Below are 72,089 nucleotides of genomic sequence, written 5' to 3'. Positions count from 1 at the left end.
AGGAGCGAGTACAAACTACTCGCTTCTGGAGGAGCATGTAACAGCCTTGACCCTCTGGATCGTTGATGCAGCGACCTTCACCTCTGACCACTAAAACTGAACTATATTGATCCATTTATAAGATTTGCTTGTTTTAAAGTTTCTGCATTTCTGCAATGTCGAATTGAAAAGTTTCTACAGTGACACAGGTTATGGAAAAGATTAACGGCATTGTTTTTCTCAAGATGTATTTTTGTTCTTGTTTCTGATTCTATAGCACAATTTTCAGGAGGTGAAATCCCACAATACTGACACTAGTCACATTAAGACCAGGAGTACAGCGTGTTTTGGGTAAACTGACTCTTTATATTAAGATTTATGATAAATCTTTTAAGATGTCATTTATTTTTTGTATATATATATATATATATATTTCCTTTAACACATTCTCCTTCTTCTCTATGCCACCCACACACATAAATTACACCACCCCTTTGGCCTGTCTGGCCTGAAAGGTCAGTGTGTCTGGGAAAGCCGTCCTGGGATCCCCTTAAGTCATTAAAGGTCAGTTGTATTGAGAACAGACACAAATAGACACAACCCACACTTCAATGTACACATTTAAACATGTAGAACTCACAGCAGTCAGCGTCTGTTTGTAAAATAAAATAATTTACGCATGGTAAATTAGAGGAGTACGCAGTTTCACATGAACGTGTCAATATCCTCTAAAATAAAGATGAATGAAAACATGACTTGATTTTGAAGGCATGCACTGGGACGTTTGAGCAGCATAGTTTTCCCTAAAGTTGGATTCTCCTTAAACAAATTCAGCTCGTTTAGAAGCTGTTTTAACAGTATAATATAATCTCTGTTAAAAAATCCTGTATTTATATTAACATTAACAAAAAGAAGTGAGCACTATTGTTCACACCTTATGCATACACATCTTATGTTTTTTGTGCATATTTAAGGTCGTGGAATTTAAGTGCAACGTGCCCGCGCTCCATTCTGCTTCCTGTGAAGAGTCCTTGATTTAGCTGATTGCAGACCAGAGGCCAGAGCTGTTGATTATGATAATGGAGGTCTGTGTTAACAAGAGGCCAGAGTCCAAGAAGTGACTGTGGTTGCACAAAAAAAACTGACCCTCAGTTTAACATAACGTTGGAGCCTGGTGTCCGTTTGTCTGCTACTTGAGTAAAACAGTAAAACTAATACAGCTAATACAACAGTTTTAGTTTGGCCTCTGTAGCTCAACGTTTGAGAAAAGATGGAATCACAGGCACCAGTCGTCTCAGTTCTCCATGCTAACATGTTAGCATAATTAGTCTTGTACAGTGCATACTTGTTTGAAGACGTATAAGATTTTAAGAAGCCACTGGATGTTGTGCCTAATTAACTTTACAAGGTGAGATGGAAGACATGACAGCGACACATAAAGTCTGTCGATTGTCTCCTGGCGGATGGTTACACCGGTGGTCTTATGCTGCTTTTAACTCGCGTATACAACCTTTTACAGATGAATAATGCATTTCACTTGATCATTTCGGATTAATAGTAGCATTAGGTGAAAGGTAAAGCTTAAAACTGTTCCCTTATTCACAGATTTCATGCTGAAATGATGAAAAAAATGTTTGAATTAAGGGTAGGATGACTGGGCCTATGGAAGAAAAAACGGAAAACATTGCACCATGTCTTCTGATTTCCCCTTCAACACCCATGGTATCTCATATAGAGCTAGTTTACTGGAAAGCTAAAGTCATTTTTATTTGAAAATCATTTTCGTGCAGGGTTTGTTCATGACAGTTAAGATTGCAGGGATTCTTTTTGAAAACAACATTATTATTGCAAGGCAGATGTGTTCTTATTCACATTATTTTGGCTTCACTTTTGTTCTCAGTGGTAGAAAGTAATGACATGTCTTCCACCTTTTATATACAGTGTATAATACTGACATAAAAAGGAGGGATATCTAGTGGCAGTTAAGATTTAAAACTTAAGTCAACCTGCACAACTAACGTTGGTATCTCACCTACGTCTGATTCTCTCTCGCCACAGCTCATGGACGTGGCTGACAGATGCGTGCACCGGCCTCAGAGGGGGCAGTTATTCACTTGACTTAACAGTGGAGGTCTGTGGGGAGAATGGTACTGTATGTGGACAGCAAGGGATGTCAGAGCGAGACGCGGTGGGCTAGCTACGTAATATGAAACACTTCCTGGTTCAATGAATGACAGAAGGGGCGCGATAGCTCTGTAAACTTTTGGAACTGACCTGTAATCTTTGCCACAGCGGGTCTAAAAGGCATTCATAGGCAAAAAGGTCAAACTTTTATTTTTCTGACAGATTCACTGAGGATCAGACCATCCATCAAAACCAGATACATGAGCTAAAAACCACAAGATCGAAGGTTAGCATGGTAAGCAAGGTTAGAAAACTACGGATACGGCACCATGCTGCTCCAAGGATTGGCTAAATATTGTGGTGGCTAAAATAAACTACACGTAATTCCAGGGAGTGAGTTAACGCACCAAAGACAACAGGCAGCTTATTATTCTGCTTTTACCTTAAATCACTGTCACACACACACACACATCATCAAACTCAACTGTCTGGGGATTATTATTTCGACTAATAATGAATAATACATGAGTGTCCCCTCCCCCTTGGCTCACAACGCTGCCTCTTATTGGCTTTGGCACGACGCCACTCACCCGGCTCCGGCGGCCCGGTCGGTGCGTCTGTCTATCTCGTTGTGGGACCTCGACGCAAAACGCGCCTCCAACAATCAGACCTCATTTTCCCTCATGAAAAGGAGATCAGCGCGGGCCCATGACCACGGCAATCACATTAGCCAAGCCCTTTCTTATGGAAACGGGCCAAGTTTATGGAGCGGGGTGAAATTTTGCAGGGCGCATTGAATCATTGAAACAGAAAATGACTTTCCAAGATTTTGGGCTGAACTTTTTTTTTTCTTTTTTTAGTTTTTAGCTGCTGATTACTATTTTACAACTTAGGTTTAGGAAGTTCTGTATCATAGATTATGAGGTCTCAGTTTTGCAAATCATCTCGCTCCCTGTAGAAACTACAGAAACAAAGCAGCGTCATCTTTGTCCAAAGGATCTTCATGACTGTGCTATTGATAGTGGAGCTTAAATTAAAAGCTCTGTCTAAGCTGACAAATTTCCAGCCTCATCTCACATGACTCATCATTCTGTTGGTCTTTGGCACGTCTGCACAAATTTACAGATTTACAAGCAAAAATCTAACATACAAACCAGCTGACCTGCCAAAGGTGGGACTCCAAGTACGGTATCCTGTATCTGGTGCCAAGACTTTAGAATTAAAAAGTTCTTCAGCTTCTCGAGTTTTGAGCTGCCGTGGATCAGACCGGTTCTGGCACACTCCCCCGACACGCTGTCACTGCTCCATATTGTAATTCACCCCTCGCTGTAGGTGCCCACCCCTCAAACCCGTCGGATCCAGACATCTGGCCATATGTTCTGGCCCTTGCCAAAGTTGCTCAGGTCTTCACACCTGCCCATTCCTCCCACGGCCAACATGCTGACGACGGGGATCACATTTAATCTGACGCCGTAACCTTGATATGTGATGTTAGTCATCTCAGAGTGGTCATCGGTTTTTGGCTCACTGATGCACAGTACACCGATCAGCCACAACATTATGACCACCGTCCTAATATTGTGCAGGTCTCCCTTTTGGTGACTCATCAGAGAATGGACATGGGCCTTCTGAGGGTGTCCTGTGGTGTCTGATCAACAGAATGTTCTTAGTGGGGGGCGGACTTTGAGGGGAGGGGCCTCTGTGGATCATCCCACAGATACTTGATCAGTTTGGGATCTAGTGAATTTGGAGGCCAGGTCAACACCTTGTGCTGTTCTTCATGTTTTATTTTTTTTGTTGTTCCTAAAGTGTTCTTGTGTGTGTGCCTGTGTCAGGCTGCATCCTGCTGGGGATGGCTGCTGCCATCAGCGAGTGTCTTTGCTATGGGGTGGGGGTGTCTGGTCTGGTCTAGGTGGGTGCTACATGTCTAAGTAACATCCACACCAATGAATGCCAGGTCCAGAAGTTTCCCAGCAGAACACTGAATTGTCACAAGATGGTCAATGTTATTTACTTCTCCTGTCAGTGGTCATAATGTTGTGGCTTATTGGTGTATGTTCCGATAACGTAATTATGAACATTCTGGATATTTCATATTTAGATTAAAAAATGGCTTTTACATTTCATTATAATATAAATGTTCTAGAGTTCTTCATTTGAGTCTTCATCTGCAACACTAACATCTCTACAAGCTCACGAACCAACGGGTTCCCTTCACGAGCGCCCAACGAGTATTATTATTATCGCTCCTTCGAACAGAGTGAGCAGAGAGTTTGTGATCCCCTGTCTGTCCGCGACACCCTGCCCCACGTTGCAAACGAGCATGAGAGATGAGACGATGGAGGGGAAATCAATACAGCAGCTCCTCTGAGCACGTCGCCTGACATAACCTTGTCAGACCGGGGCAAGGGTAGTCTAGGACGCTAAGAGAGGGAGGGGAGGGGAGGGGAGGCAGTCCACTGTAGAACGGAGATGAAATGAATGCTCCTTTTCCAACAACCACTAAAGTGGACCGGCCTACATTATCAAAGATCAAAGACTACATTACCCATAAATCGTGTGGCTTCCAGACACAGCTTCCATTAGAAAGATGCATTTTCACCAACTGTGCTCCTGTGGTTCAGCTTCGTTTTGAGTGCACAAAATAGAAAATGCGACCGAGGTGCAGTGTGCATCTGGAACCCGTTGGGGTCACGGAGCCAGTGAGCACTGAACCCTGAGAAATACTAACTCGTAATCGCCCGTACGTCACTTAATACCCGTTCCTCGTCACACACAAGTCAGTGTACAGTAATATTGGTCACTCAGATGTGATTTACTGGCTCAGACGGTGCCACATGGGAGGGGGGCGGGATTTGGCCTGGAAGGTGAGTCAGGGACGCCCCACTCTGTCTGTATATATATATATTGGGAGTTGTGCAGAACATGCATGTGCACATAGACGGCTAACTCTGAGGCTTTAAGAAGGCAAATCAGGTCAGCTTTGTGAGCAGGGGACAGGCAGCAGTCTGGTGTCTGGTGTCTGACAGGACACACACACACACACACACACACACACACACATAAAACCACACCAGCTCTTTTATTTCTTTCTCTACATCTTTCTTTCTTTCTTTCTTTCCCTTTTCTTTCCTCTTTGCACCTACAGAGGCGTCTAAAAGGACTTCATTATGCCGCAGAATCCATCTTGCTCGTTGACAGCGCCATGCAAAATACATGGCGCTTGTCTTGGCCTAATGTATTGCTATGGAAGCACAGGAGACCAGCCTAATGACCACACGGCTTCATTATTTCAAATATTAATGCAATTTCCCTCCTTTGTGTCTCCTGCACATCACGGAGCAGACCACTGTGACTGGCGACCTGGTGAAGGCAGTGCAGCAAACGTTTTTTCTGGGCTCAGTTTTAAGGGAGAATCACGATTTACTCACCGTTAAGCATTTATTTTTATTTTTAAATATGTTTTGCATTTGATGAATTTGCGCTCTCTGCCCTCGTATGACCAGCACCAGTTAACAGTGGTTCTTAGTAACATGCATGATTTATGACACAGGTTATCTAGTGTAGCTTATCCAGTACATGTCCATACATCCAGGGCTCCAGGGCTGGGATGTTAAAAATAAAAATAAAAATAATCTATTTTTGTATTTGTTTGAATTCTTATGCTCTACTTTTATTTTTGTTAAAGAAAAAATAAATAAATAAATAAATAAAAGCAAAAAAAAAGAAAAGAAAAATAAATGTAATAATAAAAAAATTAAAATTAAAATAATCTATTTTTATATTTGTTTGAATTTTTATGCCCCACTTTTATTTTTGTTAAAGAAAAAAAAAATAAAAAAATAAAAGCAAAGAAAAAAATAAAAATAAATGTAATAATAAAAATTAAAATTAAAATTAAAATTAAAGAAAAAGAAATGTAATAATAATAATAATAATAATAATAATAATATTTTTTTTTGTCCTATATAACTGCCAGTTAGTCTATGGCTATCAGTAAAAAATATATTATATTCTAACAATACTCATTAATATTCTCTTAATTCTTTTTAATTCTCAGAGGAGCTTTTCGGTGGGTCGGCTCTGGGGGTCCCCAGAACAGTTTGGTCCAAAAATGTATTTTTTTGTGTTTGTTTCTAAAGTTCTCCTCTTTGTCTTTACTCTTATTATTTCCTCTTTTTTCCTGCTCTTCCTGCTTTTAATTACACCAGCCTTTTTCCAGGTGCATCAGGTGCATTTCATCCCACTCTTTCGTCTTACGCCTTCGTCGCCTCTCCTAATGCCTCCCATCCCCTCAATCTTCTTCCTTCACTTCCGCTTCTCCTGTTTCTCCTCCTCTTCTTTCTTCCTTTCCTTCTTCTTGCCCTTTTCACACCCTACAACCTTCTGCCATTTTTCTTTTTCCTCCTAATTTCCTCCCCTGCACCAGAGAATCAATTTCTGCCCTGGGCACGGCCCACGCCCCTGTTTCACTGCCACACACACCTTTTACGCAAGACAAATAAGAATATGAATCACACAAACACACACAGACACACACACACACATACCATCCCCTTGGTGTGGTCAGGCGACTGGGGCTGACCTTTTCACCGATTCCCGTTATTAGAGAAACTGACATTCAAACCTCCCCAGCCTCCAGGACACTGGGACCACTCCTGAACCACAAACGCAAACACACTCTGCACTATTCTGGTCGCAGCTTCTGACCGTTCTACCGCTCAAAGTTCACGCAGGAGGCTTTAAAATGTCCACGTGTGTGCGGCTGTTCGTTCGACCAACAAGACTGGAGTTTAGACCAGTTTACTGATTCCTCCGTGATGCAGGCTTACTGCAGGCGTCCTTGGGCATCAGGTGAAATCTGTACCACATCTCAAATTGTCCTCTTGTGAGTTAGAGGATTTCTGTGCTTGATGTGCTCAAACGTTAAATCCCTGGTGAACCCCTTAAAAGTTCATGGATCTTTTTCTGTCTCCACCCGGGCGGCCTCAAGCAGATGGGTCCCTCAGTGAGCTTAAGGTTCTGCTCACGGTTTCTTCCTGTTAAAACCACCGCCACCTCTGGGGGTCTCAGGCCAGGTTTTGTAAAAAGTCTTGAGACAGTTTGTTTTAGATAGATAGATAGATAGATAGATTAAAATAAACAATACAAAAAATAAATAAAATAAAAAAATAGAAAAATAAAAAAAAATCTATACATAATATTTACAAGAATAATACAAAAAGTGAATATTAACATGAGTGAATATTAAAAAACAATATTGACGCTATATAAATAAAATTGACTTGAATTTAATTTAATTTTTAAATTTTTCTGCTTACACTATTTTATTTTATTTTACTACATTTTTACTTATATTTTAATTATGTATTTATGTTTTTATTTCCATTTTTTAACTATCTTCACCTATTTTTCCTTTTAACAGTGGTTCTTTTTTTTTTTTTTTATGTGCAACTGAGATACTGTGACCAAGCAATTTCCCTTGTGAATGAATAAAGTCTGTCTAAGTCTAAGTCTAACAATTAAATCAATGACAAAAGATTAAAATGGACAAATAAATAAAAGTATACTGTTTAGAATAGATTCTTACTTGTTCTTGTAATTGACCATTTGTGCAAAACACCAGGGAGGCCAAGAGTACATTAAACAGCAGGAATGCTTCAGACTTAACCCACTACGTCTTCTCCCCATCCACTCTGACGTGCTGAATGTTTTATCACAATGGTCGTATACACTGATCAGCCACAACATTAAAACCACTGACATGAGAAGTAAATAACATTTAAACCATCTTGTGACAGTTCAGTGTTCTGCTGGGAAACTTCTGGACCTGGCATTCATTGGTGTGGATGTTACTTAGACATGTAGCACCCACCTAGACCAGACTAGGCACCCCCACCCCATAGCAATGACACTCCTTGATGGCAGCAGCCATCCCCAGCAGGATGCAGCCTGACACAGACACACACACAAAAACACTTTAGGAACAACTAAAAAAAAACATGAAGAACAGCACAAGGTGTTGACCTGGCCTCCAAATTCACTAGATCCCAAACTGATCAAGTATCTGTGAGATGATCCACAGAGGCCCCTCCCCTCAAAGGCCCCCCCACTAACAACATTCTGTTGCCAGACACCACAGGACACTCTTAGAAGGCCCATGTCCATTCTCTGATGAGTCACCACAAGGGAGACCTGCACAATATCAGGACACTTTTTGTCCCATTGGTGGTTGTACTTGCACCACTGGACCGGCAAAAAAAAAAAAAAAAGCATAAATGTAGTGGTAAAATTAAGCATGTACACATGTACGTATTTATTTGTGCAGGACTGAAGCACAAGCTGTAATTGAGCATAACAATACACTCACTTTGGTCTTAAATAAAATGAGTCAAACTGATTACTGTTATTACAATGAAACCATGGCCTAGTTTACTGGAGCTGGCCTCAGCTCATTTGAAGTGCACACACACACACACACACCATCACACACACACAGATGAAAATAAACACAATCAGCTCAGGCTGTCATCAATCTGTCATTACTCTGCTGCTGTGTTTCAATAGACTGGATGGAAAGAAGAGATGAAAGCTGGGAAATGTTCACATATTTCCTCTGAGTGTGTCAGTCTGTCTGTCTGTCTGTCTGTCTGTCTTTGTGTGCGTCTACAGCGTGCACATGTCTGTGTATGGTTTGATAAGCCCAACAAGTTCCAACGTGTGGGCGGACCCGGATTAAAATCATAAATCACCTAAACAAAAACACACGGCAAATGGTAACTAAGTCAACCAGGACCCACTCAAACAGGTCTTGGAATGAAAATAATGCCTAAAAGTGCCCTCAACTGACCCGGCGGAGATGAGAGGAGCCGCGGGACATGCATGGGAGCTTCTTTGCTCAGTTGGACGGCTGTGAATGTTTGTGTGTGGGTGTGTGTGTGTGTGTGTGTGTTTGCTCTAGCAGAGAGTCTTGCAGCAACCCTAAAGTTTTCACGCGACACATCACTCACAGGTGTGGCAGTTGATAACAGGTGTGTGTGTGTGCGTGTGTGTGCGTGTGTGTACAAAGGTGTGGATGGGCCAGTAGAACAGGTCAATCATATGACCAGTGCTCAGGGGCACAGGGTGTGTGTGTGTGAGAGAGAGAGAGTGAGTCTTTGTGACAGTTTCTGGGAAGACAAAGAGATGAGTGGCACACAGCCAGGTGTTTTTTGCGTGGGTGTGTGTGTGTGTGTGTGCATGTTGAACTCAACTAGCCGGAGGTGATGGGACAGGTAACATACCGTACATGCAGGCCTGTACTTCTTTTCTCTCCGTGTCTCGCTATCAGCCTGTCCTTTGCACGGCAAAACATGTCCTCCATTATAACAACATGTCTACATGATAGCTGGGCTAATAAGAACTGAAATGCGCCTGATGACCTAAGAACTAATAAGATTTTGCATTTTATAACAATTGAGAAATTACAAAGCTAGCCACCGGTCAGGCTAGCAAAGGATAAAGATTGGAAGGTTGGGGACATTACTAACTTGCCTCGTCTTGGCGTTTGGTGGAAAGAAAAATCGGATTGGTCTGCAACCGCTCCTTTGGGAACTGATTCTGCACCAGCAAAGATCTGCTGGGACAATCCAATCGTCTGGGCCGGGCTTTATGTGGTCATCCTCATCATCTGTTCGCAACAAAGTGGCTCTGATTGGTTGTAGGGCCATGTAATCGTGTGCAGAGTTTTTATTTTTGTCCAATGTATAAAAGCATGTTTATCCATTCATTCATTCATCTTCTGTAACCACTTGTCCTCTGGACGGTCGCAGGTACGTTGGAACCTATCCCAGCAGTCATTGGGGGGAGAGGTGGGGTCCACGCTGGACAGGTCTCCAGTCTATCTCAGGGCTAACACAGAGAGACACTCACACATACGACCAATTGGGAATCACCAATGAACCTAACCAGCATGTCTTTGGACGGAAGGAAGAAGATGGAGTACCTGGCGAGAACCCACGCAGACACAGGGAGAACATGCAAACTCCACACAAAAAGGCCCCAGTCGGCCCACGGATTAGAACCCGGGACCTTCTCGCTGTGAGACATCAGTGCTAACCACCACAAGGATTTATTCGTTGTTTTGAGACTGTCCTGCTGTTAATCGTACATTTGGTCTGGTTTAGGGTGACATGTAGGACGGTACCTCAACTTCATTTGGAGGCGCCACAGTCAACCAGTAGGAGTTGCTAATACAACAACCAGTAAACAAGGTCATTTGGTTTTGGTGGAACCCAGATCAAAATATCAGCAGTTGTGCTTTCTATAATTCTGCCAAATAAAGTATCAGAACTTCAGATTATGTTCCCTACTTACCTGCAACCGTACATAACGCAGGAATTGTCCAGCAGCTTGAAGACGTTCATTCATTTTCTGTAACCGCTTGTCCTCTGGAGGGTTGTGAGGGGGCTGGAGCCTATCCCAGCTGTCATTGGGGCGAGAGGCGGGGTACACCCTGGACAGGTCTCCAGTCTATCACAGGGCTTAAACAGGAACAATTCAGCCTGATTATAATTACACCTGCACCCTACAGCTTGTTTTGCTTTCTGTCAGTTTCTGAGCTTTGCATGTTAGGACACTTGTCCCACTCAGAAAGTCTAAATGATTTAATGAGATTGACCTTTTTTACAGTGTACATCTCTCGCTCTCTCTCTCTCTCTCTGTCTTTTTTTCTCTATCTCTATCTTTTTGTTTCTCTTCCCTGACCCAGAAAAAGAAAACGCCACCTCATCAGGTTCACCCTCCACCTGTAAGTCAAAAATAGAGCCCGGTGAAAAGACAAATACGCTGCTTCAAGAAAAAGAAGACAAAAAAAAAAAAAAGTGAAAAGCATTGTGAAAGAATACATTACGACTAACTTTAGTCAGCCGGTGGTGTCGGTGGATTTCAAGTTTCACGGGCCAGTTTGACCTGATTTCTTTGCAGCATTAACACTTTGAAGGATTGAAAACAGACTCTTCCACTTACCCCATCAGTCTGGTTACAGGCGGCTGACGTTAACCACTGAGTCTTTAACGTTTATCCTACAAGACGCACATCACAGCCGACATGTAGCTGTGAGAAAAATGTCCTGTTTCCTTGTTGGAAGCTTTTATTCTCTTAATCCAAGGATTCAAAGAGAAGACTAAACTTCTACACGTGTGGCTGCGCTTTAAACTGAAAGCTTACATCAAGCTGCTAGCATGTTCAGTTCAATTTTATTCATTTGGCGTCAATAACAATACAAATAGTCTCAAGACGCTTTATAAGATCCGGTCTGAAACCTCTAGAGCAAGGAAAACTCCCTTTCAATAGGAAGAAACCTTGAGCAGAACCCACGCTAACACTGTTCACAACAATGCTAGCATGTGACATGCTGTTAGATAATGGCATCTGCGCTAACCAAGCCATGTAAGCTTGCCAAATTAGCTAAAGGTCTAAGTCTAAATCTAGGTGGTTGGACAATGAATGAACAGACCAATGAACACCACCATCCTGCTAACTGCGTAGCTAAATCTAAAAAGTTTAGAAAGTATGTTCTTTGGGGTTGGAAACCACCCGCAGTAATACGCAACAACGAATGCTTTGAATGGCCATGAATGAAAGCTGTGATTGTAGTTTTCTTTTTTCTTTTTTATTCAAAGCATTTTTTCCTTTAAAAATTGAGGAAGAAATGTTCTGATTTCCAGTGAATTCATGTTGCACAGCTCGTAGATAAATCATGGAAGCCCAGACTAAAGAAATTCTTTCAGGTCAGATTAGTTCCTGGAGGGAGGGTGAGGCTGCTCCCACTGCAGGTTTTGTAGACGTTGTATAAATGAGTACAAGTCCATTGTGTGTGACTGTGACTGAATGCATTAAGCAGACATTCAGACATAGACCTGGACCTGGACAAGTGTGTGTGTGTGTGAGGGGGGGTGGCGTGCAGGGCTGTTGTTGCTTCCATGACTCTGAACTAGACACAACAAACCAGATGCAACCCCCACCCCCCTCCACCACCACTATCACCTTCCTTCACACAAGTTTAGTCTTCCCCCTGCAGCCAGCGACAAAGGTGTTTACTCGTGTGAAACCCAAGCCTCAAACCCGCAGGTTGAACTCTGACCTTTCACACACTCACATTTGAATGCACAGGAGGAGGACAGGATGTGTGTGTGTGTGTTGGTGCAGGACGGTCACAGAAACATGCAGAAACACACACACACACCGGTTCCTGCAGACATAATAACCTCACACACATGTACGTGTCCATATGTCTTTCACCACACACACACACACACAACATCTTGAGTTAATGTAGTGTCCCACCTCTATCTCTCTCTCTCTCTCACACACACACACACACACAAACACTTTCCCAGCTAAGGTGACCCAACCCCCTCATCTGTGTAGCTGCAATTAACCTCCATAACCCTTCCGTGCGCGTGTGTGTGTGTTGCAGATTGTGTGTCCTGAACTTGGTTACACAAGACAGGCTTGAGTCTTCAGGGCATGTCATCACACACACACACACACACACACACACAAATGCGCACTGATAATCCATGTCTTTCCTGGACATCCTTTTATCCAGCTCAGGCCCCAGGGATTTTCCATCGGCCCAGCCAGGCCAAGAGGCCTCTTTCTGGGGTCAGAGATCAGAGAGAGGCCCTTCATGACCCTGGAGGATGCGAGCCCGGGTGTGCAGCGTAGCCCTTCCAGCCATGACCGCCGCGCTGCGAGGTCGGGAGGGTGAGAGGATGATATAACACAGAGCATCATCTCGTACAGTCAGTTTCCATGCAGCCAGAGTGCAACAGGGAGTTAATGAAGCTCTATTTGGTGTTTAATGTCCTCCCTGCTTCACTATGGAACAATAAAACTATATAAAACTGCTAAAACTCTCCTTGTAGTGGCACTTGAAATCTATTAGAAGGCGTCATAAATGATTTAAAAGCATTGCAGTTGGCTTGTTATAAGTCATAAACATGTGCAAATGATTCCAGGAGCAACGTGTAATTTTATTGTATGATTTTATTGGTTTTAAACCACATCAGCCACAAATTTGTTGTCTGTGTATTTAAACTTTTTATCTGTTTATCTATTTCCAGCCACGCACATTTGACACATGATGCTCCACTCCCTCCTTGAACCCCAACCCTCACTCATTCATTCAGTCCTTCATTCATCCATGGCGACAATGAATTTGAACTTCAGACTGGGTTTGGGGGGGGGTGGAGTGAAGGAATGAAAGAATGAGAAATGAGAAGAGGGAGGGAGGGAGGGAGGGAGCTTTCTTTCTTTTCTTCCTCTAAGCCATACTCCCTGACCTTACAACCCCTGTGCAGGGCCGGGACCGCCCCCCCCTCCCCTTCCCTCAACCCCTCACATTCTCAGTTACAAAGCCGGCCATATGTACAGTTTTTGAGATATGTATAGCAGAGTTGGCGGCGGTGGGGGCATCGGCACACCTGCCGCGGCCCGCTCTGTTTGATTTCGCTTTTCTACACCTTGCATTCCAGCGCCGATGGTCTATCAATAGACTTTGACCTGCCGTGCCTCAGCTTAGCTTTGTGTTTGAGCATGTGTGCACTTGAGCAGGGCGGCAGGGGTTGGATAAGTAAGTCTGATTCCAATAGTGCCGTAGTAAGATTATCTGGAAGAGGAGCGATTCAACACATTTCCCAAAAAAATAAATACATTTAAAAAAAAAAACTGAAAACACATTACTTCTAGAAACACGCCGACAGAAAGACAGTCCAACCCTGAACCCTCTGGCAGGATAAGAAAACAATTTTAAGGCTCAAACGCAAGATTGAGTAAGTTCTTAACAATGTTTTCCAGTGTGTGCTTTGAATAGTCTAAACAGATCATGTGGCCGCATCGTGACATAACACCAGCAAGGTCACATTTCAACAAACAGACCATTAAACACATCTGACCTTTTTCTTCCTCAAGTGTTATTCACTGCAGGATATTTAAACCGCTCAAACATGTCTCCAAGGTTATAAAACACACGTCAATAACGGCTAGAACTAATGCCCTGGTGAAATCAGCGTTGTAACGCCTCAAACTCACAGCGAGTTTGAGGCGTTACTACATACCTGTGGCCAGGTTTTGTTTGACAGTTCGTTTATGACAAACCCCGGAGGAATTTGCTGCTTTGACGTCGCATGGCTGCACGTTGGTGCTCACAGCCACAGATCAGATCAGAACACCTGTGACAGAGATTATTAATGCGTCCGGTCTCACTGCTTCATGTTTCCACGGTGCAACAGGTCACGGGGAGTATTACACAGCTGGAAATTAACTATTTTGATTTACAGGAAATTAATCTGCATCAATTTTAATTCATTCAGTCATTAATTTTCTGTAACCGCTTGTCCTCTGGAGGGTTGCGAGGGGGGCTGGAACCTATGCCAGCTATCATTGGGCCTGGACAGGTCTCCAGTCTATCACAGGAGGTGATTTGTAACTGAGTATATTTATCGCTTACTTCCTCCACCATAGTCTCAAGGTGCAATGTTAGGTCACATTCAGACCGCCATATGATTAATTTGAGTGACACAACATGGATGCCAACAAAAAACTGGGTTGTCCAGGTTGTGGCTGACATCATTTGTTCAGTTTTTCTAATGACCTTTATATGCTGATTTGCAAACAAAACCTCCGACGGTGTGGGTATGTGTGTGCGTGTGTGCATGCTTGAGTGCACTGAATGCTGCTTTCTAAAGCGTGGAGGATCTACATTTCAGTGGCTTCGTAGTAGCCAGATGTGAGCAGTTGCAGTAGGTGGCTGGCTGCTGTAGTTTGTCGCCGGATGATTTCTGCCGGATGCGTCAGCGACATCGATGTATCATAGGCTCCACTAGTGGAAGCAGTGTGGGTGGGGAAAGTCCTAAACTTTTATATTCTTGTCCAGGCCCTCATCAGATCACACATCGACTACTGTAACTCTGTTCTTTTTGGTCTATCCTCCAAATGTTTCCACAAACTTCATCTGGTCCAAAACGCTGCAGCTCGTATCATCACCCGAACTCCCTCCACGGACCACATCACCCCAGTTCTTCAGCAGCTCCACTGGCTTCCAATAAAAGCACGTATTGAATACAAGATCCTGCTACTCATCTTCGAGGCCCTTCACAACCAAGCTCCATCATATCTGTCTTAACTTCTCCAATTGTACTCACCATCACGTACTCTCAGATCCTCCTCAGCCACCCAACTTATTGCACCACCTGCCCGACGGTCCACCATGGGTTCTAGAGCATTCAGTCACTCAGCTCCACGCCTTTGGAACATTCTCCCACCTGTCATTCGAAACATAGACTCTATGACGTGTTTCAAATCCAGACTCAAAACAAATCTTTTTTAAAAAAGCCACTACACCCACGTTCCCCTCTTATCCCGTTGTTCTCATGATGTTTTATGTGATGTGACCTTGAGTGTCGATCAAATATTTTTGGGCGGTTGTGTTTGGGTTTTGGTCTGGAAACCATGAGCTGCATCTGACGTCACTCTCCCCGGTTGTTTGCAGCGATCACAGCAAAGTTGCGTCTTCGTTTTGGGCCTGACGCTCGGTTTCCAAGGCAATGAAACAGAATAAAACATTTATTACTTTAACTGTTAATCTCACATGTCTATCTCAATTTTATTAGACGGCCATTCATTCATTCATTCATTCATCTTCTGTAACCGCTTGTTCTGTGAAGGGCCACGGGAGGGCTGGAGCCTATCCCAGCTGTCATTGGGAGAAAGGCGTGGTACACCCTGGACAAGTCGCCAGTCATGCAAACTCCAAACAGAAAGGCCCCAGATGGATTTGAACCCAGAACCTTCTTGCTGACTGGCTTCACTTCAGTGTTAGATAGTCGTAGCATGGTTTAACGGTTGGTTTGACTCTGACTGGTTGGGCTTTTTCTTTTCTCTCATCAGGACACGCTCCCAGATCTCTCTAAACCTGACAGAATACAAAAGAAGGCGTTTCAAGCGTGCTACACACATATAGAGAATATTATTGAAGGTAATCAAACGGCCTCTTCACCATGAACTGAGAGCATCTTCATCTTATTATTCCTTTACCGGCTTTATTGCCGTGTTTTATTTTTTTTTAACATGGCGGACTGGCCTTGTGGTCATTATATGTGCCAAGTAATTGTTCAATGATCATCCATTACAGTAAGAGGCATTTACTCAGCCGCCCGTTCCTATAGACCGCAGTGGTCAGCGTGTATTTAACCGCTCGATACGTATGGAAGCAGCTACTCCTCTTCGCGAGGGTTACGCCGACCCGAGACTAAGTGTACAACTCCGTGGCAGGAGCTCAGTATGTACACAGATACCAAAGTACGCCGAGTAGGAAGAAAGACAGCCAAAACACACACACACATGCACACACACATACATTCCTCTCCTTTATCTGGATTCCATTGGAACAGTGTTGCGCCAGCCAAGGCCATACGGCGACAAAGGCGGCGTGAAAACATGCTTTCCAAAGTCTTTGGCGAATCTCTTATTGTTAGAAATCTTGCAGGCCAAAGACAAATCCATGGGAGTTTATGGGGGAACTGCAGGTCATGGTCGTATAGATTTTATAACGGTGACAAATGCATTATGCTCTTCACATAAACCAGCACAAGAGAGCCCCAGTAAAGCAGAAAAGGCCCGAATGCTTCACGGGTTTATAACTCAATGAATTTATCACAGAAAGAGAGAGAGCGAGAGGGAGAGAGGTGCTGATTTATTTTATTTGCCCAGGTGCTGCTGCAAGTGGCGAGTTGTTTAACAGGGAGCGAGGAGGAAACTGACGTCACCAGTGGGTCACACAGTCACCCCATCCCACAGCGTTGCACGAATTAAATCGCTGCTTTCAATTTTTAGTTTTGCACGTTCTTAATTATTTTATTTGTTCCTGGAAATTGTAGGACTTTTACATGCCAGACAGCCGTCTAACTGCATTCCTCTGCAGCAGCTGGGCTTCACTGCCTCGGTCAAGGCTACTTGAACAGTAGCAGAATAAAAGCATTTCAATCACATCTGAATCTATAAAACCGCTTCCCTACAAATCTCACCTGTCTTTATACAAAGGCAAGCTGCTCCTCTAGGGAACAGTTTGCCCATACTAAACAAAATACTGTTCATATATCTGTACTTTCCTCTTTATTGATGGGTATTTTCTTTGATTATTTGCGCTTGACTCTTGACCCTTGAGAAGCCTTGACTGCAACAGAAAAGGCAACGGAGAGAAGAGAGAGCAGACAACAGGTCGCTCAAGTTTGTGGATTACAAATAGTTTTTGTACAGAAGCACGGGCCCTTGACTCGCTGGATCCACACTTACAAAGACGTTTTGATACTAAAGCGATGAGATTTTGAACTCCTGTGCAGCTACTGGGTGTGGATGTGAAAGAAATGTTTTACTTAAAGTCTATCAAGAGTGAGGAATCATATTAATTTTCTGATCATAAAACATATTTTTATGTTTAAGGAAGACTTAAATACATATGACGTCACCACAGACCTGGCAAACATGAATAGAAAATGTTGGACGTTTTCAATTTGTTGGTTTTTATTATGGTATCACAGGTGTCAAACATATGGCCCGTGGGCCAAAAGCGGCCCGCCAGAGGGTCTAATCTGAATGAAACTGCAAAGTGCGAATATTACATAGAAGACTGCAAATAACTGCTATCCCTAGTTTGTCCACTGCTTTAGTCAACAACACAGAGACCCAGGACTAAACAGCAGACAGCACTGTGCCAAAATTGCACTTATTTTTCTTAAAAAAATGTCATGCATCTTTGTAAAGGATATTTTATTAAATGTAAGAATTCTCATAATCTACTTGTTCTGGTTTGCACAAAGATAAATGGAAAATATCCGGAGTTGTCTTTACTTATAGATCATTATGCTGTTATCTTACTGGTCTGGCCCCTCTTGCATGTGGCCTCCCAACTAAAATGAGTTTGACGCCCCTGGTTTAAATGATGAATGAATATTGATGAATATTTTGCAGCATGTGCGCCGACGCTCTGTGAGGAGCATGTGAAAAAGCTGAACAGTGGCGGGGAGGGGGGTGTGGCGTCTGGAGGACACAATGCCGATTGATCCCGACGGCTTTCTGAGGCTTTGTAACGACGGCGCAAACAAAAGGAACATAATGATATTTACTTAAGTACAGTTATGTGAAAGGAGTGCATACATGTCTGTGTACTGTATGCACTGTACGTATATGAGCATGTGTTCGAGGCAGAGGGTGAAAGGAAAGGCATATAGGGGACGGCTATTATCAGCGCCAGATACTGGCCTGCACTTTGAGGAGTGACATGCACAGTGCACACATGTGCTGTGAGATAGTGTGGGAGAAAACTGTGTGATGCACGTGAATGCATACAAAGCACACGCACTACAGCGAGCTGGGCTGTCGTGACCGGCCGATAGGATGCCACTGCGTGCAGACACATGGCTGTCAGGAGGTCTCTACCTCCACGCCCAAGACACACAAACACACAAAGTGCAGACTGTATAGTGCACGGCCACGGGCTAAAAGGTTCACCGGGTTCAAGCAGCGCAAGGCTTCGTATAGAGGAAACCATCCACACGTCACTCACGCGTGCACACCGGAGATAAGCCGACACACACAGTGGAGAGAAGCAACAGGTGCCATTATACTTTCATTTTTTTATTAATTGTTTTTCAATAAAGGGACAAAATGGGTGTGTGAACAGGATTATGCAGACATCTGCCAGAAAACACAGACAGTGGTTTTCCCAGTACAACTGAACAGAGACCCCAAACAAGTACAACAGAAATTAAAGAGCTCGGGTTTGTCCAATGACCATCGGCCACCATTACAAAAAAAAAAAAAAAACAACCAAAAAATAAAAGTAAAAACATATTGTAACCAAAATAAAACAAAAAATCAAATAAAATAAAAAGAATTCCATTCCGTGTCTCTGTTTTGAACAGAGCATATTGGTAATAATAAATAGTAACTCCCATAGTAAAAGATAAAGTTCAAGTTCAAGTTACAACAAACAGCTCTCAGAACAGGAATAGAAAAGGCTGATAACAAAATATTCCGCATTGCCATTTACAAAAAAGTCTCAAACTCAAGCAGGCTTCTCCGCGTCCCCCGGGTCATTTTTAAATATGCTTTGCATATGAAAGTATACCCAATCTAAATATAAAGCACCATTTAGTATTTGGCAATGAAAAAAAAAACAACAACAACAAAAAAAAAAAAACTGCAAAACATTTAATTTCCTCTTAAATGTATTTATTTTGGAGTTTTTTCGTAATCCTTGTACTGCATATGACGTTTTTTTTTTTATTCTTTTTTCCCCCCTCCCTTTCTTCTTAATGTTGGAATGTAGTCAGGTGGGAGGGGTGAGAGAGACAGAAGCACACAACAGAACAGGCCGACGTCAGCTTGCATTACTGCATACAAGAATGGCAGCGCGGGGGGGAGGGAGGTAGGGAGAGAGGGGAGGGGAGGGGAGGTGGAGGGGGAAGGAGGTCCGAACCAAAAACCAAAGAAGATATGTACAACCACCTCTGTGGACAGGAAACAGAGCGGCGGCCATCTGATGGCCCGCGACGCCTCCCAATGCCACATACTTTAGCTGCTTTTTTAAGTTTTTTTGTTTTTTTTCCTTTTATTTCTTTAAACATACAAATGATTCGCACTATATTATCCTGCCAAATTAAAAAAATATACCGTGGCAGCTTGGGATTTTTTTTTTTTTTTCCACTACCAAAAGAAGGTATGGTAAATACCTTTAGAGAGAACAAGCAACAGTTAAAAATACGAGCCTCAATATAAATACTATAGTGCCTACTCTAAGTGAACATTGAATTCAAATACAATTCTAGAAATACAGAAAAAGTAGACCATAAATGTGTTTAAGCATAGGAATCGACATGAGTGTGCATTTTCCTATATTTTAAGTTCTTTATTATATATTCATATATAATCTTAATCCTTTCCCCAATGCAAATTGTATTTCAACCTGAAGAGCTGTGAAGAGCCAAGGCAAAATAAAATACGAAAAAAAAAAAAACATCACAGAGTTTTGTTTGTGTGTTTGTGTGTGTGTGTTTCTTTTTTCTTTTGTATCGTTTCATATATACTGTGATCGGAGTCTTGAACACCGAGACGCTGAGGAAAAAGAGAAACGACAACAAAACTTAAATACAGTCTCCCCTAAAAGATAGTGAAGTGAAAAAAAAAAAAACGTTTCATATCTATAATTAAAGGAAGATTTGTACAAAAAAAGCAGATTTTTGTGGAGTAAGCAACAAGATTTGAGTGTCTGTAGTACGGCCACTAAGGTCTGTAGATTACTCAGACTCAGTGATGAAATAAGGCTCCTTAAATAACAAGGTAAAGATGTTACCTGTTCCAATTTACGACCATGTAGGAGCGTTGGTTACTTATATAAATCACCGCAAACCTTTTAATTTACAGACCTTGCTGGCCGAGGGTGAATCTTCAGCCCAGGCTGAAGTTCTGGGGGTTTCTGGGGGTGAACAAATTGACAAAATGGTCAAAGGTGAAATGGCAAAGGTTCAGAGGTCGAGGGCCACGAGGCTGGAAATGCTGGCAACAGATTGTGTGTCTCGTCTTCTTTTTTTTTTTTTTTTACTGCATTCAATAACGGGACCCTCATCATCTGACAGCAATAAGGTTTTCCCCCCTCAGCGCAAAACGTGTAAACTGGGAAAATGGAAACAGTGCACGTGGTGTCCTGCAAGTGACAAATCTTTCTTAGCTTCTAGACTCAACCCATGCACCAAACGTTTGCATCAGTGTGGGACGGTGGTACTCTCAGGCAGAGTGACAAGTGCTGAACGGCTCGAATGAAAGTCAAGGAACAAAATCTCGTGTTCTGGGTTCAAAACCAACAGCAAAAAATAAAAATAAAAATAAAAAATAGACAGAAAATAAAAGATAAAAAGGTGCCCTGCATTAGCCTATGCATACTGATTAAAATGATCGCATTTTACTTTTTTCAAGAGCCCTAGTGTACACATACCATATATTTATTTTTTTGCAATTCTTTCTATTTTTCTGCAATTCACACTTAATGACCCTGTTTTGATACTAGAAATGTAAAGTGAAAGACATTGCCTCTGATCCCCGTAATAAGACGTACGTAGCTTCCAGTTCTGTGTAGCTTTCTGTCTGTCTAGCTTGTAGTTTGCTTGTTTTTTTTTTGTATTTTTTTTTCAATGCTCTCAGATAAAGATACCCCTTTGGAGCTCATATATTACTTTATGCATTGTTCCACACACTGACATATTGAAGCAGCGTTGTAGGTTTGTGCTAACGCGGATGCATGACACTTCCCAGCCATGCGCTGTATCCCTCAAGTTCAGGATTGTACATTACAGATTACCTTTATCCCAAAAGTACCTCCTTACCAGAAACAAAACCACAAATAATTCAGATATACACAATACTGCTTGTACCATGCTTGCCATGAAATCCACATATTAAAGATAGCCTATTTAACATGTAATAGGTAGCTAAATGATGATTAAGAATAACTCTCTGATCTTTCATCATGGGTTGTCACAGTCCAGTTGAGCAGTCAGGTACTTGATGCAAGGACCTTTCCTGGGTGGCTTAAACCTTCTAGCTTTATCTAGTGTGACCCAAAACATTTACCAGATAAGATTATGGCCAATGCAGTCTTGGAATATCAAAGGCACTCTTTTTCATTCTACCAAATGATAGTACAAATTGAATTCTTAGCACACCCTTGTCTTTTTGAAAGAAAATTTGAAGGCTGTCATCACTTTCAGTTTAGTCGTCAAGCCAATGTATGATTCTTCTTTTTCTTTTTTTCCTTTTTAAACCCTGCGTGTACATGGCGTCTTTTAGAAAGATCAGGATAAGTGCATTTCCAGGGTCGTAAGAAGAGGGTCAAGTCAAAAACTGATCACTTTCCATGTTACGAAACAAAACTGTACATGATATGTGTTACAGAATGTATGCAGCATGGATGTATCTTTCTATCTTTTCTCTTTTTGAAGAATAAAAAGAAAAAAAAACTGAACAAGAGAAAAACAGCAACACATTTACTCAACAACTAACCAACCAGGGACAAGTTCGTTTCTTTTTTCTTTTTTTTTTCTTTTTTGATTAGCAAAAACATACTATGCATGCTGACTAATTCTTAAAAATGGAAAAGGAAAACTCAAAAAAGAAAATAGTACACAACATGTAAATTATTGCACAAGAGAAAGGCTCGAAGTTTTGCGTCAATGCAAGAGTATTGCCCCGATACAGATCATGCATTCAATGGGTAATGGAAACGGGGTGTGCTGGTGCAGAGCACATGGTCTTAAGCTTCCACCCGATTGGCGAAAGTGGAGTGTTGGGTTTGGGGCAAATCTACAAGGGGCTGGGAATAAACAGGGGACTGTTGACGGACATAGCTGCGGGGAAAAGGTCCCATTGTTCGGCCTTCTACTCTGACTTTATTTCGGTACTCAAAGGACGGTCACTGTGCCATTTTTTCATGTGTTTCTCCAAGGTGCTGTAGACACTGAAGGGCATCTGACAAATTTCACACTTGTACACGTCTTTGCCCACCTGACCGTGGGTCTTCATGTGGCGAGTAAGTTTGGAGCTCTGGGCACACGCATAATTGCACAGCTCACACTTGTATGGTCTCTCCCCTGTGTGGCTGCGCCGGTGCACTGTCAGGTTACTGCAGTTCTTGAACACCTTGCCACAAAACTCACAAGTATCACTCCTGCGGCCGTCCTTGGAGTTTGGCCGTCCAGGACCCCCGAGGTGTGGTGTGCTGCCCCCGCTGCCTGTACCACTACGGCCTGACATCCCGCCATCCAGTTCCCCTGGAGGAGTCGAGAAACGCAGGCTGCCATTCTCTGAAGAATGCTCGGACGAAGACGCAAAGGGCGATTGTCTGGAATCCCCAAAGTTCAGAAAAGGGTCCTTGAGTTGTCGGGAGGCGGCGTAGCCAGCCAGCCACTGGGAGTAGACGTTCTCTGTGTTAGGGATTGTGGGCGTGGGCAGGTCAAATTCCTTTTCCAGCTTGATGCGTTTCGTGAAAGGACTGAGTGGACTGGGGCTACCCAGAAGGAGTTTCTTGGAGAGACCGACAGAGGCAGATTCGTTTGGGGATGCCCCCCGCCCGTTGACCGCCGAGACAGAGCCCTCCTCACCACGAGCCGTTTCCAGCACTGAGTCTCCATCGCATATCTCACGATTGTGGCGATGGTCTCGACTGAGATGATGGTGCAGGTGGTTCTCCTGGGCCATGGCATTTCGTTTGTGTGCGTTGAGGGCTTCACTGAAGTGCTGCATGCTGGCGGCCAGGCCCATGCCCTGCATCACCTCAGGTAGTGAGCGAGGGATGGACCCCTCATCAGCCACTCCTCCCAGTCGACTTCCGATGCCGCCGTTGTTTTCATGCTGACGTGGTGCTTCAAGGTTCAAGCCAAAGTGATAGCTGTTGTTGTTTCTTCTGGTTGCTCTCTCTCCATTCTGCTCTTCCTCCTCTTCCACCTCCTCTTCCTCCTCTTCTTCCTCTTCTTCTTCCTCCTCCTCCTCTTCTTCCTCCTCCTCTTCTTCCTCCTCCTCCTCCCCATTTTCACGTAGCATGCGGTTGTTCTCACTTTTAAGCTTGGCCACCACTGACTTCAGGGCATTGCTCGCACTGCCCAGGTGCTCGCTGGTGCCAGGCTCTGGAGATGAGGCCGTTGAGAGCCCATCTTCGGACTTGCCTGCGTTTGGCGAGGAGGATTTGTGCATGTGTGTCTTCATGTGGCGTTTCAGTTTGCTAGCTTGTGTACAAGCATGATCACACAAGTGGCATTTGTACGGCTTTTCTCCTGTGTGGCTGCGCCGGTGCACTATTAAATTACTCTGGAACTTGAAAGCTTTGCCGCAAAACTCACAACACTTTGATTTCAACTGGGCGGTGGAGGAGGGTGTTGTCCCTGCTGAAGGGAGAGGGGTTGTAGGAGTAGTTTGAGAGCCCACGGGTGACTGCATGGAGCCTGTAAGAGGTGGTGGAGTGGCAAGATATGGAGGTTTGCTGCCCCCTGCACCTCCTGTGCCTCCGCTTCCTCCTCCTGTCTGGAATGGCTGGAGTAAGCGCTGCATTGGGCTGGGCCGGCTGGGGGACAGCGGGGGAGTAGACCCTGAGGTGTTGCCCGCCAGTTCCCGTAGCCGCCTTGAGAAGTCCATTGTTGGAGGGGGGTCCAGAGGCAGAGGAGGATTGAGGCGCAGCACCCTATCAAAGGCACTCGGGTGGTGGGCTGCCAGCGCCAGCTCCTCTGGGCTCAGGTGGTGAGGGTCCAGGTGGTTCCTTGGAGGGGGGCTGAAGAGGGGTGGCGTTGGAGGGAAACGTTGATGATGGCCCCCACCAGCAGGACCACCAGCGCCAATAGAACCTCCCACTCCGACACTGTCCCTTCCACCTGAGCCCGAGCCAGGGATGCGAAGGAGGTTGAAGGGGCTTGCATCGGGAGGCAGATGGAGACCGTGAAGCGGGGGCTGAGAAGGGCAGTCCGCGCCTCCACCAAGGGACGAAGGCCCCCCCATGCGTGGGGTTAGAGGACTGCCGTGTTCACTTTCCAGGTAGATACGGAAGCCGTGGGTGTTCTGAGCATGCTGCAGCAAGAACCAGGCGCTGCCATACGACTGCTTACATGTAGTGCAGGTATAGGTGGTAGGTTCCTCCTTACCTATTGAGACAAAAGAGAGAAAAAACAATTGGGTTAGGAAAAATAATTTTATTGAACACCTCTACAAACACCCAACTGCCTTATGAAACAGGTCATGGAGTCTTTTTTTTAGTATTTCTGTTTTCATTGCAAGAAAAATCAAGAATGCTGATCTGGAAACATTAGCACAGCTGTCTACAAACAGTGCTGTGTACAGAAGGAAATGCATGATGAACAACTCAGTTGATTTTTTATTTGAACCTTAGGCCTAATTGTTACAGTTTTTTAAAAGTTGTCTGCACATGGTGTTGAGGGCTTTTGCAAATACAACGGTAGCTTTTATTGAGGTCATGCCCCACATGAGTACCATGTGAGAAGTTGTGTGTGTGTGTGTGTCTCTTTTTCTCCCAGACTGCTCTGGGACATAATTTCTCCCTTTAGACTGACTGTGAGTCCTCTATTGTCAGCAGGAGAACAAAGAAACAGGGCTATCCCAGCGGACTACCACTTCCCACTGATCTACCAAAACAGAAGCTCGCTGACAAATACATATACACACTCTCAGAAACACACAGGAGAGACAACACAGAAGAACCCCGCAAACCTTTAAATTACAGATTCTCTGTTTCTGTAGCAACAGCATAAATACCTTGAAAATATATTATGACCCAGAATTTCTGTTATTTCTTTTTTTTTTTTAGAAACAGAAGGTAATAGTTTCAAATAAGTAAAAATATTTTATTTAACCTGACGCCAAATGCATAAAACTCAAATGTTGTCAAGTTTATATGCCGTATCCATGAGTCATCCTCTCGTGCTGTACTTCCGACACTTCTACAAACGGCTGTCTCCCGACAGACGACAGAGCATACACGCTTATTCACACACACAGAACAAAACACGCCAGCCATCTGAGCAAAGTAAAAAAGGAGAGGTGTTAAAAAACATCCAGGCTCCGACTGGAGAGGAAAAATAACCCCTTCACTTGGCCCAGAAAGCTCCTTCCCCCAGCGAGGCATGTGGAGTCACTTTGAGACAGCGATGAGAGGAAGATTTAAAACAATAATTGTCTTTGAGTGGCCTCGGCGACAATGACCCGTGGCGGGACCCGCGATGCATGTGTAATCTTATTAGTGGACCGAATGGACGGCCATCAGCTCGTTTACAAGATTAGATAACAAACGAACCCCCCATCGCTGCCACCCGGAGCCGTGTGGGTGCATTTTGCAAGTCCAGACAATCTGAAGCAAAAACAAGCGATTTAATGTCAGGAACGCTTTGTTGTTTTGTCAGTTTTCCCACACTGAATAATTCACTCTCCGTAATCAGTGGGGAAATCTGATCGTACGAGACATATGCTTAACGCACAGAGCGCAGCAGGTACATCAGGATATCTGGAGAAACTGACAGCCCTAATATCGCTTAAATTAATTCTTATACCTTTCTATTTCTGAACCGTGCGCTACCACAAATTGCATGACCGAACATTGAAGCAAACATTTGTGTGTGAGCAGAAATACAGTCATTTATAGAATTATAAACCACAACATTGAAGATTATTTCAAGGTGCAATATTGAGGATAATTCTCTCAAATATACAAATGTGTTATAGGTTAAAAGCTCCTTTGCTGTGTTGTGAATAATCAGTTACAAAACTTTCATTAGTAAACAACGGGTTGTAAAAATACACACAAAACTGGGACTTATCAGCTGCTAATTGCCAGCAGACTAAATTAGCAGCAATACTAAAAGGATGTTATAGTTTACTTGGAAGCTTTTTACACAGCACGCTGTAAACATGCGTCTAATGCCAAATAAAACCGCCTCCTAAAATATCTGTAAGGAGAAAACGTGTGTGTGTGACGGAGTCTGCTTAAAGGAGATGCATCAAGCTCACTTGCAAATGTGATTTTTTTTTTTTCTCTTGGTCACAAAGATGGTAATGAAGCGTTAAAGAATAGTAGTAGTAGTAGATTCTCCTCCTTCCCCCTTTTTCTTTTTTTAGTTTTCTTTCTCCCCGCTTCTCGTTCTGTATGCATAAACACACTCATCCCGTATGACCAGCCACTTTGAAATCAGCTAAATTATGAATCATTAAAATTGGCACAAATTACCACTAATTGTGGGCACCTGCAATAGATCTAACCTGTGAATGTCATTTGCATTATCGGGACCAGGGAGTTTTTTTTTCCCCCTTCCACCTCTGATTGATCGACTCTAGTGCTGGACACTGACAGTAGTTCTTTACAAGGTTATGTAGTTATCCTTCAAAATATAATCACTCCTACAAAATAAGACCAGAGTAAATATAATAATATTCCCATTTTTGGTGTGTAAAACAATACATGTGAGCTTGTGCAACACTGTGTGACGTTAACAGCACAGGGATTATACAGCCTCAAGTGGGATTTTTTTAGTTAAGAATGTGGGCAAAATATTAAGCAAAATAAGAGCAACTCTTTAGCTAATTCTCTCCTTTTTGACTTGTAGCTCAGACTTGTCTGCACGCTGATTGAAACTGTAAGGTTAATGGATTTTAGAGTAGGCGACCGCTCCACTCCGTCTCCCTGTAATATACTCCCATCAGCCACTTCATTAGGCAAACTCTCCACCACTCCGAGGTAGAAAAATGAAGTGAGAAAGCGGAATGGAGGCCAGGAGATGAAGACTGATAGAGTCAGAGGAAGGGAAAGAAAGAGATGAGATAGAAGTAATCCCCCCACCCACCCACCCACCCCGGCTTAAGTTTACATAAAGGCGACAAATACCTCTGACAACTTTAAAGTTTTTGATACGACGGGCTTGTGGAGGGAAACAGAGAAAGCGGGGGAGGAAAGGAGGGAGGGCAGATAGAGGTAAATAATAGCATCCGGTTCTTTACCTGGAGTAAATGTCAAAGCTGTGCAGCCACTAGTGAGACTCCAGAGAACACACACACGCACCGTTTCAGAAACGTCCTAACACTCAATACCAGCCATGCTACAGTGACAAGCACAGGCATTAAGCCCTATTAAGCCAAGGGCATTGCCTGGACACTTATGTGGTGCTAGATGGGAGAGGGAGGCAGTAAGGCTGCTTGGCTCATGTTTCACGGCTCCTTTGTGTGAGTATAAGAGAGAGAGAGAGAGAGACACTGTGTGTGTGTGTGTGTGTGTGTGTGTGTGTGTGCTGCTGCAAGTTCCCGTGGCTCGATCCATCCTCCTCTAAAGGAAGCGTAGCACTCTGATCCAACGGCTACCCAAGAGCCTGAAGTAAAGCCAGTGCCCCAAACTGAGGAGACGCAGCGTACGTCCAGAAAAAAACAGGGATTCAGTCAGGCCAAAACGCACTGGAAGCCAAGTGGTTTTACTTTATTTAACTATTTATCATTTTCTTATCAACTGTTATTACTTTCCTTTCTTTCCAATCACACAAGCCTGATGCCTTGATGCATGCAGCCAGGTTCTGTGGCTCCTACAAGAGCGTGATAATATCCGGTTAACAGAGTATAAATTCTTCTTTTTGCTTGATTTCAATTGAGATTTTCTGCATTCAAGCTGCTGCAAAGACACACCACAGTTAATGCCTGCAAACGTCCATCATTCGTCCGTGCATGCTGCGCGAGGCCTGTATACATTTAAACATTTGAAGAGCGTCTCTTCTTTCACGAGGGCGCCGCGTCCAGACCGTAAAATAGTTTTTAGTGAATCCACCTCAGAACGTCAGCCTGTGCGGCTGTCTGTTCTTCAGCCAGTCATTCTGTCCTCTAAATTAGCTGGACTGCCACCATTACATCCCTCTCCTGCCAGCTGGGAACAAAAAAAAAAATGGATGCCAGGTCTTGGCTAACAGCTAAGACAAACGTACAACTATTTTACTGGCCTTATATGAATTATAGCAATCTCTAAATTCCTTTTATACTCTATCAATTACAATTTATTTATTTCCCCCCTCTCTGCCCTCCTGTGTTCTATTTCCTCTCCTCCATCTTACTTCTTTGTACTATATAACACTCTCTCCTTCCCCCATCCTCTCTCCCCCCTCTGTTTCACCGGTGGGTAGCTGTCTGGTAGTGTCCTTGGCTGGGTCCACCTCTGGGTGAGATGATAGTAATTGAGGTAATGGAACATCGCTAAAACAGGATTAGGTACGCATACTGGGAGTGAGGGACAATGTCCCTTAATACAATTTGGGATTTCTATCTGAGCCTCAGGCTTTCAGGATCTGCTGCTTATATTTACATCTGGCATCGCAGCTCACCCTCGATCAACCTCCACCCACCCCCCCTTGCTTTACCTTGAAGGGATACCTGGACATTTCGCAAGAGCTTTAGTTGTTTTGCAGCGCTAATTGGAGTCAGACAGTATCCGACGTTCATTGAAGAGCAATAAACAGTGTTGTGGGGGGACAAAAGCAATGCTCTGTACTCTGAAAAATGGAATGATGTCCCACTAAGATACTGTTTCTTAACTAGCACACTGCCACTGACAATTACTTTCCTCTCCTTCTCTTCTAATCCATGTACATTTTCAGTGATCAGCACTCACATACCCACAGTAATTGATAGACTGCCCGACTTGAAGAAAAACTCTTTTGTGACTTGGGGAGCAAACCATACCAGAGAAAATGATTTTCAAATGGCTTCTGCAGGACACGGACATTATCGACTCATCAGTCATAGCCCGGCCGTCCTCCATCCTCTCTTCCCCCCATCACGCACCGCTAAAGTGCAACAGTTGTGGCTTCGCTGATTCTTACAGTCTGCTGTACTTCCCAAAAGCACTTAACCATATCATTGTTGTCATGTGAGAATCTCGTTGCCCTAATTATGGCTCTTTTCGTGTTTTCATCTGAGGACTGCGTGTTCTCGTTCGAGCGGGGAGATTCGGCGACCGCCGGGCTTATAAATGAAACCACTCCGAAACCACGTGGGTTCGACTGAAAAATGCAAGCTGGTCAAGTTGAAAGCAAGACTGTTGTGAAATCCAGGATGACAAGGAACAGCAAGAACAATTACATTGTCACCAAATTCCTCTAATTGCTACTCTGGCATCATAAACGTCCATACCAACGCATCGAGTTAAATCCTGTGGCAACTCCCTGTGCGGTCCAGGGAGAAGGGATCTGCACAGTCCTCCTCTCCCCCAATTATTTCCCCCTCTATGCTCAAGATTTCTTACTAACTGGACGGCAAACGATTGGAATGCAAACAGTGGCAGCTGGTGTCCTGTCTGCTCACCGAGAGGAGCGACACAGTCAAATAACAACACGAGTGAAATTGCTCAAAAAGGCAGCGCTCTCTGCTCGGAAGGAAATAAGCCTCTATTACTGGCTATGAGCCGCCGGGTAGATCAAAGCAACTCCCCTCAAACACTGATGTTGCAAGAAAAGTATGGCAATCCTGATGCAAAGGATAGTCCTGTAATCATAGAAGGGGGTGGACATACAACAATAACTACCTTACGTTACATGAATAAGGAGTAGGGATCGGTATGCCTCATCTAGCAGTCACACTGGATCCCCTTTAAAAAGGACTCAAGGACTGTACTTCTTTGACAAATGAACCGACTTCACTCCTGCGTTCCACAAACGTTCAGCGGTGTTTGCATCCGCTGGCCTGGGAAGCATCCGTCTACATATTTTTTTTTTCTTTTCTTTTCTTTGCAGAACAGGACCAGCTGGATAAACACACAGGTAACCAAGAGGTTCAGCATAGCTTCGCTTTGACCTCATCTGCAGTAAGTGCTCAGGGACCTGTCACTTTTCATGTGTAAAAACCAAGGGCAGCACCAAGAATTCTTTCTGTAACCCAGTTGTATGATTGAAAACTACAAATACTCAAGATATATTGCCAAAAGTATTCACTCATCTGCCTTCACACGCATATGAACTTAAGTGACGTCCCATTCTTAATCCATAGGGTTTAATATGACGTTTCTGCAGCTATAACAGCTTCAGCTCTTCTGGGAAGGCTTTCCACAAGGTTTAGGAGCGGGAATTTTAAAGTTAAAGGGAATTTTTTGACCATTCATCCAGAAGCGCATTTGTGAGGTCAGACACTGATGTTGGCTGAGAAGTACCGTTCTCCTGGCAACCGCCAAACACAGATTCATCAATCCAATCCATCAGATTGCCAGATGGAGAAGCCTGATTCGTCACTCCAGAGAACGCGTCTCCACTGCTCTAGAGTCCAGTGGCGGCGTGCTTTACACCACTGCATCCGACGCTTTGCATTGCACTTGGTGATGTATGGCTTGGATGCAGCTGCTCGGCCATGTAAAGCTCTCTACACACTGTTCTTGAGCTAATCTGAAGGCCACATGAAGTTTGGAGGTCTGTAGCGATTGACTCTGCAGAAAGTTGGCGACCTCTGCGCACTATGCACCTCAACATCCTCTGACCCCGCTCTGTCATTTTACGTGGCCTGACACTTCATGGCTGAGTTGCTGTCGTTCCCAATCTCTTCCACTTTGTTATAATACCACTGACAGTTGACTGTGGAATATTTAGAAGCAAGGAAATTTCACGACTGGACTTGTTGCACAGGTGGCATCCTATCACAGTACCACGCTGGAATTCACCGAGCTCCTGAGAGCGACCCATTCTTTCACAAATGTTTGTAGAAGCAGCCTGCATGCTTAGGTGCTTGATTTTATCCACCTGTGGCCATGGAAGTGATTGGAACACCTGAATTCAATTATTCGTGAATACTTTTGGCAATATAGCGTATATAGATGCTCATAATTCACAAAGGTCTTGGAGAGGAATTAAGGAGGTGGAGGAATGCAACGAGGAAAGAACCTTTTTTAACCTCTAGGCATTCTCAGATGACATCTCAATATGTTCCAGTTTGTTCGAAGCATGCTGAACCCTTATGGAGCACTGTGGTTGCAAGATGTCTTCATGATGCCTTTCTCAGGAAGTTTACTGCATGTAGCTAATCGTAATCACTGCGTATGCTTAAATGCGTGCCAGCATTGGCCCATGTCATTATGATCACATTTAGAATCTAACGTTTGCACGGAAAATCGAGGGGTCTAGTTATTTATCTTCGTCTGGGCCTGTGACCCGTTTGCATTCATCCCAAATTTGTTCAGCTCATCACCAAAATTAACACATGATCTTGTGCATGATCCCATTTACCACTTTGAGGCCGTCTTTTTCATCTTATCGCTTGTCTTGTCGGAAAAATAAATGCAGTATTTGGCCAGGGTTGCACTTTAGCTCGTGGATCTCCTACTTTGTGATTGACACAGAGTATTTATTAGAGTACTCCAGTTTGCATAGTTGAGTTTATGGGTTTACTTATAAGCAGGATGCTCGCATGTAATCAGCGAGCTCCTAATTATCTGCGTCTTGATGCAGTCAATACGTAACAGGCGCGAGTGTTAATGTGCTTTTCTTGCAGCTGAATGCAAAGTTTCGCAAAGTAAATCTCCGGAAGCTGAAAAAATAAACAACTTTTTCTTTTTTTGTTTCTTATCTTCAAAAGAAGGCAGCCGACAATGAAGCTGTCAGATTTGCAGATACTTAATCAAGGTGAACATCAAAAACACTGTCACGATAAAAAAAAAAAGAAAAGAAAAGAAAGAAGAAGAAGAAAAAAAAAAGGAGGCCTTTTGCTGAACTTAAAATAGCTCCAAACAACTTTTGCAAATAGAAGTCTCCGGGCCTGATGATAATGATCTGGTGTTTTATGGAAGAAAGAGCTGTGAACGAATTTGAATTACCAAAAACAACAATGACTTATTGAGCCTGTCTGATTACATGCTGAGATATGTGTGTGTGTGCGTGTGTGCATGAATGTGCACAAGAGTGTGTGTGTGTGTGTGTGTCATTATGGTCCCGCTTAACAGCCATACACTCTAGGCTGATGAGCAAAAATATCAATACCGTCTGTCCCTGTGTGTGTGTGTGACTGTGTGTGTGTGTGAGAGATATATCAATACCTTCTGTCTCTGTGTTTGGAACCCATGCTGAGCTACAGACTGTGCTATCTGCAGCTCTCTCACCAGTCTACTTATGTGTGTGTGTGTGTCCGTCCAACCACCCATCATAGCTGCCATGTGACAAAGTTTCCTTTTCTCTCTCTTTGTGGCACATGAAAACACACTCCCTCGCTCCCTCTCTCTCTCTCTCTCTCTCTCTCACACACACACACATACACACACACAGAGTAATGTATCTCATAAAGCCTGTTCTAATGACACAGCCCGGGCCCTTAAACTGTGTTTATAAATGTAATTAAATGGACCGGCCTTTGTAGAAGCATCCAAGCACGCTGCAACGATCCAGCGTGTGTGTATGTGTGTTGTGTAAATGAGCGTTAGTGTATGTGTGTGTCCATTTGGAAGGCCGGTACTCATGATGGCAGGGACAGCCTCCACTTAACCCTAAACCACCATGGTGAAATTACAGAGCATCCAAATTACAGCACTTATAAGCAGAGAGAGAGAGAGACTCTGGTTTGAAAGAGGAAATTTGGTCTTCACACACACACACACACTCCCTCACACACACACACTCACCCATGCATACACACAATACTGAGTGACTCAGCTTGTGGACTTCTACTCAAAACCCAGAATGCAGAAACTTTCTTTCAACTCCTAATCTGTTGCAGATTGCCGGTCTTAATCAGATTTGATGCGGCCATTTTAGTTTAATTTTGAAGTAACTGTTGCTGCGGGGCTCCTGAAGACATTTGATTGATTGCGTCCTTTATCAAACCCATAATCTCGACACTGTAAAGTACTCTGTATCTTTTGCTTTAGCTGATATTCATAACTGCTTCATGACTAGTGAACATAAATGCATCCTGATATGTGGCTGGTCGTATTCGACCGCTCATTCCCATCAGTGTAACCACTGTGTGACGCATGAGTACCTGAACTCAGTAAAGCACCACGGCAGAAAAATCCAATCCAATACTTCTGCAGACTATAAGGGGATCTTTCACAAATACAGCACTTTTCTTTTTTGATTTGCTGCGCGGTTGTTTAATCACAGTCAAGCGTTGGACATGCACCGAACATCTGATAAGCCTTTAAACTGGATTTGTTTCTCAAGCCTCCCCAGGGGGCATTTGCATCTCGTACGGCCTAGCTGCTACCTGAAGCAACGCGCTTAGAGAAGACGCAGCTTATTTCAGGATCTGGACCAGTCGGCAGCGGAAGCTTCAAGCTGAAGCATCGCTGCCGCTCGTCAAGCCAGTGAGTTTAGCCCCGGAGCTGTCCTAACTGGTGACAGAAAGTGCTTGTTGTTTTCCTGGATGGCAACAGGAAACAGTTATGAGATATAAAGTGTTATGACTGGAGATGCAAATACTTGATTTACTGTAAAAAGTTCATGAAATGGTGTAATAGATACGGTGCCGGGTGGTTATCTATGGGATCGCCTTAAAATTAAAGTGATAGCAAGATTTGGTCGTCACAACTTTCAGCTCTAGAGGATTATAGTGCAGCGTGCTCCAAAATGCTGTGGGGGAAGAGTCCAAAAAATATGGGAATGCCGACTAAAAATGCACATTTCATTTATTCCTGAAAGCACACACACACACGTACACGCTTATGTTTCAAATCCCTGATGAGACAAGAACACACGCTGAGAGGAAGCAGATTTCCTTTAGTGCCACAAGCAAGAGGCTGGTGGTCACTGAAGACACACACACACACACACACACACACACACACACACGTATATATATATATATATATACACAAAGCCAGTCGGGTATTGAGTGATCTGCAGGGACCTGCAACAGCTGCCAAGCAGGACAATTCAGTCATCAGTGTGTGTGTGTCTGTGTGTGTGTGTGTCTTGCAGTGACCACAGTGGGAGATCACTCTGAGCCGTGCAAACACCTCAGCTGGCCGGAGACCCACACACACACAAACACAAACACACACAAAGACAAAAACGCACACTGTACAAACACAGCGCTTTGCTTCCTCTCTTCATCTAATCCCTCCTCCACCCAGTTGGTTTCATCCCTCCATCTGTCCATCAACATTGCATACAGGTGGTCATCCTCTCTTTCTCTTTTTTTTTTCTCTCATTTCCACCACTCTCCTTCCTTTTTTATTCATTTTTCCGCTTTACTACGTTCTGCCTTTTCTTTTCTTCCAGACGATTCACCAACAAAAAAATTTAAATAAACAGGAGGAGGTGGAGGAGAGGGGGGAATTGTGGAAATCAAGGAGGGATGAGGGTTGAGGAAAAGAGGAACAGCGTGATCAGAGCCTGAATCGCTAAAACACAAACGGCCTCACACAAAACCCTGACCGCCCACGCGCACACTCACGCACATTTACGGCAACATGTGGACAAGCTGCGACCGAAGGAGTCGCCGCCGCTGCCAAAGAAAACCTCTCGCTCGCCTATTCTTTCGCACCCTCACACTCTCCCTCCTCGCCTTCCTCCCCTCCATTCTTCCCTCTTCTAATCCTTCCATCTTGCACTCCCAGGTGGGAAGCACTCAGCGCCGGCTCTTTAATTGTATTCATCCGACAAGGCCAATCGATAGAGGACATATTTAATACAAATTTATGACTATTAGCCATCAGCGATAAAAAGCCTCTTTGTTTTTTTTTGTTTTTTTGTTGTTGTTTTTTTTTTTCCTAGATAGCTTTTGCTTGTGGTGAAAGAGGGGAGAAGGAGGAGGAGGAGGAGGAGGAGGAAGGAGAGGAAATACAAGCCATCCTGCTTTTAACACAAACAGCCTCCCACAGTCTCACTGTCCGACCTTGGAGAGATACGGTTTAAGCTGCAACAAAAACACCAGAATCCAAGATTTATTTTTTATTTTTTTCCCTCTTCCCTTTTCTTTTCAGACAACGCTCTCACTTCAAGTGGGTCTCTGGTGTATTTGGGAAGTTTTTTTTTCAAGGCTTTAGATTCTACTGCACAGTTCACAAGAGGATTTCAGGATGGACTCCGGCACAGCGGCAACTTTTGGCAGGCATAATAAATAATCATATCAACCGGTTATTTTCAGATTTGAGTGTGATAAACTGCTCGTCGACTGGGAAAATTACAAAAATAGAGGCCCGTTTGTGCCGTGGAGATAGCAACATGATATGGCTGCTTGCATACCGTGCGTGCGTTCTCAGGGATGAATAATTTGCATTTTAAAGGGCAAACTTGGACAAGTTTCAAAGCCGTTCCTAGTTAGTTTTGCACAAATAATTGTCCAGACAAAAGGCTGGAAGAAAGCTGAGGTGAGGAATTTAACGTTCCTATGAAAGTTTCGGGATTTGACCACTGTTAAGTTAGCGCCAGAGCCAAGCAGCGAAGGGAGTGTTGTGATGAGATAAAGCACGAAGACAAACTCCCCTTCAGCGCTCCTTCACAACCTTGTCTACTTAACAAACACTGTAGGCTTGATTCATTAGAGCTGCAATCACTGCACCCTGAGAGCCCTATCGATCCCCCAGACGGTTCCTCCGAGCCGAGGAAAAAAAAAAAAACTAAGAGCGGAGAGAAAGCAGAGAGATGGAGAAACCGAGGAAGGGCAGAGAGGAAGAAAAAAAGAAAGCCAGAGAGAAGAGAGACAGGCTGAATATATGGCTCTGTTAATACGAAGCGAGCACCAGTTTACCTGCCTCTTTAAATTCAGTCTAGTGTGCGAGGCGACTGTGACGGCTTCCCAGAGAGAAAAGCCCCACCACCACCACCGCCCCAACCCCCCCCCCCCCCCCCCCCCGCTCGTCGCCAAAGGAAATCCTCCGTCCTCCAAGAGAAACAAGGTGTGCACGAGCTGGAACCGAAAGTCAGACGATGGAGACGTTTTTGGTTTGTGCACAAAAAGCCGCCGCTCAGATTCACTGGAAAGACAGTGATGGTTAGTGTGTAGGAGAGGGGGGCAGGCGGGGGGTAGGGGTGGGGGTATGACTCGTCAGCGTGAGAAAGATTTACTATGGTTAACCCAGCAAAACTCAGTCCAGTGACTTTTTGTTTGTACAGCTTATTTTGCCATCTTTACAGAGTCATATATTACGATGGTGAATCTCAAGGAAAAATCTGTAAACCACAATCTGTATTTTTCTTTTTTTTTTCTCAGAAAATGGGGTAATATTTTTTTTTGCAAGGTGTTCTCATGAGTTAACTGTCCCCATATTTCCTTCTAGTTAGAATTTACTAGCAGTAATAAATGACTGTAACACACTGTAATGCTGCATATTTATGACGGTGTATGAAATAGTTGCACGCAGCGATATAATCCTATTAAATTATTATAATATTATAAAAGGTTCAGTTGTATACTCTTTAAAAAGGGGAAGTTAAAATAGAATTCCTGTATTTTTAATGATAAAATTCACACAAAATTACCCCTGAAAATGCCAAAACTTCCACCACGCGCCCTTTGTGCCCTCAATGCGTCACAACGGCGGCTGTGATTAAGCGTCCCGTGACCGGTCAGCGCCTGCGTGGGCACACGGCTGCAGACGAACGTCTCCGAATGACAAAAGGCCGGTGTTTGCCGTGTCGTGGAGCCGTATTCATTTCTGCGTACACAAAAACAAGCACGCACACGCTCTGCCCTGACATATGCCTGGGGCCCGGCCACCGGCGGAGGACAAAAAGGCCGGTAAATAATTGAGAAGTGTGAAAAGCAACAGAGCGAGGGGAGGAGAGGGTGACGGACGAACGGTTGGGCGGGCGGGGCGACAGTGCATGCAGTTGTTGTTGTTGTTTTTCGTTTCTTTTTTTTTGTGAACGTACGCGTGTCGATTTCTGTCGAGCTCTCCGGCGTTCGCAGACGTAAGTACAGGAGCCCACGTAATGTTTGTCTCAGGTCTGAGCAGCACCGCACTTGTCCACAACTTTGTGTTTTTTTTTTTGTGTGTGTGTGTGTGTGTGTGTGTATCTGAGCCCAAAGATGCTCCATTAGCGATTTGGAAAGTGGTGTGGGTGCCTGGCATTCCCATCAGGCCCGGTCTGGCCTAAGTGCTGCACCACACACACACACACACACACACTCCCAAACCCAAACCAACCCCACCCTCGTGGGCACAGCCTGGATGCAGGACAACCCTCACCCCCTCCCCACGCCTACACACTAACACAAACACACACATTGCCTCACCCCAAACACACACACATACCCTGAACCAACCCCTCATCCCACCTAGGACGACCTAGCAGCGCCTCTCAGTCCAAAACACCCCACGCACACAATAGCGCACACACTCACGGTCCACTAATGACCAAACCCAAACAGCTCCCAAACAACTCTGAAAAGCTATTAGGAGAGGGCATTTTGATGGGGAAGTGATTTTTTTATATGCCATTAGAAGCCATGGATAAAATGGGCGTTCGCGTAAATACAGCCACAGGTCGGAAGGGGATAGCCAAACGAGGATAAACGAGAAACCATACTTCCCCCCCTGAGATAAAGGTAGAGGAGTGTCCACATGTTGCTCTCTGTGTGCGGCGTAGTTTCTCCAGCTCGGATTGACTTTTTTTTTTCTTAAATATTTTCCACATTCTGCGCCGATTCAAGTGTTTTGGGAGCGTGTCTGTGGAGGTACTCAGTCATCCAGGTCATGGTTCACCAGTTACCCTTGTGTTTTTGGATATTTTGGGAACATTTCTCCAGTTTATTGCACACACAAGCAACGCTGGGTTTAATTTTACCCTTTATCTATCCTCTTGACGCCCTGATTCTCCGCTTCCCTTCCTTTTAGATCTGGCTGCTAATTCACCCTCGTATACAAAGTCGAGAAGGAAGATACGCAAGAACATAAAACATTTCCCTCTGTGTTAGTCCTCTACTCATAAAAATGGCCAGGCTCCACAAATGATGACCTGAAATGAGTTTTTTTTCTTGTGCTGATAATGAGTTTCTTCTTTTTTCTTTCTATATCGAGTTCCAGAGTCTGACTCTAACAAGTTAACAAGTTTGCGTCAGGTTGGAACGACAATGTGCTATTTTTCTGGACGAACGCAGGATCTCCTTCACGAGTATTGACGCCATTAAGAAAACGCCACAAAAGACTGACAGTCAGAGTCCACAGCATTGTCCACTTCACTTTTTTTTAACCGCAATAGCTGTAAGAAGCATTCTGCCCTTGAATCCATTGATGCATTATTATATTTTGCATGGAAAGGTATAGTACACTGTATGCAATAGTGAGACAAATGAAAGTGCTTCACTAGCTAGCTAAATATGTCTTATATGAGCTTCCTTTTGAATGCTGTGTCTTGTCATGAATTGTATTAAATATTAAATTTGAGGATTTTAAATTTCCGGTTCCACTTTTGTGGATTTAAACTTGCACTTGCAGATAAAACTTGGTGAGAGCTTTAAGCCACATGCTCTGCATTTTAAACTCGATGCCGTGAATCCAGGCACACAGAAGGCAGAGGTTCCTGACAGGGAGAAAATAAGCTCTGGTTCCAGGGTAAACAGGGTCCGTTCCTCACGAGGGGCGAGCGTTGGGAATCTCGTCAGGCCCAGACACGATTTGGAGGAACGAAAAAAACTCACTGACGCAACTTTTTCCTAGAAGGAGACATCAGGTTTTTAGCGTACCTGCTCTGTTCGTGTTATTTTGTCTCTCTGCTGCTTTAGAACAACGAGAGGACGAGGGGGGACAGACAAAACATAAACATCAGTCATCGTCTCACACACACACCTACGCGGCCGCTCCCGGCTCGACCTCATTCAGCGCTAACAGCAGGTCACTCAACGCTTCGGCTGTATTTCCACGGCCTCCTGACAAAAGAGAGCGAACGAACACAAGTAAGAAAGAGAAAACGTTCAGCAGGCACCCTCCGGGCTTCACACACACATACACAAACACACACACACACATTTAGGACAGGACGTCTTTCTTCTCCTCATTAGCTTTTAATAAGTCACAAGGCCATCAAATCCATAACAGGCAATATTCACAACAATGCTTCCCTGATGAGAAGGTCAGTTGGCCTATTAGAATAAGCCGTCAGTGTTTGCTGATCATATATCCTGCAGAGGCTGGGAGTGGCCACACATGTCCAAAAAAAATAAATAAATAAAATCCTTTTAGAGCCCCCAGTTCCTTTAAGAGATGGGACGAGTCACTACAGCGTCAAAATGAGATTAACTACAGTTGCTGCTGTCGAATTGTTGCAGCACGCAGCTCAGTGTTATAGATTTTCTACGAGAACATACAAAGAACTTTGAAGATGAGCGTTTACTGTCAGAGAGGAAGTCGTCCACCAATGAATGCACAAAATCTGAAAGTCATTTAAGCAGTTTCATGGTTCCAACTGCACTTTAATTTATTCAATTTAATTCAGTTTATTCCCAGTAAGGATGAGGCTTGGACTGAAGGTGACTCTCTCTCTGCATCATTTCTCCACCGGTTTCTGAATTTTAACAAATCAGGACAATAATCTGGAGATGGAGAAACTAATCAGCCTGATTTAAAAAAAAAGAAAAAAAAAAAAAAAAAAAAAAAATTAAAAATAAAAGAACAGCACGTGCGCTAGAACCGGTAACTGAATAAACTCTGCATACTTTAACTGCCTTCTCCTTGTTTTACTGACAACATGGTTTGAAGGATTTCGTCTTCTTTTGTCAACTAGCTTCGTGACAGTAATTAAGCAGCCAAAGGTCCTCTCTGAATCCTCAGACAGCGTTTAGAAAAGCTCTGGTACGACGGACTGATGCAGCTTTGTTGAAGAAATCCTGCACGTTTTATTGGAGGGTCTAATTACAATCCAACAGTCTGTTACGTCTTACATTGACCATAAGAGTTTTACACGTCATGAACACCGTGTCTCTTGATATTATTAATACTATTTATAAAGATACTTGATTAACTAACTATATTTATTTATTATAAGGTATCAAAGTGCATCCATATTAAAAAAATAACAGTTATTAGGGGGTTTATAGCACAACTAAAATCAGTTTTTAATGATTAACTTTGCCTGCTTGTCCTGTGGTGACGTGATAACAAGCGTCCTACTCCGAATAATCACCGTGAACTGTTTTTACTAGAACTACTCCCCGCTAAGAAATCTTCACAGTGATTTATCTGGATTATACTGAGTAACAGAGACATCTGTCCACAGCTCAGTGCCTCTAAATAAGAGTTTTATTTCTTCTGGGAAGTGACCATTTAATATTTCTCTCCTATTGTTCCCTCTTCCTCTCATGTGGACCACATGCCTGTCTTTGCGTATGGAGGCCATATAGGAGCGTGGCAGGTACATAAATTAATATTTCCTGACTACAAACTTCATTTTTTTTTACTACAGGGCACCTACTTCCTGACCCTGTAAAATCCTGCACCACTTTTATACCTTTTTTTCTCCCCCTTTTTACCCAGATCTGCTACCTGTAAGCTATACTCCCCCATATCTCCCTCTCTGTCTGTCTGTCTGAGTCCCCCGCCCTCTCTCTTTTTCCCATTCCCTGCAGCTGAGCCTTGTAAATCAAGCTGAAACATAGCTCTGCCTCCCTCTGTGTGTGTGTGTGTGTGTGTGTGTGTGTATATATATATAAATGCTGTATGTTGCATACTAACCGCTGCCAAAAAATGTGTCCCAACCGCCCCCTTCTCACCTCCCTATACGTCTGCCTATAGAAGGAGGAAGAGCCAGAGGGGAAGGAGGCGAGCGCGTATGTGTGAGTGCGTGCAGGATTAAGTTTGGTGCTATCTGTCAGGGTCATATGGGTTGAAGGAACATATCCTAGACTCTTATCTCAAGTGGTGCAGGGAGACAAGCTAACCACACGCTCTGCAGGTTTACTGTAGAAAGAAAGACAGTTCACGGCGTGTCGTCCGCGTTACGGATAAAATTCTACATCGCATTATTTGTAGTTTCATCTCTATCCGTGCCGGAGAAATTCGACTATTTAAAGGTAGCTTTCACGCCGCGCAGGACTGCCAAGTTTCCCTCTGCACACGCTCAGTTTGAGAAATGGCAAAATGCTAACTCACAAATCGTTTTAACGAGAGCGCGCCTGCTTCACAGTTTTTTGCAAAAAGCGAGGCCACGTCAGATTTTTCTCGGTGGCAGAAAAGGCTGCAGATGACCAGAACCGGGATCAAACGACTGCAGAATGACAGAACAGAAACACAAGCGGAGTTGAGATGCTCTTTAAAAGAGCTGGTGGCATAAACCGCAAACCAAAATTTAAACAATGAAGCCACGGTGAGTGTACTGCAGCTCTCAAACATAATGCCATGTTCCCCACGTTACGTCCTGCAGGCGGTACAGGAGCCTGGCTGCACGAACCAGAGGGACTGAAGTTTATACAGTTTATACCGCCAGGCCTTCAGACTCTCCTCTGGACACTGAACACTGAACACACGCCCTGTCTGCCGGTACACGACAACCGACTCAACTTATCACCTTTGTTAAATATGCTGTAAATTATGCAGTTTTGTTAAATTTTTAGTAGTATTCTGTTGTTTTGCTCTTATTATTTATGACTGAGCTAACCGCTTCTCCCGTTCCACCACATTTTATTGCACTGTTAACCCCGTGTTAATCCTGCACATGACAAATAAACCCGAATCTGAATCTGGGTTTGGGCTCAGGAGAACTTGAGGTTGATTGAGAACGCCCGTCTCTCATTGCTGTATAGGTAAAAATAATACTACAACACACTAAAAACAAACTGATTCAGAAAAAAGACACTACTGTGGTCCACTGACTGGAGATCCTGCTGTTAACACTGCAGACTCATGGACCTATGCTACTGTGATGCATGGGTCCAGTCAGGTTTTGCTTACTAGGCCTTGCTCACTAATCAGTCTTTTCATTTGTTGCACAAAAATAAATAAATATGCAAGTATGAGAGCCTAAATACGTGCTTGCAGATGTTTCGGTACAACTTCTGAGACTAAATTCAGAGTTGTGTTTTGGTTACTGGTGCAGCATTTGTCGCAGACTAATAATAAGACTCTCACTGGTCATTTACTAAAGGCCACAAAGTCGGCAGTGCGAGGGAAATGAGGCACAGCTGGTTTATTTTTGTACATATATACTGTTATATAGTATGAATGCACTTGTTTTAAGAAAGACCAGTGGGATGTCAGCCTGCGATTACAGCTCTTATGTAAAAATATGTTTGTGTAAAAAAAAAGAAAAAAGAGGAACTTGTTTTAACCCAAAACACTTGTATTATGTGGTTGAGTAATATTTCATGCAGAAACAGTGTGAATGTAGCTGAAGACATCGATATTTTTTTCATTTTTTATTTTTTGCAGAAACAGCGAGGGAGGGAATGTGTGTGTGTGTGTGTGTGTGTGTGTGTGAGGGGAGAAAGTGTCAAAAGCATGCCATATTTAGGCCAGGCTGGCACACAGCGAAGACACGGGCTAACTGTTGCTTTTCACGCGTCGCATCGACTCTTCTTACCATCTGCCCTCCCTCTTTGTCTCACTGTGTGTCTGTACGTCGTTCTCTCTCTCTCTTTCTCTCGCCGGCGCTCCTCCTGCCTAAACTGTCGCTCTCTCTGCCTGGCTGATACCGTCTCGGCTATAACCTCCCACCACCTCCTTTCTTCCTCTTCTCTCCATTAAAAGTGCCTCAAGGTCTCAACGCAGGCAGCAGGACTATGTAAAGAGGGAGAAAAAAAAAAAAAAAACTGACGGCCATCACGGCTCCGTAAATGCAGTTGCTGGCCTTAAAATGGCTCCTATTTCAATCTTTTCCCAACAGAAATGGTGTAATATCAGGGGTGAGAGGAGGCGACTAAGTGGCAATATGTGTCAGGAGGCTGGTGTCCACAATATAAAAAAAAAAAAAAAGAGAAAGAAAGAAACAGGGAGAATCTTTCTCATGGTCTGCTGGTATATTTAGACTAGACAACCAGAGCCCTGAACACAAACCACCGTGACTCACACACGTAGAACAGATTACAGACACACATATGCATGCACACCCCTAAATACACTGATTCATACACAAATCATGAGAAAATCAATCCCAGCGCAGACAGACGCGTTTCGCCCCAACGGCCATTCATGTTTCTCACTACCTGTTTTTGTCGAGCCCCGAGGCCAGATGTGTTGCACATGAACTTAAAAGAAGTGCGAAAGAGGAAGTGACCGGCGCATGTGATAGTACTTTGTGGGCCAGGTGTCTGCACTCAGCCTTATCACTGGTCTTCGCTTGGTTTGAGGTTAAAGGTGAAGCGCTGCGGTCCGAAAGATTCAGGTGGAAATGGTATAGGCGGCTGTGAGGTCATACAGCGATCAGGCATAACATTATGACCACCTGCCTAATATTGTGTAGGTCTCCATTGTGGTGACTCAACAGAGAATGGACATGGGCCTTCTGAGGGTGTCCTGTGGCGTTGTACTGAGGTTGTACAAGGAAATGTGTTGTTCAAGGGGCTGCTAAGTGACAGTGGGTAATCCTTACAAAGAAGAGCACTAACTAAATGGCCCATGACGCATTTCATCATCTCGTAGTGGTACTGCATTCTGTAAAGAGTTTAGCTGAATAATATGCAGCTGGGTTCTGCTCAAGGTTTCCTCCTGTTAAGAGTTTCTCTTGTCATTGTCGCCTCAGTACTTGCTCTTGGGGTTTGTGTAAGTCTCCCTTGTGCCTCCAAAAAACTTGTGACTCAACAGAGAATGGACATGGGCCTTCTGAGGGTGTCCTGTGGTGTCTGGCCTTTGAGGGGAGGGGCCTCTGTGGATCATCCCACAGATGCTTGATCAGTTTGGGATCTAGTGAATTTGGAGGCCAGGTCAACACCTTGTGCTGTTCTTCATGTTGTTCCTAAAGTGTTCTCCTGTCAGTGGTCATAATGTTATGCCTGATCAGTATATTTACAACACACACTACACACTACAAAGAAAATGTGGGAACCAAAACTTCCCAATATAAGACCCACATTCCTTTTTTAACAAAAACCCTTAAATCCCCAAAACTCAAGGGCACCTTTACCTTCATCCTTTTAGATATTTAAATGTTCTCATGTATAAAGAAGATATTCAAAGTCTCCAGTGTAACGTGACCTTGACGACACTGTCATCGTGTAACCCCTTCCCCTGGCCATATGTTAACGTGTCCTTGAATCGTTTCGTGAATGAAAGGCAAATTGTAAAACGCCCCAGTGTATGTTTATGCAGTGTAAGTGCTGTAAATTTAACACGAAGGATTTCAAATATCACAACCTCTAAGACTTCTGAGCTGCTGAAGTATTATCTGCGATGCCGCTGAGGTTGATCTCTGACTGAAACCGTTTATGCCACACTTGTGGAAGCTAAAGGTGTGCGTTTAGCCGATTAGCAGCAGCTAAAAACATTAGCATTCCACTCCAAACATCTAGCAGTCCTGTAACCCCGGCCCGAGACTGCTGGCCAGGGGTTGGGGGGCTTGTTGAGCTAATAAACCCTGCTAATCTAAATGGGCGCTGGGTCAATATGTGCATGTGTGTGTGTATGTGTGTGTGCGTGTGTGGCTAAAGCTGGCTAACCCCAGCAGATGAGCCCTCACCCCAATCACAGCCCCCTTTTTCGCTGGCAGCCTGCCGTCCGACTTGGCAGACACACACTCGCAAGGGGTCTGGTGTGCACGTGTGTGTGTATGCGGCTGTGTGCGCACGCATGCATGTGCGCTTTTAGCCCGTGTGTGATTGCACAAGGGAGGGAGGATTATAGATGTTGAACATACACACGCAAATGAGCGCAGGGCCCGACTGGTCTGCATGCCGTGTGTGTGTGTGTGTCTGTGTTGTAATAAAGCCAGCTATGTTTTACTGGCCCGCTGACACAGTGCATAAAAAGATCAGTGGGCCAAATCCATTAGTGGTATAATTGCATTACATGGTAAATATTCCTAAAAGGTCAATATCTCCATTTGAAACATCACCATCATCACAGACGGCTGCGATGAAACAGGAATTCTGGGACTTTACAGAAGCCATGGGCACAAAGTACCACTTCTGGGCATCTATTATAGCGAGGATTTGGCCCACAGGACTGATTTTCCACCTCAGAATGAGTCAGCATGAGCTTGTGGCAGTCCAACAGATGATCTTATAACGTGTGAGCATCTGATTTTGATTTTAATGCTCTGAAACACATTTCCTGTTCTGTTTTCATTCCAGTTGAAATCCAGCCACAGTGTAAAACAACATTGGAGAGATTTAGTGGAGTCGACTAATCTTTACTCATTAACTTGTCATAAATATAGAGGTTTTATATTTCAGCTTCAGATTTGGTAGATTACGCTTTCAGGCCACGTATAAGTCATAAACTGGAGTCGTTCAGGCTCAGGTTATTTGATTCATATGCGGTTGTCTGAAAGTAAGAGACAGAGCGAGGCAGACAGGAGCACACTGAGTGGGCGAGAGCAAGACAGAACTGAAAGTGAAACTAACTTTATTTGGTTCTTATGTAAAGCAATTCTGTGTAATTCTGCTGCAAAAGCACTGGAGCGCGTCCAGTCTCTGTATGTTAAATGACGACAGGGGATTAAAAACGCTCGGGCACGGGGTTGAACTTTCATTCAAGTTGACCTGAATCGTAAACGTGTCTTCACGCTGAAAGCCGCGGGCACGCCGCAGTCCTTTCAGATTCCATGGCTAGTTCGGCGCATTAAAGCTAAAGGTTTGTGCCAAGGGTTCGCTCCGGCTCTTGCTCCGCGTGACACTTTGAAGGAGCACGCGAGCTTAGGTTTTTCACGCCGGAAAAGTCGCCGCGAGCTGCAGGGAGCTCACGGCCGTGTTCACGAAATAGTTTGTGCAAATCTCTACAACTGTGGTAGACGGTGGAAAATGTTCTATGACGACTCTTAGAGGCACAACGGGCACATTAATGGGAAGCGCAGCAGGTTGATTCACCCAAAACAGATATTTTATAGTAGTATCTATGTTCACTTTCATGTGGTTCTGTCTCGATCTCGGTGCGATGGAATTAAATGATATGTAGAAAGTGTATTTCTGGAAACAGTGTCCTGGTTACTCTGTGATTCTCTCCCTCATTGGAGCTACTTTCTACCGACCAAAGACACATTCCTCATGAAAACTGTTGACGGTGTGTTCTGTGGATTATTCAGAGTAACAGGGACACTGTGTCTGGAAAGACTTTTTCTTTTTTTTTTTAATACAATATTTCATTGTAGACAAATGAAACCAAAGCTAAAGTATCTGCACGGTTGCGCATCACTAGAGGGAAGTGAGAAAAGTGTTTTCTTTTCTTGTCATTTTGATGAACCGACCCTTTGATGCAGGTGAGGCCGCTTCCGTGGACTGATTTGAATACCTTGGGACGGGCTAACTAGTTGACGGCAGCTACGTTCAAGTCTGGCAGTCGTGTCTCAGAAAGATCGAGGCAGAAATTGAGACGGAAAAAGAGAAGAAATATAAAAAAAATAAAAAAACGGGAGCACACAAACACACGGAGGCGGCATAAAAGACTACACACACTGTACGGTGTATACGCACACACACACATACACACACAGCCTCCAGGCTATTGTCCTCCACATTTAGGTCAAGCCGAAACTAACAGCTTCTCGCACACATGCCGCGTCCACACACACACACAAAAACACACTCCCCAGGAGGCTCCGCTCACCTGCAAAGAGGCCAGTTTGGACACAGTGTCAAAGATTAAACCTGTGTTTTATCTCAGAGAAGGAGGCTGCTTGGGGGAGAGTGTGTGCGAGCGAGTGTGTGTGTGTGAGCGCTCAGTCCCTTTAAACCAGAGGGCAGAGGGTCACTGGAGAATACACTGCTTTTTTTTTTTTTTTTTTTTACTCGCACACACACACGGGCAGTTGCCCTTCTCTGTGTGCGCGGTCAAGTAGAAAGGTGGATCTGTGTCAGGTAGCAAGGGTATTTACTGTTACTGAGACAAGCAGGCCGAGAAAACACAAACACAGCAGGAGGGGGTGGGGGAGAGAGAGAGAGACGGAGAGAGAGAGGGCAGAGAGACTTGGAGGGGAGAGACCGGGAGAGAAAAAAAACAGGCGAAGAGAAGCTGAGAACGAGACCAAGAGGTGGAGGAGGACAAGGATGAGTAGAGATGCTTTGACGGCGTCAAGTGCTCAACAGAACGCAGCCATGTGCAGAATCGGAAAAGCAAACACACGTACACGCCAATCAGGCATAACATTATGACCACCTTCCTAATATTGTGTAGGTCTCATCAGAGAATGGTCATGGGCCTTCTGAGGGTGTCAGGATTGGGGCGGCCTCTGTGGATCGTCCCACAGATACTTGATCAGTTTGAGATCTAGTGAATTTGGAGGCCAGGTCAACACTTTGTGCTGTTCTTCATGTTTTTTTTTTTTAGTTGTTTCTAAAGTGTTTTTGGGGTGGGGGTGCCTGGTCTGGTCTAGGTGGGTGCTACATGTCTAAGTAACATCCACACCAATGAATGCCAGGTCCAAAAGTTTCCCAGCAGAACACTGAACTGTCACAAGATGGTCGATGTTATTGCCTGTAAGTGGTCATAATGTTGTGGCTGATAGGCCACGAGAAGAAACACGTATTTATTAACGGACACATGTCTCACTGTGGTATAACAGTCGAAGAGATGCTAAAGAACATGAGCTGATATGATAAAAGTCAAAAAAAGGAAAGGTGTCTCGGACACCTTGTGTGAGAAGGAATCAAGAGTGTGACCCAAAAATGCAAATGCCCCGATCCGCCAAGCGCACCCCTGGTAGCTCTACACTAATAACGGCCCACATGCACACTCATTCCTAATCTGAAGTCAGTTCAACAACATTAAAACCAAGAAACAAAACCACATTCTCTGACCAGAAAGTCTGCACTTTACTCGCTCCGCCGACTTCTCTATGACTGCTGCGCTTCATTTCAGCTTTCGTTCACACCCACAGTAATCACTTTTAGGCCCAGATGGAACAACAGGTCATAGAGAGCATTCACCTTAAACCATGCTTTTGCTCCAAGCTTAGTCACAGGTACTGTCTGTAACATCTTTATTGCAGTTATGACTGTTTTTGCATCTCTTTCCCTCCTTTTAACGCTTTTACTCTCCAAGGAGGAGAGGCGTGCGAATTATAAACTCTGCGAACTAACTGTGATTACATTATCTCAGTCTGCGTCTGATAATCTTCATTTTGCCGGTCAAACAATAACCTGCTGGTTCAGAGGGAAGCTGGAATCTCCTCTATCAGCAGTTAAGGAACTTCATAAGAAACTGATAAAGTCAGTTAGAAGATAAACTGATGACTAAGTGTCCATGAGTGCTCCTCTGTGATGGGCCAGATTAACAGGAGAGAGATAGAGGGAGAGAGAGGAGGCGATAGGAAATGGAAAGGTTGTCCTGATGCACCGCGTGGGACTTAATAATCACCTTAACGACGGAGTTATTAGTCAAGCAATAGATGAGTCGGTGAGTGTGAAATTAATCTGCGACGATTTGCGTAAGCGATCGATCATTTGAGGCTTTCATGCAACAAAAGGGCCCGGACCGGTCGTGGCATCTCTGCTTTGAATCAGGCAGTTTGGATAAGACAGGTGCATGATGCGTGACAAAGTCAAAGATAGATGAAGGAAATAATCAGCAGATGAATCAAGTGTGTTTACGCGATGTGAATAGCTGCAGCTTTAAATTACAGAGATGTCCCTGTCAGCCGACTAAAAATAAAAAAAAATAAAACAGGGCCGGAGAATAAAAATGTTCATCGAAAGCCGGGCTTGCATTATCTGTGCTGACTCAAAGAGGAGAGACTGAACTCGGGTCAGAAATGGATGATACCGACTGGCTAATTTCACAAAAAGGGGGTTAAAGAGAGGGAACTTAAATCTTTTTAATAAATGTTGTGCCACGAAGAAGCCCCAGAGACAAAAAAAAAAGTCTCATGCATCCTGAGAGGCCTTTTTTGTTTATCTCTCACTTTGCTTATTTATTTATTATTTCTGCTCTCCTGCCACGCGGCCGGGGGAGCGAGGGACCACAGGTGCTCGGGTGAATCCGATGGACATCCGCAATTCATCATTCATACGCCAGTGACGGCAGGCCAGGCCGAAATATGGCACGGTAAACACGGACCATACATCATTCACGGGCACAGATACACACGGACGCATAAACACACGCGCGCACATGCATGAGATATATCTTTGAAGACAGATGCTTTTGTGCGTACGCCGGAGCTGGACACGGGTCACGTCGCGACATGCTTCTTCCAGCGCGGCGCAGATATCTTTTTCCTCTACGTCTCTTTACTCCACTTCATCTTTGTCTCTCTTTTGGGATGCTCGTCTCCCTGCCTCGCTTTCTCGTTTCTTCTCGATTTGTGTACCCACTTAAAAGCTCTATCGCCCTCCTGTTAATGAGAAAATAGATTTGTCTTTCTCATTTTCTCTGCAACCTCTGCTTCTTCTTCCTCCAAAGTTTGATCTCATTCGTACAAACCACCTGGATTCCTTGCAACTCACGGTCTTAGTTTAATCTTTTTCTGTTTTCTCAGGTATGAATACACTGAAGACATGACAACCAACACCCCACGCCCCAACTTCTACATAAACTCCCCTCCCTTAAATGCCCCCTGCCTCCAAACTTTTAATCCAGGCTTTAAAGGGATATATATCGCAGAGGGACATCACTGCTGGCCTGCATCTGCCAGAGCGAGCTGGGAGCTGATTTCTGTGTTTACATAAGATTAGAGCGCGGGGAGAAAAGAAGGTAGCCGATATGGTAGCTCCAAGCCAGGCAACTCTCATTTTTAATGCAGAAAATGATGCCGCAAACAGCCTGCAGGAGGAAGGGTGGGGGGGTGTGTGTGCTGAGGAGAGATCTAGCCAAAGGTGGGACCAGTAAGTAACACCACTTACCAGCCTGAGGGGAGTTTATGCGTGCATGATCGTGTGTGTTAAAATGATGGGTGCAGTAGCCTGCCTGTACAGGATTTGCCACGCTGGTCACTGATCACAGCCACACTGCAGATACCTTGATGCAAATACTCCAAATACACGTTTTGTCAAATAGCTTTTAAGGCTAATATATCACGGGGTGGCGGGGCAGGATTTAAAACCTTGTAGGTTTTGCGGGACAGAATTCGCCTGTGGAGGATACAAGCCAAAACTTCCAATGCACATTTAGAAATAAATTGAATGCACAGAATCATAGACGCTCAGATAATACAAGTCTTTGTACTGGACATTTGCTAAAGAAATGTCAATTTTGAACAAGATTAAGGATGTTGGTCTGTCTCTCTGTGTTAGCCCTGTGATAGACTGGAGACCTGTCCAGGGTGTACTCCACCTCTCGCCCAATGACAGCTGGGATAGGCTCCAGCTCCCCCCGACCCTTAACAGGACAAGCGGTTACAGAAGATGAATAAATGAATGAATTAAGGATGTTAATCCTAAATGTTTTGGGTAGAATGTACAACGATGCAATGACAGGTTAAATTGCAAAGTTAGCAACTAGCTGGTGAACACGGAGGAACATTTTGTAGCTAGCGTGCCAGACGTTCTTCTCGGGAGTTTAGAGCAAAAAAGGAGAGTGCTTAATGGACACGGAGAAACGCAACTCTTAAAAGCGATGTATCAGCGTAGCCCGTTATGCCGCCCCCAAGTGGCCAAAAAAGTAATTTCTAAAGGGCGGCATATGTGTTAGCTAGTGTTTAAAGCGTTATCTGGAGCTTCATGATCACATGACAGCTTGTTATGTAAGTTAACTGTACTGTATATGCTGGTTCAGTCTGAGCATATGTACAGTCTGCGGAGGTCACGGTGTCCAGTTCACAGTTCATGTTTCATGTTCTATAAGAGACTACAGAGCAAACGTAAAGTCCACACGGCACCTGTCCTATCATATCACACTCATACACACGGCACACACCCACTGACCCTTGGGAAATGACACAACCGTGTGACATGTGTGCAGGAAAACGACTTAACATCTACGTACGCGACGCGGACAAATTTGAAAAAATTCATTCTTGCAAATATTTCGCGGGTTACCTCGGGATGTCTTCATGCATTTTTCTTCTAACTCTTACGGGATGTTTTGCACTGACGACAAAATTCAGCATGACGACTGTCGGCCCAGACTATATTTCCAACAACTGGAAGATCAGGACAACTTTTGCATAACTGTAGATATCATGCATCTGGCTACAACGACCTCACACAAGCTGCACCACTACTAGACCACTGCTGTGGTGAAGGATGCATCATTATAAGTACAATAAATACACTGTTTACACGCGAACATTATCCAGTTACTGTCGTCTTCTAGGTGTGACCTCCTAACTGCTGACTTTGTGACTTCTGCATGTCGCCTTGTTAGTGGAGAGTGTCCTGCACATCATATAAGTAGAAAAAGCTCTTCTGTGACAATACAATACACCGCCACCTGTAAAAAATAAAAGCTGCAAAAATCCCCTTGAGCAAGGCACTAAGGTTACAAAAGGAACGGGGGCAGAATGACGCCCATTCAATACAACTGAACCACATACATCAATCAAAAGTAAAAGAATGCCGTGACGGCTGGAGTCGAAACCGCTCCTAACCGCCTTTCCTCCGCGTTTCAACTGACGTGAACGTGCCCTTGAGCAAGGCACCAAACCCACTGAACCTGCCGGGCAGGAGCAGGAGCAGCAGCAGAAGCGGCGGCGGCGGCAGCAGCAGCAGCTCGGCAGTGTGAATTCACAGAACCCTCCCTCCTTCCCCGGCTGCCCCTCGTGACCCCGGCTGTTGCTGTAAATATAAATGTGCTCCTGCACTGTCAACCCGCGCCCAGTTACACAAGCAACAGTTCCACAAAGGTTAAAAATATGTATATTTTACTTCCTCCTGCTCTGTTTCTGCCTTCCCTGCATCTGTCCCATCTGTCTTTCTCTGTGTGCGGTTTTCCTTGTTTCTATCGGCGCGCCTCTTGAAGTGGAGGGCTCGGCGGGTCAGGGGCTTTGGTGGAAATCTGCTCCAACTTTTTCTCTCTCTGTCTGTTTGAACTTTATTGTTGTCTTACCACTTTTTTAACTTTCCTTCTTTAACCCTGCGCGGCACCGCCGTTTCCATGCCAGCAAACCGGTCTAAACTGGTAGCGCTGAACTTTGCGTGTGTGTGTGTGTGTGTGTGTGAGAGAGAGAGAGAGAGAGAGAGAGAGGTGGTGTGTATGCAGGTAGATAAACCTGGGAATGAGAACTTCCACTGAGCACTAACAGTGGGTTAATATGCAGAGCAGGAGTGAGGAAAGATAATGTGTGTAATTGTGTGTGTGTGTAGCCCCCACACTCGTCCCCCCCCCCCACACACACCCCGATGACACCCGTCTCATCAAACAGTTGGACACCGTCCAAGTTCATCTGTTAATGGACAGTCATCACCGGGGCCCAGCCTTTCCAACCTCACTCTCCCCCCTTTCTCTCTCTCTTTCTCTATCTCACATCCCCTATCCCCCCCCCAGGGGCGCTCTACCCCTATGCCCTCACCCCCCACCCCTCTCTCCCCGTCTCTCTCTCTCTCTGTCTCTCTATTTCTCCCCTCACCCCTTCCCTCCCGTCATTTCTCTCAACACCTCTCCCTGCGTTGCAGATTGGGGCCTGCATTTCCCTCGTACAGCAAAGATAAACAGTGTGTGTGCATGTGTGTGTGTGTTTGTGTGTGTCCCTTTGTCTTGTCTGTCCGTCGGCAGACGGTGCTCGGGGTGTGTTGCGCACACACACACACACACGCAGGCGAGCACACACACTCATTGGTCTTAAGAGAGTACCTCTGAACAGACGCTTTTCAACAAGATAGAAACAAAAAAAAAGGACGGGAACCAAACAAAGGCCAAAGGACGGGTTAGGTTCCATTAAATTAAAGAAGCTAGAAAGTGTGTGTTTGTGTGTGTGTGGGTGTGTGTGTGGGAAAGAGAGAGAGAGAGAGAGCTCAGCAGCGTTAACTACAGTCCAGAGCATGTCGAAACACATCTGTATTCCACTGAAAAATTGCAGCAGAGGAGAACAAAAAGAAAGAAAGGGGGGAGATTGACAAGGGAAAAAAAGAGAAGAGGAAGAAGTAAGGCAGAGAGAGCGAAAAAAAAAAGGAGGGGAATTCATATTAAGCAGGTGGAGGTACTTTTTCTGTCTGGGCTTTTAAAACGCTCCCACAGAGGACTGGCTTTCCTCCCGACTTATTTGCGGCGGAGCGAGAGCTCAAGGAATTACGCTCGCCCTCGATATTTATTTAACAAGAGCGGCGATGTCTTTATTTTTTAAGCGCGCGGATTTATTTTATTTTTTTGTAGTTTGCGTTTGGAGGTTGCAGATCCAGATCGAGTTGAGCGTTTGAAGGGAAACGTCCAAATGTTGTTAGCGTAATTTGGAGGGTAATTTTGTCATCATGTCTGGGGTTAAACGACTGTGCGACTCGAGCTACAAGTTGGGGGAAATTTGAAAACTCTTAAAGCTCTTGAAGCGTTTTATTTTTTCGCGGGAATAAAAAAAAAACAAAAGAAAGAAGACAGTTGATTGTTTTACATCCCATTGGAAGAATTAAATTATGACGTTCACATAGCCTTAAACCATCTTATCCTTATTCTGGTAAAGATATCTTTCATGCATGTACACAATCATGAACTTCATGTAGTCAGTTTTCCTTGACAACGCACGAAACAACCCCTTTTGTCCTCATGCACCTCTTTGCAACGATATCCGCTTCCAAATTGACCACACACACACACAAAATCTTTGTGTATATTAGTGTACTACCACACACACATGCACACACACAGAGACAAAAAACGCCTAAAACGTACATTTCTGTTGCGGTTCTTCATCCGTTTTGGGGGGATGAATTATCCATTAGATTTCATCATATCTTACCGGGGCAATTACATCAAGAAAATGATAGCGGGCACGGGATCAATTATGCATGCCCTTGGCCAAAGACCAAGCATCGGGCAGGGAGGAGAGGGCATGTACACACACACATGCACACACACACATGTGAAGAAGAGGAGGATCTCATAGATGTGGCCCATCAGTTCATCTTACTGCCTAAAAAGTTCATACGCTTAATAATTTAGCTGTGTTCTGGATACAGTTTCCCAGCTGAATATTAACAACTTTGAAGTGAGTAACAGCAGCCAGAGGTATGTAGGGTGTGTGTGTGTGTGTGTGAGAGAGAGAGAGAGTGTATCTGTAAGGGGGCTAAAAGAGACCTCAGGAAACAGGTCTCGTGAGTCCCACCGGAGACAACCCCCCGAAACACACACACACACACACTCCTTCCACTCGGCTGCGTCCATTACACCGCTGTTTGTAACATTGCTCATTTCTGGGCAATTAAGAATTCCTTTTCATCGCAATGTAGGTTCATATATCTCCCTCACAGCACTTGTACACAAACCGGGAAGACATGAGGAAAAGGACGAGTCTCTGTGTGAGTGTGTGTGTGAGTGTGTGTGGCAGGAGGTAAAAAGGGAGGGTGATAAAAAAAAAAGAGGAGGAAAGAAAAAAGAAAAAAGCAACAAAGGGAACCAAAAGAAGAAAACATAAAGATTAGCGCCTCAGCTCTAGTTCTTCTTGTTTGTTGTTCTCACTTTCTTAATTGTCCGGCCTCATTATTAGATGAAAATTGATTTATTTTATTGACTTTCCCTTTTTGTCTTCTTTTTCTCGCGAGCTTCTCTTCGACTACAAAGGTAGCGTGAAGTGTGCGTCTGTGAGTGTTTACACACAGGTGCCTGGTTTCTTGTGTGTACACGCAACCGCGCGACACACACACACGCAGAGAAAGAGCTGCATTTTCTTTTTCCGCCGAGGGCAGAACAATGGAATTCATTTTCTTTCTCTCTCTTCTTTTTTCTTTAAAGGAGTTTTCATCCATGTTTACAGAGAAACTCACTTAGGAAGACGAATCACTGTCTCCAAAATGGCAGCCTCAGATAGAGTCGGGGAGGGATGAGGAGGGAGAAAAGAGAGGTATCTGACATCTGTTTGTTCAAGGAGAAACAGAAAGAAGAGGGAGGGGGCGAGGGGCGAAGGGGGGGGGGGGGGTGACACTAAAAATGAATAGGCTGACAGAAAGAGAGAGAGAAAGAGAGATGGGCATTGAGAAATCATTTTACCATGTCAAGACCGACACGTACAGGAGAGAGCCAGATGGTTTGCATTGGGCGTACTTTGTGAGTGCACGCGTGTGTGTGTGTGTGTTTGTGAAAGACAAGCAGTGTAATGAGGGAACAGACGAGACATCATGTAAATTAAATATGTCCAATCTCTGGCTCGGCTCTCAATCTTCACACAATTAAAAAAAAAAAAAAAAAAATGCAACTTTCATTTATATCAGCCTAAAAAACACACCCAGCTCACACACACACACACACACACACACAAACATATCTGTAACCCAAGGCACAAATGAGAAAACACACACACACACACACACAAACACCCCTTGACATGCCGGCTCTGACAAGCGTGGCTGATGTGCGCCACGAATGCGCATGGTAATAGGCCAATCAAAAATGCAAAACAATTGGCAATTACTGTGAGGACCTAATGGTCATTAGAATTTACAACTAGGTAATGAACTAAAGTCTGCCCACTGCATGCATATTCATAAAGCTATTTGAGCTTTGAAGATTAAAGTAGCGCTTAAAATTCAAATGAGCCTCCGCAAATTATCGGGAAAAGTCAGCACTGCTGCTGCTGCTGCTGCTGCTGGTGGCGATGGGGGAGTTCCTTGTACGTATTGTGTGTGCGTTTATGCGTGTGATTTATTTATTTTTTTTATTTTTTTAAAAGCATTGTTTAAAATGGCGTGTTCCTCGACATCTGAGTGCAATTACAGCTTTTTGGGGGGGTTTAACATGAAAATAGCCAGTGTTTGTGCCGTCACAGTGAGTAGCAAATCATTTTGAAAGAGAACAATGCTGAACAGTTTTTGATCTAAAACGCTTAATTTTGCTTTTTTTAAAAATCATTATTAATGGACTTATTTCTTTCTGGAACGTGGCAGAGAAGGAACACCAGTTCAAGTTGGTATGCAAAAAAAAAAAAAAACAGTAGGCTTGAAGTAGACTTTCTTTGGCTGAATAGTCGACCTGCAGCTTCCATCGATCGCTTTGTGTCTGCAAGAAACTTTCCCATCCTGTCAATCAGTTTGCATAGATTGTATAGTCTTGTATAAACTTGTGTTGGTTGCTATTAAATGCAGGTGCATGGGGCACCATCTCATGCTGTAGCGATGTCAGTTCGATTCCTTTGCTGCGTTTCCTACCCTCCTTCTCACCCCATGATTTCCCGACTCTCTTCACTGGCACAACAGAAAACATTGCAATATTGATACTGTGCGTATTCAGAGTTATGTTATATTTATTATTTTCACAGTAGCTGGGCAGTTTTTTTTGGGGGGGGGGGAGTGCGACAACTAAATGAGAGAAATGGAGCAGAGCGGTGTGGCGGATGAGCACGACGATAAGTCTTAAATGTACTTATGTAATAAGCTACGAAAGGAATAATGTAGAGAAACTCACGCTGGGAGAGGCAAAAAAAACCAAAAGAGAAGACACGTAGCAGATATTTACAGACAGTTGAACCATATCAAGACACACGAGGGGGAGAAAAAAAGCAGTCGACTGTGAAAATGGCTCTGCAAAGACAGCCATGTGAAAACTACAAATCAGCAGCACGTCGCCGTACGACGCCATCAATGTCAGTGGGCTTTAGAGGTAATCCGTTGTTTTACTATCATTCAGTTTGATCAGCGTTACGTCACAAAATAAAGAGTCCAGCATCGCGTCTTTAAGGTGGCTTTGCAGGGTCACAATGCTAATTCATATGTGAGACTTAAAAAACAATTTGACTATGAGGTTCTTGACATCACTGCTGTTAGGGACTGAGCTTGTGTCCGGCTCCGTGTGTTTTCTGCTGATCTCCGACTGCAGCAGCCGCACGGTCCAGCAGTTTACGGCCGTCTAAGCCTTGCAGCGTCGCAGTGAGTTGTGCGCGTCAAGAAATATGGAATAACACGACTTTATTTAAGCGTCAAACGTGCTTTTAATTTGCAGGGGCGAAGGGCTGTTCGGCGGAAGAGGCGGCGAGGGCTGACGGAAGGAAACAAACCGATGCTCGCGGAGCCAAAATAAAAGATTAGAACCGCCCGTGCGCGATACAGTAAATAGTGTGTGCTGCTGTATGTCTTCTTATCTGCACACACACACACACACACACTCACACACAGTTTCAGGGCGGCAGCGTGGATTTTCTGGTGTTGCTGCTCCTCTGCCGTCGTAGTAGCTCTTCAGCCAAACGGGGAAAAACGAAACCAGCGCAAGGAGCCAGGCCCTTCCGCACAAATGCACATGCACTGGCCACACACACACACACACACACAATGCCAACTCAGCTCTGGCACAGTTTACCAAGGGATGTCCTGCATCCACGCTGCCTGCACACACACACACACGCTTCCCTGTTGACATGGACAGTAGGCATGTTGTGAGTAATGACATGGACGCAGAGAGCAAGAGGAAGCACTGATGAATGAACACTTATCTGGCTAGTGACAACTCAACATATATATATGTATATGTGTGTGTGTTTGTGTGTGCGTGCATGTGTGGTGTGTAGAGCCAGTCTGTAATCCAGTGGCCTATATAAATAAGCTTTGTAGTGTATAAACAGTTTTACGAACAGGCCTTCAACTGCCTTCAACTTAATAAGAGAGCTGAGCTGCATGTGCAACCCTCTCCGAGCAGACCGAGCCGAGGGCGTGCGTGACAAACACACACACACACACACACACACACACACACACGGAGAGAGAGAGAGAGGGAGCAGCGAGCGAGCCAAAAACAGCAGCTTTCCCTCTCACCACGAAGAAGTAAATGTAGCGTGGATGTCGAAGAGCTCGCATAAACACAAAGAGCCAGATCAATAAACAATCCTCCATCACAGAGCGCGTACAGTAGTCCGCTTGACGTCACGGACATCCCTGACACGCGCTGTAAATACTGCAAACCGGGGGGGGGGTGGGTGGGGGAGGAGGGGGAGGAGGACAGGGGGGGGACAACGCAGCTCTTTTTTTTGACGTCTCATTGTGCTCCTCCGTCGTCGACGTCGTCGTGGTTTGTTTGGCCCTGGGAGATCCTTCTTTTTTTGTTTCCATCAGATCTGCCTCCATGTACGGCCGCCCGTCGCTGCGGTGGCGCGTCTCTGCCGCACTTCCCAGGGATCAGCTGTCAGTCAGAGTGTGTGGGCAGGGTGACGTCTTTCCCTTGGACTTTTTATTTTTATTTTTTAACTCTTTGATGTTGTTGTTGTCTTTGCATCCCCGGTGGTAGTGGTGGCGGCGGTGGCGGTGGTCGTGGTGGTGGATGTTGCTGTCCATGCCCTGTTCTTCTTCTATTTATTCCAAACCCACCACACGCAAAGCACTTCCTGTGTGATTTGTCACAGGAAGACTCGCCAGACACAATCCTTAAAGAGTTTTAAATTTTAAATCATTCCCTACAAATGACAAAACTAATCTGCACCGTAAAATAAACGCGGCAGCCAAAGCAACTTGCTGCACATAATGACCCCGTTGGTTATTGTTTTCTGTCCTGCAGAGGTGGAAGTCTCTTCTGCTTATTAAAAAATGCCAGCTTCAGTGAAACGCATTTCTTCCCATGGCGCCACAGGAGTCCGGCCCTGCTAGGATCGCCCGGCGCACCTCTTTTGCGAGTATTTTAAACTATTTGCGGCCACAATCGCCCCAAAGTTACTTCCTCCCGCGTCGCTGCCACCTCAAATATCAAACCGCCGAATACCACAAAGAAACTCACATCATCTTTACCGCTCCACAAAAAAAAAAAAACGCCAAGGTCACATTCAGAGCAGCGGCCCTGGCCCTAGTGTGCGTCACTTGTCTTGCCTTTGTTAGTGCTGCGCAGCCAGAAAAATCAATTGTATAATGTTTCTCTGGGAGAGCCACCAGTAACCCTGCTGATGTTATTGTGATGTGATCGGGGCTAGTTCGGCTTGGGACCGGAGGTTACAGCCTGCAGCTATGGAGCTTGAAGACTGGATGTGTTCACCTGGTAGAGTAGGAGGTAAAGGTTGAAGAGGAATAAGATCCAGGATGTTTCTGGAGCTTCTAATCAGGAAGAAAGCGCGAGAGTAAACGTCTAAATACAGAACCAGGATGAGATTTAGTTAGCAATTCAATGATGCCGCCCTAATACTCTAATCTTATGCAACAAAATATGAGTGTGTGTGTGCACTGTGAGCATTACCGAACAGGATAAAGGATAAATCAACAGGCTCGCTGGTTTGGAGTTTCCCAGCACCGAACGGAGGAAAGTAAAAACGCATCTTAAAATCCAAGTGCTTCCAACTGTGTTCCTGCTGCTCTCTACTACCACCAGCATCACATAACCACTTTTTTTTGGTTTGTTTTTGTTCAGTCTGGATCGCAGACACGCCGTCAGCATGCACGAGCTTCTTCGTCAGTGCTAAATATAAACCACAACACGGCCTCTTGGCCCGGGTGCCAGATTATTAGCTTCCCCCAGTCATCCCAGTAGCTCGCTGCATGTGTTACCCTGCTGCTGCTGCTGCTGCTGCTGCTGATGTGTTTTTTTTCCACACACACACACACGCCACCGTGTTTACATTCGGCCGGGGCTCGTTGGAAATGCCGACACAGCCGCGTTCCCACTGTTCAAACGCCGCACTCGAGTCCACTAAATAAAATCTTACGTGGAGCGAGAGGGAGAGAGGGAGAACGACGGACATAAAGAGGGAGCAACAATAGATTAGTAATGGCAGCCAGTGTGTGAAATCTCTTTGTAGGCTCGCCGGGACGCGCCTCAGCGTGAAGCACACACACACACACACACACACACACACACACACACACACACACACACACACACACACCAAACATACTGTAATTGATTCAGTATCAATTGGCTGTCCTGCATTTGCATTTGACTGCTAATGCTGCAGAGAGTGAGTGAGTGAGAGAGAGAGAGAGAAAAAGAGAGAGAGAGATGCATGAGCCAAAAAAAAAAAAAAAGGAAGAAGAGGAGGGACAGGACAGACATGAGACGGAGAGAGAGCGATCTGACACCAAGCCAGACAATGAGCGGGTGTTAAAAATGCACTAATGTGTATTGAGGTGGGTAGCATTAGCCGGGAATGATAAGCTAATTGCTAATCAGTAGATCATGGACTAACAATGCTCATGTCACGAGGCTTCAAGCCAGGATGACTCTTCGGGGGGTGGTGGTGGTGGTGGGGTGGGGTGGGAAACCAGGATGAAGGACTCAATTTTTGGGCCTAAGCTGATAAATTAGTCCCGGGAAATTTATGGATTTATCATCATCTTTTAGCGGAGATAATATCAACGCTAATGAGCTAATATTGATAGGCTAACACAGCTCGTCAGCCAATACTTCTCACTGAAATCACTGGTCAGCGAGATGGGTAATTCTTTGTACTGGCCACGTATCAATTCAGGCTCATTAACACGCACACATTAGGACTCGTTTCTCTGCGGAGGGAAGGATTAAATCCTTCATGCTAATTACGACAAAATCAATTGGCAAAACCGGACAGCAGACGTTGTATTTACTGTAGCGATAATCCACAAAGAATTCCTTCTAAATTTCAATTTTCAAGCCTTTTTTTTTTTTCTAAATCATAACCACTTTTTGGGTAAAAAGGAACAAAAAAAAAAAGAAGCAGGACGTGGTCATTCACACGCATGCAAACCCCTCTCTTTTGAGACATTAGTGATGCTGTTTCTGAATGAGGGGCGCCTCGGGGATTATAATCAGAATTTTCATCTCAGTCAGGGATTAATAGAATAAATGGGCAGGAGAGAGAGCTCTAACCGCGTGTGTGTGTGTGTCTGTGTGTGTGTCTGTGTGTGGTGTGAGTGGGCGGGCACGCTGCCTTTTTGCATCACTGATCGGCATTTTGGCTGTACAGTGCCCTCACACACACACACACACACACACAAGCAGAGCCATGCACACACACACACAGGTAATGTCTCGGTTCTCCTCGGTCGGAGCTGTTTGATATGTAAATACCAGCGTTCCGGCACAAGTCCGACGCTTTGTGTTCCTCTGAGCCTCGCAGCTCTGCAGCTCTCTCTGACCAGAGACGCTGATACATATTTTACAAGGAGCAAGCCGCCGCCGCCACATTATATGGGCAGATAGATGCATGCAGGAAAACATAGCACTTCTTAATGAGATAAACAGGAGATGAGGGGGGAAATATATTCCCTTGTTTCTCACAGGAGCAAAAAAGAAAGCAGCAAGATGATAAAATTCCGGGGTTCGTGTCGTATATTTGCTGATTTAAAAATCACAGGAAAACTGAACCTCAACAGAAGCTTAAAAATCTAAAGGTCAATCATGATTATTCAGCGAGTTAAGTGTTTCTGCTTTTTGTTTCTGGATGGATTTTTGCTACTCTGGCGGTTTTAATGTCTGAGGCCTAAGGAACGCCATGGAACACCAAGCCAGCATTTACAAATAAGAAACACACATGCATTCCTCGCCTCGCCTCCTTTTTTTGTCATTAGGAATTCTTTTGGATGGCTAGAATCGTGCCTGAAATTCCTGCAGATTATTTATATATATCGTTTAGTTTTTTTTTTCTTCTTCTTCTTCTTCCTCTTTTTCTGTCCTTCACATATTTACTTCGCCGTGACAGTTTGAGGTCAATTACGATGAAAGCTGGGGTCGGTGATGGGGGAGGGGGGGAGGGGAGGGGAGGGGAGCGCTGGCTTTAATTATCGGCCATCGGGATGGACTTGACGCGTGAATTTCGGCGGCGCCCGAGCCGGCGTGCGTCCGAGAGGGAAGCGCCGCAAAAAAAATGAAGAGCGGCGACTACAAGGAGGGAGGGGTGTAGAATAAAGCAGACGGGCCGGTTTAAGGGGGCCGGGGCTTTTCCTTTTGAGTCTAAAATTCCTCACGGCAAACATTTAGCAGGGCTCGGCCCGTCTGCTGTTCAGCTTGACGTCGACGTGAGACAAGATATATAACGCTGCCGTCCCGCTCCCTTCTCCTGTCTGAGTGTACAGCTGTTCCTACCAAGACGTTCCCACACACAACGCCATTGAAGCAACCAGACGCCTGTATTATGATGTAAATCGCTCTAATAACCCAGTTTAGCTGGTGAGTGTCTGCGAGAGAGAGAGAGTGTGTGTGTGTGTGTGTGTGTGTGTGTGTGTGTGTGTGTGTGTGTGTGGAGTCAGTGTGTGCGCTGAAACATATAGACGCTGCAGAAACACATGCTAAAAGAAAAAAACCCCGCACTCTCTCTCGTGTTTCTCGTCCCCTGGAGATGGAAGGTCAAAGGTCAGACTCATCTTCAGTTTAATTCTCCTCACCTCCCTCCTCATCCTGCGACCGTACGTTTTAAATCACGGGAACCTTGAGCAGCTTATCGTGCTCGTTTTCCCTCGAACGCGCGTTAAAGCCCCCGAACGGAAAACAAACTGCAACATTTAGGATTCCTGAGGTGCGTTCAAGGCACATGAACGATGATGAAGTGCATTTTTTGTTTTGTTTTTTTTTCTTTTTCGCTCGTGTGTTTCCGCTGCTCTATTTCATCTTTCTCTCTCTCTCTCTCTCTCTCTCTCTCTCTCTCTCTCTCTGTAACGGCTAATTTAGTACAGGCAGCCCGCCACTAAAAACTACTGCTAATTAAAATGCACAAGGAAGAAAAAAAAATGGCGCTGCAACAAATAATTAGTGGTGTTAAGGCGCTTTAAATAAACGACTTTCCCCTCCATGAGGAAACCAAAAGCTATCTTTTCCTTCTTTCTGTTCTCTTCTCATATGATTCTTGCTCAGCGAAAGGCGTCAAGAAAGGAGAGGGAGAGGGAGAGGAGAAAAATCGTCTGTTTTACCTATGAAGTTTGGCGCGGGGGTGAAACTCGGAGAGGGGAGCGAACGAAAGCGATGGAGAGTCGGGGCTGCGTTTAGTCGGGCAAGATGTGGCTGTGGAAAGGGGGTTGGGGGGGTGGGGGGTGGGCCGCGCTGAGAGCAGGACACATCTGCTCGGGCCACATGAGAGGGAGGCACACACACTCGACACGACACACACACACACACACGTTACGCAAAAAAAAACACACAGTCTGAGCACCCTATCCCAGAGAGAGGCTGCAGTTACTCCCCAGCCTGAAAGTCACACACAAACACACAGTTCAGCCAACGATCGTGCAGCTACACACACACACACACACACTGACCAGTGGCACCTCAAAGTCAAGGTCACTCGTGTAACTTTGCCACCGGCCCCTGGGATTCGGTCACTGTGGGCCGACTGGGGCAGACTGGGATTGCACAAATGTACTAACACACACGTCCTGCGTTTAATTCAGTGGATCAGCTAAAGAATAACAGGTCAGTTTTGGGCATCTGTCTCTGGTAACGCAAACACACAACGATGAAGAGAAAGCCTCCCTAAATCAAACAAGTGTGTGTGTCAGAACAGAGGCGTATTCCTTTTGGGCCCACCCCTACCACACACGCACATGTGTGACGTCCCTCTGTCTGCAGTTTGTCTGACAAACCTTGTTAACCCCAAACAAGTCTCTCAATCCTGTTTCTTTCTCAAGAGCTGACATGTGCTTGTTTCCCTCTAAAAACGGTTCGTTCCAAAAACTTGAAGGCAACATGTACGGTAAACTGCAGGCGACGCTGCCTTAAGGCAACACAACACAGAGACAATGCAACAGTGATGTGAAAACACAACCTGGCTCTGCAGAAGGCACCCACATCCAGTCATGTACACCATTCCAATGCCTCTGCATGTGATGTTTGTGGGAAAGGGAACAAATCGACCCATATTCTCCATATTTATATTCTATTTATATTCTGTCTGATTTTGCTCTAAATTTACTCCCTTATTCACACACACAAGACATCTTTGGCAACACTTGCCTCGGTAAAACTGTCCTCTCTTTGTTTAAGTTCAGAGCAGCTGTGATTAAATCCAGACAAAGTGGGAGGTGATGTATGTGGACTGATGTGAAAGCAGGTCTGGTTACCTGGGAGCGGCTCCTGTTTGGGGCAAATTCCCCGGGGAGATGAGAACCGATCCTCGTCTTCATCTGCCAACGTGGCCTGGACCCCAACTTCCACAGGCCTCCGGCTGCGCAGGGAGCCCAGGGCGGGCGAAGGGGTGAGGGCCAAGCCGGGGGAGGGCGAGGGCGGCTTGTCCAGCCCCCTGCCCACGGCCAGACAAGGCGGGCCGTGGCATCGCTTCCTCTTGTGCTCGATGAAGAGCAAGATGTCCGCCAGGGGGAAGGTGGCCTGACACTGGCCACAGGTCAGCAGGTCCTGCTCCAGGGAGGGGTGAGCGTCGTGACCCAGCCGGGCCAGCCGGCCCACGGTCGAGCCCGGGTGGTGCCCGTTGAGGCTGCCGCTCTCCTCCGAGTGCTCCGAGCAGCGCTCCGACAGCTCCTCCGACGAGATGACGGCCGTGGAGAGGGGCTCGGCTGCTGGTGAGGCAGAGGGGGGAAACGAGCGCAGAGGAAGAGGGAGAAGAAGAGAGGGGTGGGAGGAAAGAGGGAGAGTGAGCAAAAGAAAAAAAATTAGAAGGTGACGCTTACGCTGAGCAGAAAAACAAAAGCCACATGTTTATATTTTCCTTTTTCTTGAACCAATTGATACAAATATCTGAAGGAATTGATGACAAGGAGCAGTGCACAACAACATTTCTCCTTCTGTCACACAAAGGATCAGAGTTAGACACAGAGCTAAATAAAAGGCTGACATGCGGTGCACACAATGAGGGGTGAGAGAATGTGCCTTGTAATGATAGAAATGTATGTAGTGCAAAGGGGGAAAGGATTGAAATTACAATGCAAGCTGATCATAAGAATAAACGGTGGGAAATAATATCCTAAATAGCTGCAAAGCTCCAATCAGATCGCTCAAAAGATAACAATTTCATAGCCAATGACAGGGGAAGCTGAGAGAAGTGACAGTTAAACACAGCTTTCACCAAAAAACTAAATGTGTAGATGAGCTGCCTGACCTCGATTGTACAGGGTGTGATCCTATAATCAGCAGAAGGGGAAACTGTCACAAACATGTCCAACATATGTGCCGACGGAGGAGAACGGAGGACGGGCGGCACAGCAGCGAGAGATCGTGTGTCTGGGAGAAGAAAAACTCTTCCCTCCGCCTCGGCTACATGTGCCTGACTCATAGTTCTTAGACACCAGCCTGTTGTACGGCGAGAAATCGCCCCCAAAATGAGCCGTTCAACCCGATTCCTCAGCCCTCCGAGGCCGGATTAACTCCTGACTACTTCTTTTTTTTCTTTTTTTTTTTTAAGGAGCCTTTTGTGGAGCCCAGATTCATCCCGCAGTGGAGGGAGAGGAGTGCGAACAGAGCGGTCGGCCGAATTAGGGGAGCGAAACGGGAGAACATAATTCACTGTCCCTCTTTTAAAGGAAATCTTCCAGTCCAAGGTGAAGAGTCTGACTCTGTGCTAGCCGCCTAATGCATGATGACCTTCTTTAGTCAGCCGCCAATTTCACATTTTAATGAACTTAAGACCACTGAGAATCAAAAAATAGATTTTAATTTTCACTGTCTGGGTGATTGGTACAGATTTTGTCTGATAACAGGGATAGGATAGGGCTCCTGTGCATGCATGTGTAACTGAGTGTGTGTGTATGTGTGTGTGTGTGTGTGCGGGAATGCATGCAAGTGTGTGTGTGTGTAAGAAAGGAGCGAGGGAGGTGGGAGGGGGGGTCTGAATGTAGACTACAACAACCCCTCAAGGAAATATCATTCGAATGCCGCAATCCTGCGCGACATCTGTGCGCAAAAAACTGGAATATGAAGATGAACATGACAAGTTACCGTGCTGCACCGATCACCACTACCTCATCAATACCTCCCCACAAACACACACACACACTTGATTTAACTTCAGGTCAACACAACGTTACGCAAGTTACACAACAGCTCCTGAGGGTGTTAAATTCACCGGATAAAACATTAGAAAAAAATACATATATATATAAAAATCTAATGAAAGCTGCATGCCCCTCACTACGCAAAGTTAAACTCGAGCCTGGATATCTAGGCTTTGACAAAAAAAAAAAAAAAAAAAAAACATTTTGTTGGATTTAATGGAGCATGAGGACCAAGGGTTAGAGACCCAAATAAGGTTTCTAAAATACAAAGCAGAGCACACTCTCGGTGCAACAGAAATGTGTTTAAAGAGCTGATTTCTGTCTCATTTTAGGGCAGAGAAATAAACAGCACGAGGAGAAGAAGGGGGACGAGTGTGGTTCTGTGCTGCTTCACCTGTCAAAACATGTATATTAAAGCCGTCACATTTTCTCAAAGGAGAAAAATAACACTGGAAACGTGTTTCCAGAGTGTGTCCTTAAACTTCCACCTGTCTGACCAATCCAGAAAACTTAACTGCTGGAAGGCTAGCTCTGTGTACTCTGAAAATACAATTAATAATAATAATAATAATAATAATCCGTCTGGACAAAATATAGAAACTGACAATGAAACCGATCGTGTAATTTAATCTAGAGGAGGAAGTGTAAAGCTAACGCACTGAAAATCACACTGTTGGTTTTTTGTTCCATTCTGTCCTTAAATTCAAGCCTGAGCATGCGGTTTTAAAATCGAGCACTGGAAAAGCGGTGCACTCCAAACCGTGTCCTATAAATGTAGAATTGTGGAGGCAAAAAAATAAAAGATGCAGGTGCTAAAAAACAAGGACTAATCAGGAATTAATGCTTGTTTTAGAAGGACAGGCCGAAATCTGAGCTCCATTAGTAACAATTGTGAAATATGTGTAAGGGTGGTTTTTAGGGGGGGGTTAAAACGCAAATGCTGCAGGCACATTAGAGCACAGCTGCATACCCTGACTGCAGCCTGCATGTATGTAAAAATGTGATGCAAAAAAAATGGAGATAAGGGGAGAGAAAGTGAGTTTGGGGTGATGAAGAGGATATGTAGACAGGGATGTGTGTGTGAGAGAGAGTGGGGGAGGAGGAGGAGGTGGGGGGTGTCCTCCACCCTCCCTTCTTTACTGCTCCATCCTTCCTCCCCCATGTCTTGTACACTCTCCCTTTATTCTAAAGAGATCGCCAAATAGTAGCCCGTGTAGATAGGGGTGGCGGTGAAACTCATCAGGTTCAAGTTGGGAGCTGGATTTTCTGATCGCGCTCTGCCTCCTAGCGACGGCACGCGGCCATGGTGGCTGCGCTGTCACCCAAACGGACACACACACACACACACGCGCGCGCGCTCTCTCACAAGGCAAAGACAGCCCGCCGACATGCCGAAACATAATTAAGCCCGGGTGCGTAAAGATGCCCAAATATCCTCTTATTTTGCGTCTGCGGCCGCTTGGAGAGACGCTGAAACCCTGCGAAGCGTAGCACATGGTACGGGCGATGCACGGCCACTTTGCCAATTGCCCTGCAGTTTCCAAACACTCATCTGCTCTCTCGTCACATATTCTGCTCCGTGTGAGTAAATAAATCCAATTTACTCGGAATAAATAAAGATCAGGTGATATATAAACGCTGTGCGTAAAGACGAATTCAGTCCCCAACATTTTTCTTTCTTTTTTTTTTTTTTTTTGAAAATTGTGGCTTCTGCTCACACACCGTGGCCGCAATACACTAATGAGCTGATACCCATGCCTTACCTTAACTGTACGTGAAGCTTTGGAATCTTAAGTTATTTTATTTTTTTGTTGGTAAAATTTGCCTTTTTGGGGGGAAAAATAAAACAACAGGACAAGAAATGCTGTTGTCCTGTTGCTGTGTTTCTTGTCTCTAACTCTGAGCTGCCGAGGTTCTGCTGACTGTTTCAGGAAGAAAGCATTTCGTCTAACCTAAACATCAATAAACAGCCTTTACATAAGAGGCACTGGGATTTTTTAAAAAAGTGTGTAACTGCATATCGATTTGTGTTCCCTCTAATACTGAACTGCTGATAGAGGGAGGCAGTTGTAAACAGTCGGACACGAGATTTTCCCCCCTCGATCCAAAAAATCCACCTCCAAGTTTTTTTTTTTCCTGAAAATAATCCAAAAATAGAACGAGAGAGAGCAGATGAATAAACTGACTGCAGGACTATCAGGCAGTGATATTCCGGGGTGATTTTCTCCACGAAGCTCCGCGGAAAGGACGCGCTCTGCTACCGGGAGCCCTGCGCGTTTCCACTGACCGGAGCGACCGTGGGGGCACCGGAGCCACAGCGAGTGCATTTAACAGCCTATGAATGCACATTCTCGCCGTGTAACAGAGAAGCTGTGACGGGTGGATAGCCGCACACAAAACTTTTTTCTCTCTTTCGGGCTTCGGTGGAATCTCCGGGTGGCTTTTACGCACGGAGGTGTCGCACTTTCTCGCCACGCTGTTAAGTCCAGTTGACCGCGGGTCCGAGCGGTGCGTCCGGTGTCCACAAGCTCCAGCTTTGCTGCACTTTCCCCACTTTGCTGAATGAATTCAACGGGAGCCAGAAATGAAAATTTCTTTCTTTTTTGCCATCTTTACTTACGCGAAAAATCCCGTTTGCTTAAGTGCTGGGGTTTGCCTTGCTTGCGGCGAGACATGGTGGCTGGCGGCTGCGGCGTTCAGCGCGGATCACATCGGGGAGAGCCGGGGTTAGAGAGGAGACTCCGGTGGGGCAAAAAATATCTTCATCCAACGCCTTTGACATCCACAAGAAGAAGAAAAAAAATAAAATAAATTAGAAATAATATAAAGATTGCGCGGAGGCGAAGATGGATCGCGGGATCGCCGTCATGGCTTTTTTGAGAAAGGAGAGCAGAGGAAAAAAGAGAGAGAGTGAGAGAGAGGTGGATGGAGAGAGAGAAGGGGAGAGAGATGGAAAAAATGGCAAAAGCCCCCCCTCCCCCCCCGCCACCCCTCCCCTCACCCCCCTCCCCTCAACACCCCCCCGCCCCCCTCCCCCCCCGAGCTGTGCAAGTTCAAGTGCACGGACGTGACGTTCCCGGCGAACTTGAACGTCAGGCGATGGACGGACACCCGACATACAAAAACATGGGCAGGGCCGAGGCACCCGAGTGGGAGTGGGAGTGGGAGGAGGGACGGACGGGACGCGCAATAACAACACCAATGGACGGTCATTAGAGAGAGAGAGAGAGGCAGGAGGGAGGGAGGGAGGGAGGGGGGCTGGACATGAGAAATAGACCCGTGGAAGCCAATGGACACAGAGATCAGGGGGGCCGGACAAGAGGCACTTGGAGGGAGGGAGGAGTGTGTGTGTGTGCGAGTGAGAAAGAGAGGAGAGAGAGAGAGAGAGAGAGAGAGAGAGGCAGAGATGTCTAATGAAAGCAATATGCAGAGAGAGAGAGAGAGAGAGAGGTGGACGCAAAACAGGGCAAGGGAAGCCGCGGACAGGAGCTCACTGGAGGGGGCGGATATTATACTGCTGCATGTGTTCCACAATGCGACTCTCTCTCTCCCCCTCCCTCCCCCCCTCTCTCTCTCTCTCTCTCTCTCTCTCTCTCTCTCTCTGTGCGTGTGCGTGTCGCGGCCACCGTTCCAGTCCAAGAAAAGCGCGTAAAGCTGGGCACACAAGTTCACCTGGACTTCACCTGAAAGCGCGCACACGTAAAGGGATATGGGCTATGAGAGAGAGAGAGGGATAGAGAGAGAGAGAGAGAGAGAGAGAGAGAGAGATGCGCGTGTTAATTTGACAAGGAGCAACTATCCGGTTGCAGCGAACAGGGCAGACAGGTTGAACAACCAACAGAAATGGGTGGCCACATATACATGCTTCACATATTGCACGCAATGTGGACTGTACGCACAGATAATCCCATAGCATGAATATATATATATATATATATATATATGCTTTTATTTTACAATCTGATACTGACACGTTCCAAACGTCTTATTTTGGTTTTTCACATAAAAATAATTCACCCAGATTTGTTTTAATTTGTTGGATGTGATCAGATCTAGACCATACACTGGTGAGCAATGATTTATTAATGATAACTCACACTTATTTAGTCCATTGAGAAATGTATCTCAGCTCAGAGGAGAAGTTTTACTATTTGTGTTCATTTTTTGACTCGTGATGGATGCCTGTCTGCTGAGGTCTGGGTCACTTGTGTCTTAACAACTCATTGGTCTTTACTGGTGGTCTTTATGGAGACGAACAGTTTTGTGATCATTATTATTGTTTTTAATCAGAGGGATGGGGGTTTAGACTGGGCACCGAAATGGTCCGAAGCCCCCCCACTCTCTCTCTCTCTCTCTCTCTTTATCTCTGTCCATCTCTCCGTGAGTGTGAAAGTCAAACTGCCGCCCCGTCCAGACCGTGGGAGGGAGAGCGAGCGGGCCCACAAGAGCCCCGTGAAATAACTTTCAGATGTGCCTCGGGTTCGAGCTGTGTACGGTACATGGGAGGGTGTGCTGGTGGTGGTGGTGGCGGCGGCGGCGGCGGCGGTGGGGGGGTGGAGAGGAGGAGAAGGAGGAGGAAGACGAAGAAGAAGAGGAGGAGGGGGAAGAGATTGTAAATACTCTTGTAATAAAGGGGGTTTGGTAATATAAGACGCGGGGCTTAAAACGGCAAAGGCGCAGCGCAGCCCGACGCGATCCGGGCTTCTTCTTCTTCTTCTTCTATTTGTTTTAGAACCTCAAGAGAGGGCACACGGCGCAAATTGGAAAGGAAAAGCGACCCGTGCTACGTGGAGGAATTGAAGAAGAAGGCATGGACGGTACATGAAGAGAACACGGAGAGATTCGCCCGGAAAGCGGCAGCTCAGCGGCGACGGCGGCGGCTCTAGAGCACAGGAGCCCGGCGAAGGTGAAGGAGCAGCGGCAGCAGCAGCAGCAGCGGAGGCGGCGGCGGCGAATCTGGAGGGTGCTTCGTGGACCTGGAGCAACGCGCACTGACCGAAGAGGACGCGCACTTAATACCGACGGGGGCGGGGGTGGTGGAGGGAAGCAAGACAGAAAGGAGGAGGAGGAGGAGGAGAGGGAGGGGTGATGGGAGAGAGACACAGACAAAGAGGAGGGAGAGAGAGAGGAGCCAGAGGAGTGGAGGAGGAGGTTCAACGTCAAGGGGGAAAAATGCATGACCAGTGAGTGAAATATTTTGCAGGTTGCAACTCGCTGCATGGCTTCTCTTCTTTAGACGGACCGGCGCACGGCTCGGCGGTGTGCGCGCGCGCGCGTGAGTGCGTGGCGCGCGCGTGACGATTGTCCCACATAGGGTGATTATTCCGCTCGTGGTCGAAGTTCAGGCAGATTTAAAGCTCGCGGAGCAGACACGTTTGATTCGAGGTTTATGAATCTGACATTAAACAGAAAAGTGCGCAAAGAGGGTCAGACTTCCTGCCCAGTAACTACAGGCTTGTAATTCTCTACTCACTCGCTGCAGC

The 72,089-nt window shown here is 45.1% G+C and overlaps 1 protein-coding gene across 2 annotated transcripts; it reads right to left on the bottom strand.

Annotated features, from left to right (window-relative positions):
- Positions 1–22,039: 22,039 nt before the first annotated feature.
- On the bottom strand, positions 22,040–69,522 carry LOC311500416 (B-cell lymphoma/leukemia 11A-like). Of its 2 annotated transcripts, none has more exons than XM_084561808.1 (3): positions 69,227–69,522; positions 64,723–65,175; positions 22,040–24,824 (listed from the first exon to the last, which is right to left on the bottom strand). In XM_084561808.1, the coding sequence occupies exons 1-3, from the start codon at positions 69,279–69,281 to the stop codon at positions 22,576–22,578; spliced, it is 2,757 nt and encodes a 918-aa protein (XP_084417934.1). In that variant the 5' UTR covers positions 69,282–69,522; the 3' UTR covers positions 22,040–22,575. The 2 variants fall into 2 exon arrangements, with proteins under 2 accessions (XP_084417934.1, XP_084417935.1); XM_084561809.1 differs by having other exon boundaries at positions 64,723–65,172.
- Positions 69,523–72,089: the final 2,567 nt, after the last annotated feature.

Source organism: Chelon labrosus (genome assembly GCF_963514085.1).
Source record: "Chelon labrosus genome assembly, chromosome: 15".
Taxonomy (NCBI): domain Eukaryota; kingdom Metazoa; phylum Chordata; class Actinopteri; order Mugiliformes; family Mugilidae; genus Chelon; species Chelon labrosus.
The sequence above is the reverse complement of the archived record's forward strand: the minus strand, read 5'-3'. Positions and strand labels throughout refer to the sequence as shown.

Excerpts from the sequence above, each read along its gene's own strand:
- LOC311500416 (XM_084561808.1), bottom strand. The coding sequence starts at position 69,281 with ATGTCTCGCCGCAAGCAAGGCAAACCCCAGCACTTAAGCAAACGGGAT. Across the intron at positions 65,176-69,226 it reads AAGCAAACGGGATTTTTCGC|CAGCCGAGCCCCTCTCCACG; the intron begins GTAAGTAAAGAT and ends CTGCCTCACCAG. Across the intron at positions 24,825-64,722 it reads CAAACAGGAGCCGCTCCCAG|GTAAGGAGGAACCTACCACC; the intron begins GTAACCAGACCT and ends TTGTCTCAATAG.